This window comes from Triticum aestivum, chromosome 2A (assembly GCF_018294505.1).
Source record: "Triticum aestivum cultivar Chinese Spring chromosome 2A, IWGSC CS RefSeq v2.1, whole genome shotgun sequence".
NCBI lineage: Eukaryota > Viridiplantae > Streptophyta > Magnoliopsida > Poales > Poaceae > Triticum > Triticum aestivum.
Genome location: NC_057797.1, coordinates 43,081,268 through 43,153,356, shown reverse-complemented (window position 1 = coordinate 43,153,356; position 72,089 = coordinate 43,081,268). Strand labels below are relative to the sequence as shown.

At 46.6% G+C, this 72,089-nt stretch overlaps 3 protein-coding genes and 1 pseudogene across 4 annotated transcripts; 2 read left to right on the top strand and 2 right to left on the bottom strand.

The window, feature by feature from the left end:
• Positions 1–6,395: 6,395 nt before the first annotated feature.
• On the bottom strand, positions 6,396–7,954 carry LOC123184599 (peroxidase 21-like). The gene is made up of 2 exons (XM_044596699.1): positions 7,721–7,954; positions 6,396–7,600 (listed from the first exon to the last, which is right to left on the bottom strand). Exons 1-2 carry the CDS (start codon positions 7,914–7,916, stop codon positions 6,642–6,644), a joined length of 1,155 nt encoding a protein of 384 aa, XP_044452634.1. The 5' UTR covers positions 7,917–7,954; the 3' UTR covers positions 6,396–6,641.
• Positions 7,955–38,579: 30,625 nt separating this feature from the next.
• LOC123187323 (phosphoinositide phospholipase C 2) lies at positions 38,580–42,184 on the top strand. 2 transcript variants are annotated; one of them, XM_044599167.1, is made up of 8 exons: positions 38,580–39,278; positions 39,666–39,801; positions 39,892–40,143; positions 40,235–40,476; positions 40,593–40,710; positions 41,066–41,212; positions 41,295–41,381; positions 41,649–42,184. In XM_044599167.1, exons 1-8 carry the CDS (start codon positions 38,728–38,730, stop codon positions 41,940–41,942), a joined length of 1,827 nt encoding a protein of 608 aa, XP_044455102.1. In that variant the 5' UTR covers positions 38,580–38,727; the 3' UTR covers positions 41,943–42,184. The 2 variants fall into 2 exon arrangements, with proteins under 2 accessions (XP_044455102.1, XP_044455101.1); XM_044599166.1 differs by having other exon boundaries at positions 40,232–40,476.
• Positions 42,185–42,274: 90 nt separating this feature from the next.
• On the bottom strand, positions 42,275–42,437 carry LOC123038359 (uncharacterized; annotated as a pseudogene).
• An 18,033-nt stretch (positions 42,438–60,470) lies between these two features.
• LOC123184598 (peroxidase 21-like) lies at positions 60,471–61,978 on the top strand. The gene is made up of 2 exons (XM_044596698.1): positions 60,471–60,679; positions 60,800–61,978. The coding sequence occupies exons 1-2, from the start codon at positions 60,484–60,486 to the stop codon at positions 61,756–61,758; spliced, it is 1,155 nt and encodes a 384-aa protein (XP_044452633.1). The 5' UTR covers positions 60,471–60,483; the 3' UTR covers positions 61,759–61,978.
• The last annotated feature ends 10,111 nt before the right edge of the window (positions 61,979–72,089 follow it).

The window sequence follows — 72,089 nt, the reverse complement described above, 5'->3', positions numbered from 1 at the left end:
GAATAATGGTTGTTCGATTTATATGAGAGATATGTTTTATGGTCATGCTCCGATGGTCAATGGTTTATTCTTAATGAATCTCGAGCGTAATATTACACATGTTCATAGTGTAGATGCCAAAATATTTATAGTTGATAACGATAGTCCCACATACTTGTGGCACTGCCGCCTTGGTCACATTGGTGTCAAGCGCATGAAGAAGCTCCATGCCGATGGACTTTTAGAGTCTCTTGATTATGAATCGTTTGACACGTGCGAACCATGCCTTTTGGGCAAAATGACCAAGACTCCGTTCTCCGGAACAATGGAGCGAGCAACCAACTTGTTGGAAATCATACATACCGATGTGTGCGGTCCAATGAGCGTTGAGGCTCGCGGAGGATATCGTTATGTTCTCACTCTCACAGATGACTTGAGTAGATATGGGTATGTCTACTTAATGAAACACAAGTCTGAGACCTTTGAAAAGTTCAAAGAATTTCATAATGGGGTAGAGAATCAACGTGACCGAAAGATAAAATTCTTACGATCAGATCGTGGAGGAGAATACTTAAGTCACGAATTTGGTACACACTTAAGGAAATGTGGAATCGTTTCACAGCTCACGCCGCCTGGAACACCTCAGCGAAACGGTGTGTCCGAACGTCGTAATCGCACCCTATTGGATATGGTGCGGTCTATGATGTCTCTTACCGATTTACCGCTATCATTTTGGGGATACGCTCTAGAGAAAGCTACATTCACTTTAAATAGGGCACCGTCTAAATCCGTTGAGACGACACCGTATGAATTATGGTTTGGAAAGAAACCTAAGCTGTCGTTTCTAAAAGTTTGGGGATGCGATGCTTATGTCAAGAAACTTCAACCTGAAAAGCTCGAACCCAAGTCGGAAAAATGCGTATTCATAGGATACCCTAAGGAAACTGTCGGGTATACCTTCTACTTAAGATCCGAAGGCAAGATCTTTGTTGCCAAGAACGGATGCTTTCTGGAAAAAGAGTTTCTCTCGAAAGAAGTAAGTGGGAGGAAAGTAGAACTTGATGAAGTACTACCTCTTGAGCGGGAAAGTGGCGCAGCGCAGGAAACCATTCCTGTGATGCCCACACCAACTGAAGAGGAAAACAATGATGATGATCAAGGTACTTCGGATCAAGTTACTGCTGAACTTCGTAGGTCCACAAGGACACGTTCCGCACCAGAGTGGTACGGCAACCCTGTCCTGGAAATCATGTTGTTAGACAACAATGAACCTTCGAACTATGGAGAAACGATGGCGGGCCCGGATTCCAACAAATGGCTTGAAGCCATGAAATCCGAGATAGAATCCATGTATGAAAACAAAGTATGGACTTTGACAGACTTGCCCGATGATCGGCGAGCGATAGAAAACAAATGGATCTTTAAAAGGAAGACGGACGCGGATGGTAATGTTATAATCTATAAGGCTCGACTTGTCGCTAAGGGTTATCGACAAGTTCAAGGGATTGACTATGACGAGACTTTCTCTCCCGTAGCGAAGCTGAAGTCCGTCCGAATCATGTTAGCAATTGCCGCATACTATGATTATGAGATATGGCAAATGGACGTCAAAACGGCATTCCTTAACGGGCATCTTAAGGAAGAACTGTATATGATGCAGCCGGAAGGTTTTGTTGATCCTCGGAACGCTAACAAAGTATGCAAGATCCAGCGATCCATTTATGGACTGGTGCAAGCATCTCGGAGTTGGAACATTCGCTTTGATGAGATGATCAAAGCGTTTGGGTTTATGCAGACTTATGGAGAAGCCTGCGTTTACAAGAAAGTGAGTGGGAGCTCTGTAGCATTTCTCATATTATATGTAGATGACATACTCTTGATGGGAAATAATATAGAATTTCTGGACAGCATTAAGGCCTACTTGAATAAGTGTTTTTCAATGAAGGACCTTGGAGAAGCTGCTTATATATTAGGCATCAAGATCTATAGAGATAGATCGAGACGCCTCATAGGTCTTTCACAAAGCACATACCTTGATAAGATTTTGAAGAGGTTCAAAATGGATCAGTCCAAGAAGGGGTTCTTGCCTATGTTACAAGGTGTGAGATTGAGCTCGGCTCAGTCACCGACCACGGCAAAAGATAAAGAAGAGATGAGTGTCATCCCCTATGCTTCAGCCATAGGATCTATTATGTATGCCATGTTGTGTACCAGACCCGATGTAAACCTTGCCGTAAGTTTGGTAGCAAGATACCAAAGTAATCCCGGCAAGGAACACTGGACAGCGGTCAAGAATATCCTGAAGTACCTGAAAAGGACGAAGGACATGTTTCTCGGTTATGGAAGAGACGAAGAGCTCGTCGTAAAGGGTTACGTCGACGCTAGCTTCGACTCAGATCTGGATGACTCTAAGTCACAAACCGGATACGTGTATATGTTGAATGGTGGAGCAGTAAGCTGGTGCAGCTGCAAGCAGAGCGTCGTGGCGGGATCTACGTGTGAAGCGGAGTACATGGCAGCCTCGGAGGCAGCGCATGAAGCGATTTGGGTGAAGGAGTTCATCACCGACCTAGGAGTCATACCCAATGCGTCGGGGCCGATCAAACTCTTTTGTGACAACACTGGAGCTATTGCCCTCGCCAAGGAGCCCAGGTTTCACAAGAAGACCAGGCACATCAAGCGTCATTTCAACTCCATCCGTGAAAATGTTCAAGATGGAGACATAGAGATTTGCAAAGTGCACACGGATCTGAATGTCGCAGATCCGCTGACTAAACCTCTCTCGCGTGCAAAACATGATCAACACCAGAACTCTATGGGTGTTCGATTCATCACAATGTAACTAGATTGGTGACTCTAGTGCAAGTGGGAGACTGTTGGAAATATGCCCTAGAGGCAATAATAAAAGTATTATTATATTTCAATGTTCATGATAAATGTCTTTTATTCATGCTATAACTGTATTATCCGGAAATCGTAATACACGTGTGAATACTTAGACCACAATATGTCCCTGGTGAGCCTCTAGTTGACCAGCTCGTTGTGATCAACAGATAGTCATGGTTTCCTGACTATGGACATTGGATGTCGTTGATAACGGGATCACATCATTAGGAGAATGATGTGATGGACAAGACCCAATCCTAAGCATAGCATAAAAGATCGTGTAGTTCGTTTTGCTAGAGCTTTGCCAGTGTCAAGTATCTCTTCCTTCGACCATGAGATCGTGTAACTCCCGGATACCGTAAGAGTGCCTTGGGTGTATCAAACGTCACAACGTAACTAGGTGACTATAAAGGTGCATTACAGGTATCTCCGAAAGTAGCTGTTGGGTTGACACGGATCGAGACTGGGATTTGTCACTCCGTATGACGGAGAGGTATCTCTGGGCCCACTCGGTAATGCATCATCATAATGATCTCAATGTGACCAAGGTGTTGGACACGGGATCATGCATTACGGTACGAGTAAAGTGACTTGCCGGTAACGAGACTGAACAAGGTATTGGGATACCGACGATCGAGTCTCGGGCAAGTAACGTACCGATTGACAAAGGGAATTGCATACAGGGTTTGATCGAATCCTCGACATCGTGGTTCATCCGATGACAACATCGAGGAGCATGTGGGAGCCATCATGGGTATCCAGATCCCGCTGTTGGTTATTGACTGAGAGCGTCTCGGTCATGTCTGCATGTCTCCCGAACCCGTAGGGTCTACACACTTAAGGTTCGGTGACGCTAGGGTTATTAGGAAGACTAGTATGTGACTACCGAATGTTGTTCGGAGTCCCGGATGGGATCCTGGACGTCACGAGGAGATCCGGAAGGGTCCGGAGGTAAAGATTTATATATGGGAAGTTGTCAAACAGACACCGGGAAGTTTCGGGGTCATACCGGTATTGTACCGGGGCCACCAGAAGGGTTCCGGGGGGCCACATGGGCTGCGTGGGGCAGGGAGCCAGCCCCTGGTGGGCTGGCCGCACCCCCTCCCTTGGGCCCATGCGCCTAGGGTTGAGGGGGGAACCCTAGAGGGGGCGCCCCCCTTGGCTTGGGGGGCAAGCCACCCTCTCCCCTCTCCCCTAGGCCGCCGCACCCCCCCCCCCTTAGATGGGTTCTAGGGGGCCGGCCCCCTTCTCCCTTCCCCCTATAAATAGAGGGGTGAGGGGAGGGCAGCCGCACCACCCTCCAAGGCGCAGCCCTCCCCTCCCCAACACCTCTCCTCCTCCGTTGTGTGCTTGGTGAAGCCCTGTCGGAGTACTGCCTCTCCACCATCACCACGCCGTCATGCTGCCGGTGGAGCTGTCTTCCTCAACCTCTCCTTCCCCCTTGCTGGATCAAGAAGGAAGAGACGTCTCCCGTCCCGTACGTGTGTTGAACGCGGAGGTGCTGTCCATTCAGCACTTGGTCATCGGTGATTCGAATCACGTCGAGTACGACTACATCATCACCTTGCAAGCTTCCGCACGCGATCTACAAGTGGTATGTAGATGCAAACTCTCTCCCTTGACTCGTTGCTTAGATGAACTCATAGATGGATCTTGGTGAAACCGTAGGAAAATTTTTAATTTTCTGCAACGATCCCCAACAGGCAGTCTCTGGGACTACACCCAGTGGGTGCACTCAGCGTGCCCCCACTGGAACGGTATCCACTCGGAACGGTCCGCCTGGTTTGAGTGACGGCCAAACAACAAAAAAAGGCACGTTCCAGGTGTGAAGAAATTTCGAGTAATCAGTTACTCAATGCAGGACCAGCTCCAAATCATTCCAAAAAAAGTGCTATAAGGTGAGTTTAACGCTCCTCCACGGAGCCGTTTGAGCTCATTTCACTCGGACACCATACAGTCTGGAATCCGTCAAGGCAACATGCGGAGATAAGATCGCCGGGTGACCAGAGGGAGTTCATAAGTGCCTCTGCAGCACTCGACTCATCTGGGAATTCACCTCGACTCGACCCGCTCAACCTCGACCGATTCAGGGGCTAATGATGAGGACATGTATTGGGGGTAGGGTAACAGGCCTGACCTAAAGGCCCTACCCATGGACACCGTATACTTTGTACTGGACCCCTGGGCCAGATCGCCGTCCAGATGTACCGCAACTTGAAAGTCACTCGGACGGCGATAACCACTCGGAGCACGGCACTTCACTCGACGAGCTCATTCCACTCGACCGTGTAACTCACTCGGATATGCAAAGACCAATAGTCAGCATGACGGTTTTGTAGTGGACAAGCATTATGGCATTGATACTCCACCGTGTAACATAAGGGGTGGGGGGGTGGCGCACTCTATATAAGCCACCCCCACCACTAGACTAGGGGGTTTTTGGGGGGCTTCCACCTCTCTCTCTTTCTAACCATTAGTCTCAGGACATAGCTCAGGCATGGAGATCCGCTCTCCCCTCTCTCTCAAACACACATTGTAATCCCCGGATACATACTCAGATAAAACAAAGCCTCTCCGGAGCATGAGACGTAGGGTTGTTATCTCCACTGTGAGAGGCCCGAACTCGCTAAAACCACCGTGTCATCCATATGCATCTCGATAGATCATGCTCCTTTATCCTACCCCTCTTTTATTGTCGGAATCGTTACCACGACACCAACTCCTCCTTTATTCTTTGGTTGCATCAGACTATCCCACGAGCGCTAGTGAGCCTTTCTCTTCCCTTGCACCGAGCCCCAATAGTAGCTCCTGACCATTCTTGTGAGCTCGTCACAAACAGAAAACGGAAGTTTAAAAACTTGATGTACATGGGGTAGAACTTGTGCTACTGATTTAATGAGGACCTCTCTTCCGGGCTGCGCCAAGAATCCATCTCCCCACTGTAACAAGCGTTTTGTTAAGCTCATCTGAAGGAATTCGCTGGTGAGAGAGAAGTAAAAAAAAGAGAGAGAGAGAGAGAGAACTTTTATTTATTTTTTAAGATCCAGCATGATGCATTGCTGTTGGCTTTCATTGATATAGCATAGGAGAGCGGGGAAACAGGGTTTGATCAAGCGAGTTTGGTTCAAGTTGGAGCGCTCTCTCTCTCTCTCTCAAAATAAAAGGTTGAAGTTGGAGCAAAAATAAGTAGTAGCACCCGGCCGCTATACGAATCCCCCCATCTTGTGACCGTGAACACACTTGAAAATTATGGGCTACTTTTCTTGACATAAAATAGCCGTACAACTTCATCAGATCAGGCAGAAAGTGATGCTGTGCCGACGAAACCAAACTGAAGATTTTCTGAAACTTGGGGGTATCCGTCCACTTGCTTCTGATCGAACTTGGCCATATGAATCATATTTGTCGTTCACGTTGTTTTTCGTCGTGGGTGTGCCAATAATGCCCTGAGAATCTTACGGATGACATGATATGTACCCATGTGGATGTGGGTTTGTATTTTGAGTATTAAATTGTTCTAGCATGCAATATAATTTAGTATTTCCTCCATATCAAAATAAGTGTTGCAGACGTTGAAAACTATTACAGCGAATTCGGATAAGGCATATTTATCGGGTACAGGCAGGCATCATGCATGCTCATACATCAAGCCAAGCATGCACGCAGTCACACATGATACGTGGCCCCTTCATCACTTCCTCTGAATTATTTTCGTGCCCCACGCCACGAGCACGTACACACACACACGATCACGTCTTGCCACTGATCACTAGCCCTTACTTAGCGTTGACGAACCTGCAGTCCTTCCTGACCTCCCCCTGCCCGCCGGTGAGCGGCCCGTTCTCCGACATCCTCACCAGCGCCGCCGCGAACGTCTCACGAAAGTACCCGTTATCGGCCGCCATCTTCTTCACGAACGGTGCGGTGCGCGGGTCGGAGGCGAGCCGCTGGTCCACGAGCAGGAGGCCCCGGCCTTTCAGCAGGTTCTTGTGGTACATGTTGTCGAGCACCATGGGCGTGGCGCGGTCGTTGCGCGCGTACGCCACGTCGCGGGTGTCCTCCCTCGCGTCCGCCGTCGGGCACCGGCCCCGCAGGTACGCGCCGTACGCCGGCTCCATGCCGCCGTCCACCGCCGGGTACAGCCGCGCCACCAGGTTGTTGCAGTGGACGCGGCCCACCGAGTGCGCGCCCAGCAGCGCCACAACGGCCTCCGCGTCCAGCCCCATGGCCGCGAACCGGGACAGCACCGCCGACACCGTGTCGTTGTGGTTCGGGACGTACCGCTCCACCTCGCCGTACCGGCTCTCCGTGGCGTCCCGCCGCCCCGTCCGCATCGGGATCGCCGCCGGCCCGCCCAGCATGGCCGCGCCGTCCCTGGCGGCCAGCGCGAGCACGTCGGCGCACGACACTGTCCCCGGGCATTCGCGCTCCAGGGCGGACTTGATGGCGCCCACGTACTTGAAGTTGCGCATGCCGAAGCTCCTCGGGGAGGCCTGCTCGGAGACGAGGCCCGTGGCGGCGTCGGTCTCCAGGAGCAGCGACGCGTCGCAGGACTTGACGGTGCAGTCGTGGAAGAGGGCCCGGAGCCACGACACGGCCGTGTTGCCGTGCTCCTCGTACAGCCTCCTCACCTGCTCCTTGACGATCTCCTCCGCCCTCGGGCAGCTCTCGGAGTAGTAGTTCAGCCTCAGACCATCGCCGCCACCACCACTCGCCGCGGCGGCGGCAGCATTCCCTGCAATGGCATGGCAGCAGATTAAGCAAACTGTCTTGAAGTTCTACTACTCGAGTTGAGATTGATGATCGTGCACTTCAGACGGAAATTGAGGAATGAAATGTGCAGTTAGTAACTTACAGGCAGTGAAGCAGCACAAGAGGAGCAGTGCAGATGCCATTGGCACTAGGCTTGAGCTCAGACCCATCTTCTTCAGTTCACTGGCCTTTACAAATATCCAAGGGGGGTAGAAGGTGCTCCACCCACTCTCATCTCGTCTCGTTCTTATAGCCTGGGCGCCGAGTTGGAGGGAAGAGGTGAATGAAAGTGACACCATTGGAGATGGTCCAGTGCTCTATATCCATGAAAATGCAGTTACTTCCTGGCTGACCGACACATGCGAAGGTGTGTGCAAGTGCAGCAGTAACAGAAACACAAGTCATAAACTTGGTTGAATGCGATTAAAGCCACGTTGAAATCAACTTTCTGTAAGAGGGGCCTTACTTGACAGTTGCTGAAAGAAGAACAGCGGTCAGTTCCATACCTTCCCAGCTTCCGGAAAGTGGGGACGAGCGCGCTCACATGAATTTGACATGCACCACCACCTTACTCCATTTCAGCCAAAGAGATTTGCAGTGCATATGTGGTTCAATGAAAGCGCTTGAAATGAATGCATCCATCAGTTACCTGACTTGGTTTCCTAGACCTCAACTCACAGCCTGCAAGCTTCAGACGATTGCATATGCCACTACACATAAACTTCCCAACAGAGATCCACATTAAAAACCTCCGGGAACTGGCTACCATGAACAAGCAAGGTAGTATGGGGGGAATTGGATAATTAAATTAAAAACCATTGTTTCAGCGTTGCGTGCCTATCTTAAACATCTGAAACTCGGACAGCAATGCATTGGTCTCAATCAGGCTTAAGTTTCCAAGTACCCACGCTATTGCAATGCAGTGCATGAGCCATTATTGCGAACCACCGCTAAGAACAAATTGTGTGAATGCTGAAAAATATTGCAAATAATACGACAGACTCTATAAATGATGTTTTGGGATATCTATTTTTTTCAGGAGGTCTGCTTCGGTACACCCCCCCTCGCTTAACGTATAAGGGCATTTTGGGCATACGGTGCTTAACGTATCCCGCGCCGTATGCGGCGTGCCCATACAGGTAGAGCCGAGCGCATGGCTCGAGCCGATACGGTCGGCTCGCATCTACCCTCTCCCCCTTCGTGCGAAACAAAAAAACCACGACCTGCGTTGATCACGCGGCCCGTTCCAACGTCGCCCCGCCCCGCCGATCACCGCCCTTACCAGCCGATCATCGCCTTTCCCCGCCGATCTAGCCGTGATCACGCTGCCAATTCCAACGTCTTCCCGTCCGGCCGATCGCCGCCTTTCCCCGCCGATCGCCGACCATTTTCCCGGCGCGGACGTTGTTGGAGTCGCCCGCCGTACGTGATGTCACCTCCGTGCAGGTCGTCGCGGTGACGTGGCCTACGTGGACGCCGTCGCCGCACGCAACTCCGTGATCAACCTCTCCGGGAACGTCCTCGCCGTCTGCAGCCACGCCAGGCCGGCCGAAGTGCACGTGCACGCCATGTAAGCCGTCTAGTTTGTCAAAAAAATTGTATCTGTAAATAATTATGTGCAATCACTTGTTAGATAAGAAGTTGTCATATGTATGATCGTAGTACATTTAATTTGATTTAAAATTGATAGATCAATTTTTATTATAATATTGCAGTGTTGGTTGTGAGATCATTCAATGGATAAAGAAACTGCATTTACGGATCTGTTTTTGGACATGAGTGAGTGGGATGGTAGCGATAGTGTTGATCGTATGAATGGTAATGATAGTAAAGATGATGATGATGGCAGCGCAATGAATCCTGGTCGTCGTACGATAATTTACCTGAGGAGGATTTTCAAAAGAAGGAGGAGGGTGCTTGTAGTGAAAACGTAAGTGTCGTGTACAATCTTTTCGTCGGATGAAGAACCATATGGTACTTACATGTGCATATGATTTTTTTATGTGCAGGAGGATATTGACGTCCTGAACGAGGAAAATCATGGTGTTGAATCTTTCGCGGATAACATAAGCCAGGTTCGGTCCAAAATTTAAGATGTCATTGAATAACAAAAACTTGTTGATGACAACTTACACTTGCTTATGTGGAATATTGTAGGCTAACTTTGATGGTTGGAGTGGTGATGATGAATATGAGCATGAGGATGGAGCTAATATGGACATTGAGGAAGCTGAAATCCAGCAACGTGCGCTGGAGACACAATTGAAGGTTATGTGTATGACATTTGCATCACAATGGGAGGCCTACATGTTCTATAATAACTACGCCAAAGACCGTGGATTCAGTATCAGAAAAGATAAGGTGAAACGAGGAAAAGGACTTTCAACCACTGTTCGGTATAGGCGATACGTTTGCTCGAGGGCAGGAAAACGTCTCAGTAAATTTTTAAACCCGGAGGGCCATACCCGCAGGCTAAGACCTGAGACTCGTTGCGAGTGTGGCGCACATTTAGTCGTGAAGTTGGACAAAGGACGTGGAGTTTGGTTCGTGGCAGCTTTTATGGATGATCACAACCATTTGTTAGCGAGACCAGATGAGGTGGTATTTCTGTGGTCACATCGAGTGATGGGAGATCACCAGATAGCTGAGATCTTGGCGATGGAGGGAGCTGGGATCAGAAAGCATATCATCGTCGACAACTTCATTAGCAGGTATGGCTCGTATGATAAGTGTGGGTTTCTGAGACGAGACGTGTACAACCTATGTTGCCGAGAAAAAATGAAGTTGATTGCGAAGGGTGATGCTAACACGACAATCGGGATTATGAGGAGCAAAAAGGAGAAGGATCCAGACTTTTTCTTTGAGTACGTGCTCGATAAGGAGGGCCGTTTGAAGAGCATGTTCTGGTGTGATGCACAGTCGCGGCGGGACTATCAGTTGTATGGAGATGTGACTGTGTTCGACAGCACGTATAAGATGAACAGATATGACATGTCGTTTATCCCCTTTGTTGGTGTAAATAATCACCGTTGCACCACAGTTTTTGGTTGTGCCATTGTGTCTGACGAGACCGAAGCGACGTACGTGTGGCTGCTCCAGACATTCCTGAGGGCCAATTGTCAGAAAAATCCAAGGTCAATCATCACAGATGGAGACGCTGCAATGATACGAGCTATTCGGTTGGTTTTGGTTGATGTGTTGCACCGTCTCTGCTCATGGCACATGGAAAAAACATGCAGAAGCACCTTAATTACAAATTGCTAAATGAGTTCAGGGCACTCTTGTACTACTCCACCTCTCCAGCCAACTTTGAGGCGAGATGGCACGCTTTCGTCTGTAAATGGAAGACTGATAAAACAGAAGAGTGGCTGAGTAGGATGTACAGGAAGAGGAGTCTGTGGGCAGCATCATATCTGTCAGATGGTTTTTTTCTGGGTATGCGCAGTAATTAGAGGAGTGAAAGCCTTAACTCTTGTCTTCACCTTCACCTGGACGGCGGTATGACTATTGTTGACCTAGTTGTGCATTATGAGAATTGCATAGTTCGACTACGTGAGAACGAGGCGCATGATGACTGTGTTTCAAATCAGTCATTGCCACCATCAGTCACAGAATATAAGGATATTGAGAAGCATGCTGCCGAAGTATTCACTCATTCCAATTTTTATATTCTTCAACAAGATCTGAAGAAGATGGGAGAGCTTGAGATTTTTGAGACGCTAGTGGGAGTTGACTGTTGGGTAACGTTGCAGAAAACAAAAAATTTCTTACGGTTTCACCAAGATCCATCTAGGAGTTTATCTAGCAACGAGTGATTGGATTGCATCTACATACCTTTGTAGATCACGCGCGGAAGCGTTCAAAGAACGGGGATGAGGAAGTCATACTCGACGTGATCCAAATCACCGGAGATCCTAGCGCCGAACGGACGGCACCTCCGCGTTCAACACACGTACGGTCAGCGTGACGTCTCCTCCTTGATCCAGCAAGGGGGAAGGAGAGGTTGAGGAAGATGGCTCCAGCAGCAGCACGACGGCGTGGTGGTGATGGAGCTGCAGTACTCCGGCAGGGCTTCGCCAAGCACTATGAAGGAGGAGGATGTGTTGGAGAGGGAGAGGGAGGCACCAAAAGCGTGGGGTGAGAGGCCCTCCTTCCCCCCCACTATATATAGGGAGCCTAGGGGGGGGGGGCGGCGGCCAAGGGAGGAATCCCTCCTCCCCAAGGCACCTAGGAGGTGCCTTCCCCCTTTGGGACTCTTCCCTTCCTTATCTCTTGGCGCATGGGCCTTTTGGGGCTGGTGCCCTTGGCCCATACAGGCCAAGGCGCACCCCCTACAGCCCATGTGTCCGCCTGGGGCAGGTGGCCCCACCCGGTGGACCTCCGGAACCCTTTCGGTGGTCCCGGTACAATACCGGTGACCCCGAAACTTGTCTCGATAGCCGAAATAGCACTTCCTATATATAATTCTTTACCTCCGGACCATTCCGGAACTTCTCGTGATGTCCGGGATCTCATTCGGGACTCCGAACAACATTCGGGTTACTGCATATACATATCCCTACAACCCTAGTGTCACCGAACCTTAAGTGTGTAGACCCTACGGGTTCGGGAGACATGTAGACATGACCGAGATTGCTCTCCAATAACCAACAGCGGGATCTGGACACCCATGTTGGCTCCCACATGCTCCTCGATGATCTCATCGGATGAACCACGATGTCGAGGATTCAAGCAACCCCGCATACAATTCCCTTCGTCAATCGGTATGTTACTTGTCCGAGATCCGATCGTCGGTATCCCAATACCTCGTTGAATCTCGTTACCGGCAAGTCACTTTACTCGTACCGTAATGCATGATCCCGTGACCAGACACTTGGTCACTTTGAGCTCATTATGATGATGCATTACCGAGTGGGTCCAGTGATACCTCACCGTCATACGGAGTGACAAATCCCAGTCTTGATCCATGTCAACCCAACAGACACTTTCGGAGATACCCGTAGTATACCTTTATAGTCACCCAGTTACGTTGTGACGTTTGGTACACCCAAAGCACTCCTACGGTATCCAGGAGTTACACGATCTCATGGTCTAAGGAAAAGATACTTGACATTGGAAAACTCTAGCAAACGAACTATACGATCTTATGCAATGTTTAGGATTGGTCTTGTCCATCACATCATTCTCCTAATGATGTGACCTCGTTATCAATGACATCCAATGTCCATAGTCAAGAAACCATGACTATCTGTTGATCAACGAGCTAGTCAACTAGAGGCTTACTAGGGACATGTTGGTGTCTATTATTCACACATGTATTACGATTTTCGGATAACACAATTATAGCATGAATAAAGATAATTATCATGAACAAGGAAATATAATAATAATGCTTTTATTATTGCCTCTAGGGCATATTTCCAACAGTCTCCCACTTGCACTAGAGTCAATAATCTAGTTACATTGTGATGAATCGAACACCCATGGAATTCTGGTGTTGATCATGTTTTGCTCTAGGGAGAGGTTTAGTCAATGGATCTGCTACATTCAGGTCCGTATGTACTTTACAAATATCTATGTCTCCATCTTGAACATTTTCACGAATGGAGTTGAAGCGACGCTTGATGTGCCTTGTCTTGTTGTGAAACCTGGGCTCCTTGGCAAGTGCAATAGCTCCAGTGTTGTCACAGAAGAGTTTGACTGGCCCCGACGCATTGGGTATGACTCCTAGGTCGGTGATGAACTCCTTCACCCAAATTGCTTCATGTGCTGCCTCCGAGGCTGCCATGTACTCCGCTTCACATGTAGATCCCGCCACAACGCTCTGCTTGCAACTGCACCAGCTTACTGCCCCATCATTCAAAATATACACGTATCCGGTTTGTGACTTTGAGTCATCCAGATCTGTGTCGAAGCTAGCGTCGACGTAACCCTTTACGACGAGCTCTTCATCACCTCCGTAGACGAGAAACATTTCCTTAGTCCTTTTGAGGTACTTCAGGATATTCTTGACCGCTGTCCAGTGTTCCTTGCCGAGATTACTTTGGTACCTACCTTCCAAACTTACGGCAAGGTTTACATCAGGTCTGGTACACAGCATGGCATACATAATAGAACCTATGGCTGAGGCATAGGGGATGACACTCATCTCTTCTATATCTTCTGCCGTGGTCGGACATTGAGCTGAGCTCAATTTCACACCTTGCAACACAGGTAAGAACCCCTTCTTAGACTGGTCCATATTGAACTTCTTCAATATCTTATCAAGGTATGTGCTTTGTGAAAGACCTATGAGGCGTCATGATCTGTCTCTATAGATCTTGATTCCTAATATATAAGCAGCTTCTCCAAGGTCCTTCATTGAAAAACTCTTATTCAAGTAGGCCTTAATGCTGTCCAAGAGTTCTATATCATTTCCCATCAAAAGTATGTCATCTACATATAATATGAGAAATGCTACAGAGCTCCCACTCACTTTCTTGTAAACGCAGGCTTCTCCATAAGTCTGTGTAAACCCAAACGCTTTGATCATCTCATCAAAGCGAATGTTCCAACTCCGAGATGCTTGCACCAGCCCATAAATCGAGCGTTGGAGCTTGCACACCTTGTTAGCATTCTTAGGATCGACAAAACCTTCCGGCTGCATCATATACAATTCTTCCTTAAGGAAACCATTAAGGAATGCCGTTTTGACGTCCATTTGCCATATCTCATAATCATAGAATGCGGCAATTGCTAACATGATTCGGACGGACTTTAGCTTCGCTACCGGTGAGAAAGTCTCATCGTAGTCAACCCCTTGAACTTGTCGATAACCCTTAGCGACAAGACGAGCTTTATAGATGGTCACATTACCATCCGCGTCTGTCTTCTTCTTAAAGATCCATTTATTTTCTATGGCTCGCCGCTCAACGGGCAAGTCAGTCAAAGTACATACTTCGTTTTCATACATGGATCCTATCTCGGATTTCATGGCTTCTAGCCATTTGTCGGAATCCGGGCCCGCCATCGCTTCTTCATAGTTCGAAGGTTCACCGTTGTCTAACAACATGATTTCCAAGACAGGGTTGCCGTACCACTCTGGTGCAGAACGTGTCCTTGTGGACCTTTGAATTTCAGTAGGAGCTTGATCAGAAGTATCTTGATCATCATTATTAACTTCCTCTCTAGTTGGTGCAGGCACCTCAGGAACATTTTCTTGAGTTGCGCCATTTTCCGGTTCAAGAGGTAATACTTCATCAAGTTCTACTTTCCTCCCACTTACTTCTTTCGAGAGAAACTCCTTCTCTAGAAAGGATCCATTCTTGGCAACAAAGATCTTGCCTTCGGATCTGAGGTAGAAGGTATACCCAATAGTTTCTTTAGGGTATCCTATGAAGATGCATTTTTCCGACTTGGGTTCGAGCTTTTCAGGTTGAAGTTTCTTGACATAAGCATCGCATCCCCAAACTTTTAGAAACGACAGCTTAGGTTTCTTCCCAAACCATAATTCATACGGTGTCGTCTCAACGAGTTTCGACGGAGCCCTATTTAAAGTGAATGCGGCAGTCTCTAAAGCATACCCCCAAAAAGATAGCGGTAAATCGGTAAGAGACATCATAGATCGCACCATATCTAATAGAGTGCGATTACGATGTTCGGACACACCATTACGCTGAGGTGTTCCAGGCGGTGTGAGCTGTGAAACTATTCCACATTTTCTTAAGTGTGTGCCAAACTCATGACTCAAGTATTCTCCTCCATGATCTGATCGCAGGAACTTGATTTTCCTGTCACGTTGATTCTCAACCTCACTCTGAAATTCCTTGAACTTTTCAAAGGTCTCAAACTTGTGTTTCATTAAGTAGACATACCCATATCTACTCAAGTCATCAGTGAGGGTGAGAACATAACGATAGCCACCGCAAGCCTCAACACTCATTGGACCGCACACATCAGTATGTATGATTTCCAATAAGTTGGTTGCTCGCTCCATTGTTCCTGAGAACGGAGTCTTGGTCATTTTACCCATGAGGCATGGTTCGCACGTGTCAAATGATTCGTAATCAAGAGACTCTAAAAGTCCATCAGCATGGAGCTTCTTCATGCGTTTGACACCTATGTGACCAAGGCGGTAGTGCCACAAGTATGTGGGACTATTATTATCAATCTTACATCTTTTGGTACTCACACTATGAACATGTGTAGCATTACGCTCGAGATTCATTAAGAATAAACCATTCACCATCGGAGCATGACCATAAAACATATCTCTCATATAAATAGAACAACCATTATTCTCGAATTTAAATGAGTAGCCATCTTGAATTAAACGAGATCCTGATACAATGTTCATGCTCAAACTTGGCACTAAATAACAATTGTTGAGGTTCAAAACTAATCCCGTAGGTAAATGTAGAGGTAGCGTGCCGACGGCGATCACATCGACCTTGGAACCATTCCCGACGCACATCATCACCTCGTCCTTCGCCAGTCTCCGCTTATTCCGCAGCTCCTACTTTGAGTTACAAATGTGAGCAACTGCACCGGTATCAAATACCCAGGAGCTACTACGAGTACCGGTAAGGTACACATCAATTACATGTATATCACATATACCTTTCGTTTTGCCGGCCTTCTTGTCTGCTAAGTATTTGGGGCAGTTCCGCTTCCAGTGACCACTTTCCTTGCAATAAAAGCACTCAGTCTCGGGCTTGGGTCCATTCTTTGGCTTCTTCCCGGCAGCTTGCTTGCCGGACGCGGCAACTCCCTTGCCGTCTTTCTTGAAGGTTTTCTTACCCTTGCCTTTCTTGAACTTAGTGGTTTTATTCACCATCAACACTTGATGTTCCTTTTTGACTTCTACCTCTGCTGATTTCAGCATTGCAAATACTTCAGGAATGGTCTTTTCCATCCCCTGCATATTGAAGTTCATCACAAAGCTCTTGTAGCTCGGTGGAAGCGACTGAAGGATTCTGTCAATGACCGCGTCATCCGGGAGATTAACTCCCAGCTGAGTCAAGCGGTTATGTAACCCAGACATAATGAGTATGTGCTCACTGACAGAACTATTTTCCTCCATCTTACAGCTGAAGAACTTGTCGGAGACTTGATATCTCTCGACCCGGGCATGAGCTTGGAAAACCATTTTCAGCTCTTCGAACATCTCATATGCTTCGTGTCTCTCAAAACGCTTTTGGAGCCCTGGCTCTAAGCTGTAAAGCATGCCGCACTGAACGAGGGAGTAGTCATCGGTACGTGCCTGCCAAGCGTTCATAACATCTTGTTCTGCAGGGAGAATAGGTGCGTCACCCAGCGGTGCTTGTAGGACATAATCTTTCTTGGCAGCTATGAGGATGATCCTCAGGTTCCGGACCCAGTCCGTGTAGTTGCTGCCATCGTCTTTCAGCTTGGTTTTCTCTAGGAACGCGTTGAAGTTGAGGACTACGTTGGCCATTTGATCTACAAGACATATTGTAAAATTTTAGACTAAGTTCATGATAATTAAGTTCATCTAATCAAATTATTCAATGAACTCCCACTTAGATAGACATCCCTCCTGTAATCTAAGTATAACATGATCCGAGTTAACTAGGCCGTGTCCGATCATCACGTGAGACGGACTAGTCAACATCGGTGAACATCTTCATGTTGATCGTATCTTCTATACGACTCATGCTCGACCTTTCGGTCTTCTGTGTTCCGAGGCCATGTCTGTACATGCTAGGCTCGTCAAGTCAACCTAAGTGTTTGCATGTGTAAATCTGTCTTACACCCGTTGTATGTGAACGTTGGAATCTATCACACCCGATCATCACGTGGTGCTTCGAAACAACGAACTGTCGCAACGGTGCACAGTTAGGAGGAACACTTTCTTGAAATTATTATGAGGGATCATCTTATTTACTACCGTCGTTCTAAGTAAACAAGATGCAAAAACATGATAAACATCACATGCAATCAAATAATAATAGTGACATGATATGGCCAATATCACATAGCTCCTTTGATCTCCATCTTGGGGCTCCATGATCATCTTGTCACCGGCATGACACCATGATCTCCATCATCATGATCCCCATCATCGTGTCTCCATGAAGTTGCTCGCCAACTATTACTTCTACTACTATGGCTAATGCGTTTAGAAATGAAGTAAAGTAATTTACATGGCGTTTCTCAATGACACGCAGGTCATACAAAAAATAAAGACAACTCCTATGGCTCCTGCCGGTTGTCATACTCATCGACATGCAAGTCGTGATTCCTATTACAATAGCATGAACATCTCATACATCACATATATATAATTCATCATTCATCACAACTTTGGCCATATCACATCACAGAACACTTGCTGCAAAAACAAGTTAGACGTCCTCTAATTGTTGTTGCAAGTTTTACGTGGCTGAAATAGGGTTCTAGCAAGAACGTTTTCTTACCTACGTGAAAGCCACAACGTGATTTGTCAACTTCTATTTACCCTTCATAAGGACCCTTTTCATCGAATGCGCTCCAACTAAAGTGGGAGAGACAGACACCCGCCAGCCACCTTATGCAACTTGTGCATGTTAGTCGGTGGAACCGGTCTCACGTAAGCGTACATGTAAGGTTGGTCCGGGCCGCTTCATCCCACAATACCGCTGAAGCAAGATAAGACTAGTAGCGGCAAGAAAGTTGACAACATCAACACCCACAACAAATTGTGTTCGACTCGTGCAAGAGAACTATGCATAGACCTAGCTCATGATGCCACTGTTGGGTAACGTTGCAGAAAACAAAAAAATTCCTACGGTTTCACCAAGATCCATCTAGGAGTTCATCTAGCAATGAGTGATTGGATTGCATCTACATACCTTTGTAGATCACGTGCGGAAGTGTTCAAAGAACGGGGATGAGGAAGTCATACTCGACGTGATCCAAATCACCGGAGATCCTAGCGCCGAACGGACGGCACCTCCGCGTTCAACACACGTACGGTCAGCGTGACGTCTCCTCCTTCTTGATCCAGCAAGGGGTAAGCAGAGGTTGAGGAAGATGGCTCCAGCAGCTGCACGACGGCGTGGTGGTGATGAAGCTGCAGTACTCCGGCAGGGCTTCACCAAGCACTATGGAGGAGGAGGATGTGTTGGAGAGGGAGAGGGAGGCACCAAAAGCGTGGGGTGAGAGGACCTCCTCCCCCCCCCCCACTATATATAGGGAGCCTAGGGGGGCGCCGGCCCTAGGAGATGCAATCTCCTAGGGCGGCGGCCAAGGGAGGAATCCCTCCTCCCCAAGGCACCTAGGAGGTGCCTTCCCCCTTTGGGACTCTTCCCTTCCTTATCTCTTGGCGCATGGGCCTTTTGGGGCTGGTGCCCTTGGCCCATACAGGCAAAGGCGCACCCCCTACAGCCCATGTGTCCCCCCGGGGCAGGTGGCCCCACCCGGTGGACCCCCGGGACCCTTCGGTGGTCCCGGTACAATACCGGTGACCCCGAAACTTGTCCCGATAGCCGAAATAGCGCTTCCTATATATAATTCTTTACCTCCGGACCATTCCGGAACTCCTCGTGACGTCCGGGATCTCATCCGGGACTCCGAACAACATTCGGGTTACTGCATATACATATCCCTACAACCCTAGCGTCACCGAACCTTAAGTGTGTAGACCCTACGGGTTCGGGAGACATGTAGACATGACCGAGATTGCTCTCCGGTCAATAACCAACAGCGGGATCTGGATACCCATGTTGGCTCCCACATGCTCCTCGATGATCTCATCGGATGAACCACCATGTCGAGGATTCAAGCAACCCCGCATACAATTCCCTTCGTCAATCGGTATGTTACTTGCCCGAGATCCGATCGTCGGTATCCCAATACCTCGTTCAATCTCGTTACCGGCAAGTCACTTTACTCGTACCGTAATGCATGATCCCGTGACCAGACACTTGGTCACTTTGAGCTCATTATGATGATGCATTACCGAGTGGGCCCAGTGATACCTCACCGTCATACGGAGTGACAAATCCCAGTCTTGATCCATGTCAACCCAACAGACACTTTCGGAGATACCCGTAGTATACCTTTATAGTCACCCAGTTACGTTGTGACGTTTGGTACACCCAAAGCACTCCTACGGTATCCGGGAGTTACACGATCTCATGGTCTAAGGAAAAGATACTTGACATTGGAAAACTCTAGCAAACGAACTATACAATCTTATGCTATGTTTAGGATTGGGTCTTGTCCATCACATCATTCTCCTAATGATGTGATCTCGTTATCAATGACATCCAATGTCCATAGTCAGGAAACCATGACTATCTGTTGATCAATGAGCTAGTCAACTAGAGGCTTACTAGGGACATGTTGGTGTCTATTATTCACACATGTATTACGATTTTCGGACAACACAATTATAGCATGAATAAAGACAATTATCATGAACAAGGAAATATAATAATAATGCTTTTATTATTGCCTCTAGGGCATATTTCCAACATTGACTGCCACACCTTCATCGTGACATAGAGAAATAACCGCAAATTTCAGTTCGGCGTGAATTATCGAGCTGAAAACTCTGAAAATACGATAGACTGCAGTTGTGGACGAATGCTTCGGAAAGGATTGCCTTGCAAACACATTTTGTATGTGTTGGTTCATCTGAAAATATCTAAAATACCTAAGTGTTGCATCCTTAAGAGGATGTCGAAAGTTGCAAGAGGTGGGCTGCCTGCACAGCGAAAGAGTGACATGTTTGGCTGGGGTTGGACAGGGGCAGAGCAGCGTGCTCGCTATAGTCAACTCAGTATAACAGGAGCTGAAGCTTTTCATGTTGCTTCAAATGATTCATTCGTGTTTGATGAGTTAATGCAGTGCCTGCGGAATATAATAGCGAAGAAAAAGGTCCCTGATAATGATGTTGTCGGTAGTAGAAGAAATGTGCATGAGGAGCCACGTCAACCGGAACAACATGTTGATGTCATAGGTGATCCCGTGAAAGTTTCCACGAAGGGCGCCCCTAAACAGAGCACGACAGGGCGGGCAAAGAAAGATCCAAATGTTACAAAAAATGGAAGACCAAAATCATTTTCTGAGAAAAAACCCGGTCCTCTTTGTGGCATTTGTAAGAAAGAGGGCCATAGACGGCAAACGTGAGAATGAAAAGTAAGTTTTACATTATTTTAATTATTTTTTGGTTTCTCTCCTTACAATTGTCTGACGAGTTGTTTACAATTTGTTATGTAGGAACCGGGCATAAAGATGAAGTATTCATAATTAATTGAACGCACTCGTAATTTCTGTTTATTTGTTTAAAGATAAGAGACATGGCACTTTGAGTTTATTCTTTAAGCCACCTTGTTCGATGGAAGGCACTGGCACTTTCAGTTTATTTGTTTAAGGATTGGAGACATGGCACTTTGAGTTAATCTTTATGACACCTTGTTCGATGTTATGAGACACGCGATTTCTATTATTTTGTGTGAAACATGATATATTTATATGAGTGTGTTACTGCTGTCATGACTTTGTCAATTGATTAACATTTTTTAAATTTAATGTATGTGAAAAAAATATTTGAAAAAAAAGCCCAGCCGTGGCCGGGCGCGCGCACGGACAGTATACTACAACGCCTTCTGGGAGGCTTTTCGGCCGGCGAGCGGGGAGGCCACGGCGTACAACAGGGCATTCATTAGTGTTCTGTAGTGAGCTTGTGAGAAGGCGAAGACGGGAGTATATAAACCGGTCGACGCGTTTCTCCGCGGGCGAGGTGGGACTAAACTTAGTGGGCACAACGCGCCAGCGCCCCCATCCGCACAAGAAGAGGATCGGCCCACGCGCCCGACGCGCGTCATTTATGGGCCGACAGATCGCCATATTCCCCCTTGGGATCGTTGCATGTGCCCGCTGGGTGGGGCGAGACGAGACCTCTGCCACCGGGCGCGCGGCTATCGGTCGGTCGGCTGCTGGGCCAGCAGACCCGCGCGTGGCGCACGGCGAATCGCGCCAGCCCGCACTAGCGGGACTGCGCAGGCCCGCCACTGCCTCGGCTGTCGGCCACCGCATGGGCTGGGCTGGAATATTCGTCGGATCCAGCGCCGCTGCTGCCAGCACAATCGACGTGGGAAATTGTGCAGGTTTTGTCCACATCGCGCCAACTCAGGACGACGGGGATATTTTCTAATAAATAAATGACCGCCGCGAGTAGAAAAACAACAGTACATATAACATCGCAGCCGCAAACCGATACATTTTAGGACAGCAAAAATATTACTTGCCCACACGCATTTAAATGTTTAGTCTCACACAAAAGCGATAAATAAAACGTGAAAAATTGTCGAAATCTATCCCAATGCCATGTCGCATTACAATCGTTCAAAGTATCCAACAACAATAGGGAAACCTTCTACGGGACTAAAACCCTACCGATGCTAATACCTATTCCTTCTTCATGATTTTAACAATTTTCATCTTGACCTTCTCTAATTTGTTCACCTCTGAAAAAATAATTTCCGCGACAATACGTGGCCTTGACTCATTAATCCCTTCCTAGTCAAATTCATGTGTCCAGCGATTTTCGTCCCAGTATTTTATGCACCACATCACAAAAAGTCCACAAGCACTCTGCAATAAACATGTGTGATCAGGTTAGGATATAGCATGCACTTCCTTGTACTCATTTAACTTACCCATTGTTTTGTCTCGACATTTTATACTCATTAATTGGCCACGATGAGACTTCTGGAAATTTTTTTAATTCAAGAGTTGAGTTGGCCTCCATAATATCCTTCGAAATTTCAGCTCTCTGAAACAAATTAACAAACTAGAATTTAATGTATATACTATGGTTATTCAAGAGTTGAGTTGAGTTGGCCTCCATAAGAGTTGAGTTGGCCTCCATATATGACTCAATATTTTTGTGAATGCGAGTGTGAAAATTATAGCGTACCAGGGTGGCAATCATATTGCGAATTCTTTGGCTAATTGCGCCTTTAGAATTTGAGTCAAGAACTTGAAACTCCTCCTTGACAGTGTGCATCACTATGGTTATCCAATGATTATCATTAACGTGCATAGGAAAATACGCCTACATAGTAACCAAATGATGTTAGTGCAATTAAATAGTAATGTCTAATAAAAACAAATATATATGAAAGCAATACATTGTCCCGTCTAAAATACTCATCCATTACTCTTGCAATGACTTTTGTTTTCTTTGTAACATGTTCTGAGTCATTTACTGACTTGGTCTTTCCCCTTGCCCTACTCAACATAAATTTGGGGAACCACGTTGTTGATATGTAACGATCAGAAAAATCACGGTGTTGTAGGTGTTTACAATATGCATTGATAATCTGCATACATAAACAAAAAATTTCTATCAACTTGTGAAGTACAAATGAGAGATATGTTAAAACCAAACTCATACTTACAGTGCCATGCAACCATTTAAACGTCAGGACATTATTAAGCATAGCTGGCGTGCATATGTCCCCATCTGGTGGCGGCATATCGACCATGGTTCGGTGTGCATGCTTCTTTGTCGATGCTAGAGTCTCAACAAAAACTCTCGCTGCCTCTATGTGATCTGGAGTCATATTAAGAGAACTTGCTAGAATTGAATGTGGTGACGATGCAAACAGATCTAAAACAATGCAGCTACAGTCATTAAAAATAATAAAAAAATTACATAACGCGTGAATGAATTATAAAGTAGTACTTGACTTACTTTTTTAACACGTTTCTTGAGGGTAATAAGAATGTCGTAGGGGGATTGGCAATATTTCGACTTTTTTCTTTTGTGCTTACCATCATTTTCTTGACTGCCTTCACCATTACCTATGTTGCTCTCTGCCGGGAAACTCTCAAACGTGTCTTTGGACTTTGTTGGTGACAAAGCATCCATAGACTCACCAGAAATATCAGCATTCTGCGGGGTTCGGACATAGACGGAAGTCTTCTGTACGTACAGTTGATGCCGAAAATGGAGAGTTTCCATTATCGTCTATAATTAAAGGATCAGTAGCTTCACCTTTACCCGGTGTCGTCGCCGGAGCACCCGTGTCATCAACGGGCACGGAGGTATCATTGATACCCGTGAAAGATGTTCATACCTTTACTTCGGTAGGTGAATCAACATCTGGCCAATATTTTGATGACTTGTACTGGCCATTCTCCATCCCAACTCCTTCACCTACATTATCAAATTCGTCATTGTTGTCCCTCTTATTGGGTTTGTACAGCACACCTTCCGTGTTCAACCTTTCCATTACCATCTACAAACATAAATGAAACACGATAAGTAGTTGAGCAATTAAACCATGTTCAATACAACTTCTAAATTACCTGTGCACATCTTTCGGGTATATTGAGAACCTCCTTGTGAAGCAGCTTTATGTATGTCATCACACGGTCCATACTACAAGTCGTGTTCGATGAAACCGCGGACGTGCTTGGCTTTCTACTCCTGCCACCACCTTTCCGTTTAGGTTTCTTCGTTTCTTCCTCTGGGACAGTCCCTCCACGTGCTACCTTAGCACGTCTGTACTCTTCGCTAACTAGTTTTCAATCTGTACAACAAACAAAAAAATAAATTAAATAACAAATTTAATTAATTACTATGTGCAACCAATAAGGACTTTACTTATTGACTTACATTGCCGGTGCCACGCCCGTGCATGTTGTCATAGTCGTCTCGCTTTTTCCCTTCCGTTTCTGGCCAGTTAAGCATTAGTGGGTATTCACGGGACAAAGGATCAAATGTATCCACACCAATTGGCTCAACTTTTTCTCAGTATATATACTGCATGATAGTAAACACAACTAGTCAGACACATAGATCACATAAAAATCATATGTACATACAACTATTACGAAATGACTTGTACCTGAAGAAGAGCCAAGTTCCCGATAGGCCACTTGAATTTTTCAAGATCTTCGGCCGATTTTTTAATAGCATTCATGCACACCCCCTACGTGAAATCGTTCCAATTGTATGACTTGATAGCGTTCACGTCCTCCACCATTTTGTAATAACGATAAGGAACAAACTTGGTGGATTGTGGTGCTAAGACTGTACCCATAAGAACCAGTACGGCCCTTCTCACAAAATCATCATCATATGACTGAGTATCAACAATATTTTTTATCAACTCATCGATGAGGATTAGGCCTGTTCTTTTGTCTAGAAACCGATTCGGAACAATTTTTTTGGCATCTAGTTGTACTGTTGCTATCATGCTACTGACATCATCACCCTCGTTACGTATCCCGAATATGTCATAAACATCTTCATTAAGCACACTGATGCCGTCAGTATTTGGCCGAATAATAAATCACTTTCTACTACTATCATACGTTGTAATCATAAATTCCAATAATTTTTTCCTTATTTTCACCGAAGGAATTCTCAACATACTGTCCAAATTTGTGCCACGTAGCATCATGCGCTGTCTGGGTGTGAATTTTTTCATCAATTCGCACCACTTCTCAACCGAGCAGTACACATCTCCCAATTCTTGCATTCTAAATAAGATGACAGTTATCTAACTAGTTACGAGATTCAAAAAACATTACATATGGTTTAATACCATACCTTCCGGCGTCTCGACGTGCACCGGCAGCCCCCGTTGCCTAACCCCACCCAGTGTGGGTTAGTCGTGGCAGCCGCGCGCCCTATGCCCACACCAGCGCGCTAGCCGACGGCCCGTCCTAGGGTTTAGGGTGCCGGCGACTTTGCCGAGACGGCACGGCCGGGCCTGAGATCCAAGTCGCGCGCAGATGCCGGATTGTATGGCCGCCGTCAGGCCGGCAGGGAAGGGAGTTGGGACGGCCACGGCGGTGCGACCGTCAGATCAGGGAGGGGTGAGGACGTGCGTGGAGGCGGCGGGGTTTGGCGGTCCTGGTGTGAGGTAATGGCGGCGTGGTTTCCATGCCATGCACGCACGTACGGCGTCATAGACATGGTCACGCCATAGTGGGCCACTTGGCCCGTCCCGTAAAACTACCGCCGGCTGGCCCATGATGCATTTATTAAAAACATGCATTGTACTTCAACATTTCAGTTTAATACCACATCGCTAAGCCGGCGCGCCGTTGACTCCTTTATATAATTTTCTTTTGGTCAATGCACAAACATCTCGGTTTGTGGGACTCTATTTGGAGGATATGCAGGATCGATGTGAGTCTTCACCTGCTCTGAGCTTGTGAAGGTTCACATGGATCATGCATATTCTTCAAAAAGAGAGCCATTATCTTCGATATTTTTTTAACGTCAGAAAATATTAATGCATTTTTTTAATGCGTTCTCTTTTCGGACTTAGCCGGTGGACCCCAAACTTTTTGCACACGCACTCATCGACAGGTCCATCATGCGTGCAAGTTTTCATAATTTTCCGGCACCGTATGAATTTCCTATGGTTTTCTCCGTGAAACGCACCGAAAACACTGACCGGGCGTGACACAACGTGTGTTTGGTGTCCGACGTCGTTCAAATCTTGCGTGGGGCCCTAAGATGGGCATGCCCACTACCTCCCAAAATTGGGTGACGTTTCGTGCATGCCACCTCGTACCACCAATGCAAACGGCACTGATCGGATATGAACGATGTCAGTCTCGTACTGCGTTCTCTTTTCGGACTCAGCCGGTGGACCCCAAACTTTTTGCACACGCACTCATTGACAGGTCCATCATGCGTGCAAGTTTTCATAATTTTCCGGCACCGTATGAATTTCCTATGGTTTTCTCCGTGAAACGCACTGAAAACACTGACCGGGCGTGACGCAACGTGCGTTCGGTGTCCGACGTCGTTCAAATCTTGCATGGAGCCCTAAGATGGGCATGCTCACTGCCTCCCAAAATTTGGTGACGTTTCGTGCATGCCACCTCGTACCACCAATGCAACCGGCACTGATCGGATATGAACGATGTCAGCCCCGTACTGCATTCTCTTTTCGGACTCAGCCGGTGGACCCCCAAACTTTTTGCACACGCACTCATCGACAGGTCCATCATGCGTGCAAGTTTTCATAATTTTCCGGCACCGTATGAATTTCTTATGGTTTTCTCCGTGAAACGCACCGAAAACATTGACCGGGCGTGACGCAACGTGCATTTGGTGTCCGACTTCGTTCAAATCTTGCGTGAAGCCCTAAGATGAGCATGCCCACTGCCTCCCAAAGTTTGGTGACCTTTCGTGCATGCCACCTCGTACCACCAATGCAACCGGCACTGATCGGATATGAACGATGTCAGCCCCGTACTGCGTTCTCTTTTCGGACTCAGCCGGTGGACCCCAAACTTTTTGCACACGCACTCATCGACAGGTCCATCATGCGTGCAAGTTTTCATAATTTTCCGGCACCGTATGAATTTCCTATGGTTTTCTCCGTGAAACGTACCGAAAACACTGACCGGACGTGACGCAACGTGCGTTTGGTGTCCGACGTCGTTCAAATCTTGCGTGGGGCCCTAAGATGGGCATGCCCACTGCCTCCCAAAATTTGGTGACGTTTCGTACATGCCACCTCGTACCACTAATGCAACCGGCACTGATCGGATATGAACGATGTTAGCCCCGTACTGCGTTCTCTTTTCGGACTCAGCCGGTGGACTCCAAACTTTTTGCACACTCATCGACAGGTCCATCATGCGTGCAAGTTTTTATAATTTTCCGGCACTGTATGAATTTCCTATGGTTTTCTCCATGAAACGCACCGAAAACACTGACCGGGCGTGACGCAATGTGCGTTTGGTGTCCGACTTCGTTCAAATCTTGCGTGGGGCCCTAAGATGGGCATGCCCACTTCCTCCCAAAATTGGGTAACGTTTCGTGCATGCCACCTCGTACCACCAATGCAACCGGCACTGATCGGATATGAACGATGTCAGCCCCGTACTGCGTTCCCTTTTCGGACTCAGCCGGTGGACCCCAAACTTTTTGTACACGCACTCATCGACAGGTCCATCATGCGTGCAAGTTTTGATAATTTTCCGGCACCGTATGAATTTCCTATGGTTTTCTCCGTGAAACGCACCGAAAACACTGACTGGGCATGATGCAACGTGCGTTTGGTGTCCGACGTCGTCCAAATCTTGCATGGGGCCCTAAGATGGCCATGCCCACTGCCTCCCAAAATTGGGTGACGTTTCGTGCATGCCACCTCGTACCACCCATGCAGCCGGAATTGATCGGATATGAATTTTTTTATGGTTTTTTCCGTGAATTCAATTCTATATTAAGTAGTGTTTTTAATATAATTACATAATAAATTATATATTAAGTATTGTTTTTGACATAACTACTAAATAAATTCTATATCAAGTAGTGTTTTTTAAAGAGGGTATTTTCCAAATTATTATTACTTCTAAATTATAACAAAAACCTCTTTACTATTATGAAAACTACTTTAGCCATTAATGCAAAACACATAAAAAAATAATGAACATTACATAAATTATTGAACATTTATACAATATGTAGGACTTTTCATTATTATTTATACAATACAACATTTATTAAAAAAATACTATTATTTTTGAGACAATAAACAAATAAAAAAAACAATGACACCGCGCGTTGGACGGCCCAGTGACTGTGCGCGACGGCGCGCGTGGGCCGGCCCATTGAGTGTGCGCGCGGTGCGGGGGCAGGGTCGGCGGGGGTGAGGACTAAAGTTTAGTCCCACCTCGCCCGCCGAACGACGCCGAGACCGCCTTATATACCAACCTCCCACCACCGTTTCGAACTCCTCTCATTCCCGCCCCGTCCCGCCACTGCCCCGTTGGCCTGTGCTGCAGGCCGTAGCTGGGCCGAAAGGCCGGCCCTTTCGCCACCCGGCTTGATCGGGCCGGACCGATTAAGCGCAGTTGCGGCATGCAAGCACAAGTGGACTTTTTTTTGCATCACAATTTTATTGCCTTCGATGAGTCACGGCGCAGGGGGAGGTGGAAGGGGCGCTTTTTTAGTCCCACCTCGCGCGTCGAGGGGCGCCACGACCGGCTTATATACCCGCGTTCGTGCACATTGCTATATGAGACAGTTAGTAATAATTTGGTTTGAATTTGCACTGCTAGGGGCGGCACTGCCGCACTGCCCGGTCAGTGTAAGCTCATTACACTGTCCGGGAAGTGCGGCCGTACTGCAAGCAGTGTAAACTCAAATCATATCATTACTATTTGTTTTATTTTTTATTATTTGCCACACTATGCAAATTTCATGAGTACTATCTACAATATTTTTTTGACATCCTTCACATGAACCCAAATTACATTAGTAATATCTACCATCATATGTATAATGTCAATACGAAATAAATTCTGTTTTAAGTACTCTTTGTAATATAATTACTTAGTAAATTCTGTATTAAGTAGTGTTTTTAATTCTATGTGAAGTACTGTTTTTTATGAACGGTCGTTTCCAAATTATTAGTTATAGCAATAAACTTATTAATTTATTTTTGACATCCTTGAAATGAACTCAAATTTTTTTATAGTGTTCCACCATCATCACTAGGATGCATGCTAAGTTTTCTATCTTTTTATCGCTTTATGAATTTTCTATAATTTTTTCTGTGAAAACAGCACATAGCACACCCCGGACGTGACACAACATGTTTTTGGTGTTTAAATACGTTTAATTCTTGGATTGAATGTCAGGGTGACCATACCAACTCACTTGCAAAAGTTGAGGTCATTCCGAATATATCGAAAAATTGACCTCCTTCTCCGGAGATCGTTCGGGCAGGACTGAAGGACCCGTCAGAAAGGAGGTTTTTTTCGACATACTTGAAATGAACTCAAATTTTTTTATAGTGTTCCACCATCATCACTAGGATGCATGCCAAGTTTTCTATCTTTTTTATCTCTTTATGAATTTTCTATAATTTTTTCTGTGAAAACATCACATAGCACACCCCGGACGTGACACAACATGTTTTTGATGTTCAAATACCTTCAATTCTGGGATTGAATGTCAGGGTGACCATACCAACTCACTTGCAAAAGTTGAGGCCATTCCGAATATGTCAAAAAATTGACCTCCTTCTCCGGAGACCGTTCGGGCAGGACTGAAGGACCCGTCCGAAAGGAGTTTTTTTCGACATCCTTGAGATTAACTCAATTTTTTTCATAGTGTTCCACCATCATCACTAGGATGCATGCCAAGTTTTGTGGCTTTTTTTTACTTTATGAATTTTCTATAATTTTTCGGTGAAAACACCACATACCACACCCCGGGACGTGACACAACATGTTTTTGATGTCCAAATACGTTCAATTCTTGTATTGACTGTGGGGGTGGGCATACCAACTGACTTGCAAAAATTGAGGTCATTCTAAATATGTCGATAAATTGGCCTCCTTCTTCGGAGACCGTTCGGCCAGGACCGAAGGCCCCGCACGAAAGGAGTTTTTTTCCGACAGCCTTGAAATGTACCCACAATTTTTTATAGTGTTCCACCATCATCATTAGGATGCATGAAAAGTTTTCTGGATTTTTTATCGCTTTAAGATTTTTTCATAATTTTTTCGTGAAAACACCACATACCACACCCCGGACGTGACGTAATATGTTTTTGGTGTGCATGCATGACAAGTTCTCCGGAGACCGTTCGGGTATGAGGGAAGGCCCCATGCATGTCTCGATTATCATCTCGTAACGTTAAAATGTATCTTTCCATTTATTTTTTGAAGTTGCACGACTAACATCAAATTAAACATACGAATTTTTTTTCAGATAAGCGATTCCGAGTTCATTCATAATTCAAAATATTTTACATAACCCTAAACATAACCGAGCACTGCTCTTACATAACTTAGACCGAAATTTAAATAAAAACCCTAACACTAGACTACTCGTCGTCGCTGGCGCCAATGAGGTCGACGACCGGGGCCATACCGCCGGCCTCTCCTTCACCGCCGTCGCCGCCATCGTCGCCACCGTCGTCGTCGCTGAAATCCCACCAGTTGTCTTCCAGCGCCTGCTGCTCCTGCACCGCCGCTATGGCCGCCAGCCGCTCTGGTTCCTCACGAGTGGCCGCCGCCTCCTCCTCCTCTGCCGACCGGGCCAGCACCGCAAGTAGCCCCGGCGTGTCGTCGGGCTCTCCGTCTTGCGTGAGGGCGGCATGCGCCGGCAGGATCTCGACCAGCGCCGGGGCAGGGGGCGCCTGCTGTGTCGGGGCAGTGGGGGCGGCTGGAGGTGGGTCGTGGCGGCGGCGACCACGGGAAGTGCCGGCCTCGCCGGTAATGTCCCCGACGGTGTGGCCGGCCGCTGCGTCCCTGAACGCGCCAATGACGATGTCGAAGTTCTTCCCACGCCAGAACCTGCGCCGGGCCCTCCGGTTGTACCGGCCGCCAAGGAACGCGCGGAGCTGCTCCCTCGTCGGTGGTGGTCCCATGGTTGGGATGCCGTCCGCCCCGATCCGCCATGGCCTCGGCACCTTGGCTGCCGGCGGCACCATCAGGCCGTACCGGGCCAGATCCTCCATGTCGCCGATGGTCAGGCTCAGCGGCCAGACGCCGCTCAGCCACGCGCCCTCGTCGGAGTCGCTAGAAGACATTGCCGGCAAGGAGGGGGAGACGGGCGGGCGAGGAGAGGAAGAGAGATGGGCGGGGCGAGGGAGATGGCACCGCGTGGTGAGGGGCCGGCGCGGCCTTTTATAGACGGCGGGGGAGGGAGGTGGGCGGGCGATCCATCGGTGGCGCGCGCCCCGAGGGAGAGGCGGGCGGCTGGCGGCACACGCGGTGGCGTGTGAAAGCGAGGCAGCGGCGGCGTGTGAAGGCGAGGCGCGGCAGCCGAGGCATCCCTGGCGTCTGGGCGCGGCAGCGATGGCGTGGGAAGGCGCGAGGACGGCAGGCGCGGCAGGCGATGCGTCGGTGGCGTGTGGAGGCGGGCGGGCGGTCGCCGCAGCGGCGGCAGCCGACTGGTCGCGTCAACTGCCGGCCCGAGGCGGAAGGCTGGCGGGAAGCGCCCGGTTGCCGCACGCGCGGCAGTGGAGGGCGCGGACTACGAGGGTAGCAGGCGGGCGGCAGAAGATCAGCGGCGAGCAGTCGGCGCCTGCATGCACGCTGCCATTACTGCAAAGCAGTTAATTGCACGGTGATACGGCCGTCCGCGCCACATCCACACGTACGCCCCACCGATCAACGCCGATTTTTTTAATAAAACACGCCCTGCATCTGACATACTGGGCCCGTGGATGCTAACTACTCGGCTCGGCTCGCGTGCTCACGACTGCCAAGCGGCTCGACTCGTCCCGCAGCCGCGTACACATAGGCGCGTGGAGTATCGGCGTGGACGCGCGGGGGGTCATTTTTTTTAAATAAGACGATCGTGCCCTTGGCAGCGAAGGGGTATGAAGGAATCTCAGCCCTTGATGTGTTTAAGAAGGGTGTACCGAAGCAGAAATGTTTTTTCAGATACTACACATATGGACCAGAAAACAGAGTGGAATGATGGCATGTCGCGTCGACTACCCTAGATCTCAGTTATTGCAAGGGGTATTGGGACCGTTCTTATACATGGCTGTGGCCTAATAATGCGGATCATTTCTTTTTGCACTGTTTTATTTGTGCCACCACCTTACACTATTTTGGTTAAAAGATCTGCTGGTGCATCCATCAGTTATCAGTTACATGGCTTGGTTCTTGGGCCTCGATTTACACCGTGTCGTTTTGAAATGTTCACTATGTGTAAAAAAATAATATCCAGGGAGTGTTAAAATTGTGTTCTTGCGGTATTAGAAAAATGCTGTCCATTTTGAAAAAATGTTGTGACATTTTAGAAAATGTTCATGATATTATTAAGAAATGTTCATGCAATGTTAAAAAATATTCATACCGCACAAAAACAAATGTTCACGTGTTTTGAAAATATGTTCCTAATTCTAGAATAATGTTTCATACAATTCATAAAGAGGTTCAAGACAGTTAGCAAAATACCACATGTTTCAAGAATATGTCTGTGACATTTTCTGAAATTATATAATTTTATGCATAACTTGAAAAGGTACAGTCAAAAAAAATGTTCTAACACTTAACACATGTTCTCGTCATTATAAAAATATATTCATGGCATTTATAAAAATGTTCAACGTGTGTTACAAAATGTTCATTGCGTATTAAAAAAATATTAAATGCATATTTGAAAAAAGGAAAGGGGGAAATGGAGAAATAAATAAATAATCAAATAATGATAAAGTGTAGCACAGAAAACAAAAACATAAAAAACACTACGACACCTTCCAAAAACCGGGCGAAAGGCTAATAAAATCAATTCCAACCGTAGAAACTGCCCACACCACATGTGTTGTTGCGTCGGCCCATCAGGACAGTCGCATCAGGCGATGTTGTACCATCTCCCTTACTCCACCCTTGCCTCAAAAAAAAAATCTCCCTTACTCCCCCCAATTTCAAGCACGAAGATTATATCTCGCTTATAGCGACTATAGCGTCAGTGTCGCCTGAAACATTGCCCCCATGTGTAGCTACAAGTTCGGCCCATTTTTCATGTTTTTTTAGTTCACTGGGTTTCGATAGAGACGTTTCTGGTTTTAGTCGGTCATTCTAATGGTTTTAGCTCGATTTTATGTAGGCCGTTTCCTTATTTTGGTTTTTTGTTTCTTTGTTTTGCACTTGTTTTTCCTTGTTTTTTTTGTTTTTTCACCGGTTTTCTTAATTTCTTGCTTTGTTGTCAATTTTTTCAACAGGTTTGTTGTTTCTTTATCAGTTCTCATTGGGTTTTTTCTTTCCTTTTCATTAGTATTTTTCTTCTCTTTAGTTTTATTTTTGTTTTTTGTCGGTTTTTATTTTATTTCTTTTTTAAACATGTAAAAAAATGTCAGTACAAAATCTAAATTTTAAGTGTACACGTGAAACTTTTTTTGATACACCTTGAAATTTCAAATACATGATATACACTTTTCTTTTGATATATGTTTTTTCTGAACTTTTTAAATACATGCTCAACATTTTTGAAATACAGATTGAAAATTTTATTAATGGCAATAAACACTTTTTGAAACAATGAAACATTTTCCAACATAGTATAAACGTTTTTAAAATCTCCTGGACATTTTTTGGAACACGTGGATATTTTGATTAAATGTCATGCCAAACTTTTTTATGGAATAAATATTTTTTAACTGCGGCAAACATATTTTGTACAGACCTTGACATTTTTTTTCAAATACATGATTAATATTTTTTTGAACACTGATTAATATATTTTTTCAAACATATTTTTTGATGTTAACTCATTTTAATACACAGTCTACATTTTACATAAACACCGCGAATATTTTTTATATACATTTTGAAATACATGATTAACATTTTTTGAAAGCTTATGTTTTTCTGTGTCTTCCTTTTTACATACAGATTTTAAATTATTTGTATACATCGGGAATATTTGATGTATAGAAGTTAACATTTTTCAAATACATGATTAACATTTTTATATACATGTTTTGAATTGTGCTTTTTTGTACACACATTATACAATTTTCATATACATTAGAAATATTTTTCTATAGACGTTTAACATTTTTAAATGCATAATTAACATTTTTAAGTTTGTATGCAAAGTGAGTTTAATAATAGATATATTGAAAATATTTAGAAATATAGGAAAAAGTAAAAAAAGACGAAAGGAAAAGTATGAAAAATAGAGAGGAAAAATAGCACTGAAGACCTGTTGTCCGCGCTGGTCCGACCATTCTGACGGGTGCTTTGAGCGAGACGTGCTAGTGTCTTGTATCAAGCAAGACATAGTCGCGCCCACTTTCAGTCTTGGATTCCCTAATTAAGTCTTAAGGGTTGTTTGGATACCGCTCCTACCTGCGCTGCCAAATCGGGCTGATGATTTTTTGGCGCACAATTTTGCCGTCGTGGACTCACACGCGATTTGGCTAAAAGATTGAACGCTCGGCCAGGCATTTGGCGTTGATCCAAAATATTGGCTTCTAACCAAATTTGAGCCAATCAATCACTCAACGTCCAGAAAATTGGTAAGGTTGCTCCCGATCACGATCCAAACAGACTCTTAACATTGGTCTGACCTAGTAGTGAAATCAGAGGCCAGCCCAATAGCTTATACCGTCTTAAAGCAAGCAGGTGCTCGTGAGCGGCAGTCACAGAAGACACTAAGTATGAGCTTAAGATGTGGTTTTTCAAATATGTAATTTCGGTTTGTTGGCGTAGTGCCAATTCTGCCGCTCACGAGCTAGCCAAATTTGGGTAGGTCTTGTGAACCAAATACGATGAGTGGGAGTCTGATGTATCAGCCCCTGTGGCTTTGTGTTCTGGGTGACGTACCCGAACACCGTTAAGTTACAAAGCATTTGCTTTGCCCCAAAAAAGAAGTCTTGAACAAGAAAAGTCTTTACAGCTTGGAAATGGCAGGCCCTTGGCAGCTGGCTGAAGCGCGTGATGAGAAGAAGGATATGCCAATTCTTTTCGTATTCCGCTCACTCGCTAAAAATAGGACGCAACGCACGTACCGGCATATTTTCCACTTGAATCAAAGAAAAAGCAAAGGTGCCGACAGACAGAAATGGGCCCGGTCCGTCCAAGGCCTCCAAATAAATTCCTATCCAGAGCAGAAAATCGCAAAGGAAAGCACTGGATGCCTTGCTCTTGCTTGCCAACCCTATGTCCGGCTTCATTTCCATTTCTTTTTCTTTGCCTAAAAAAGATCGTCGTTTCCTGCTGCACTTTTTTTTTAAAGTGTTTCCTGCTGCACTTAGCATTGTTGAGAGCAACTCCAATGAGACGACTCATTTTGTCCGCATGCGTACGTTTGGATCGGCATGGACAAAATTAGAGGCCCAATACGCCGACACAAATTCAAATCGTGTCCGCCTGACGTCCGGGCTGATCCATTTCCAGCCCAAAATTGTGTCTGAAATGCGTCGGCGCGGACGCGAAGCGGACACGCCGCGCGTCTCCTCGGTGTTCGTCGCTGTCCCACTTGGCGGCCACTAACTATCGCTCATCGTCTAATTAATGACGACCACCGACAGCGGGCCCACTAGTCAGCCAGTGAAAGCGTCTTTTTTTAACCCACGCATGCGGCAGGGGCCGGCCTCATACACTTCCGTCCACTTCCGTCCACATCTGCCCCCTCCCCCTCCAACCACCCCCACCTTGTGCTTCCTCACCGGCGACACCATCAAACCCTAGCAAGCAATGGGCCTCTTCGGCAGTAGCAACGGCAAGGGCAAGTGCACCCCCGACGCCTCATCCTCCTCCTCCCCTCCGCCCCCGGCGCGTGTCCGCCCAGGTCGCCGGCGTCTGCACATCCCGGTGCACCAAGCGCAATGGCACTGGGAGTACAGGCAGTCGTTGTTCTACCTCGACATTACGCTGCCGCACCACTGGCACCTGGATCCGCAGCGGATCCCGGTGCCGGCGGTACAGCGGACACAACGGGCGCACGACGAGGAGGTGCACAGGAGCCAGGCGCGGCTCACGCTGGTGCGGCGGCGGATGCCCGAGTATGCCGCCGACTCTCCCAATTGGGAGGCTTGGTTTGCCCTCGAACACGAGGAGCAACGGCGGCTAGGCATCGACGCCAACCCGCCGTCGTTTCCACTGCCGCCCTCGCAGGTAGAGCCGGAGGAAATGGAAGCGGAGGCGGAGTACCAGGCCGCCCTCGAGGAGGCCCTGGAGCACGCACTGGAGGCTAGCTGGCTCGAGGAGGACGCGCATTGGGATGGGCTGGAGCAAGCCCTTGTCTTGTCGGCGGCGGGGGACTCCGTCCACACCCCGCTCTTCATCCCGCCTCCACCGCCGCCGTCGCCTGTCCTCGAGCCCAAGCCGGATCCGGAGCCGACGCGGAAGCGCTCCCCGCCTCCACCTAGTTGGGCGGAGGAGGCCTACACGTGGACCGGCGAGTATCGCGAGTGGGTGAGCGCGCCTCCGATCCACTACGTCGTGACACCGGAGAAGGAAGCGGCCCACCTTGAGCGCTGGAAAAGCGCACTGGCTCGCCTAGGAGCAGGCCGACGGCGAACGGCGGATGAGGACGAGGAGGAGGAGCGCACCCGGCGGGCCGCAATGCCGCCGCCCCCGCAGACACCGGATGAGGCTGCCATAACAGCGTACCAAGCGGCATTCGGGTGGGCTGGCCTTGCTCCCGTCTTCATCGACCTCACCGGCGACGATGGTGATGGCGACGCCGACATCAAGGACAAGGGCAAGGCCGACGACGTCTAGGACATCGTGCGGGCGCAAACTTTTTTTTATGTTTTAATTGATTTTTAATTAGGTTTACATGAACTTTGATGAGCGGTTGACCGGCCATTTAATATTTAATTATGTTTATGTCTGTGAGCTGTTTTTTCCTACGCCGACAGATTTGCGTCCGGTCTTTCGTTGGACGGTCAAGACGCCCTTAGTCGATTTAAACGGACGAAAAGCTGGCAGAGCGCGTGTGTGCCCCTTTTGCAAGTTGCAGAAATGCGGTGGCAGAACTATCCCTCCTTCTGCCTCTATCCTACCACCTCCGAATTCCAATGTGATCATGAGCTCACACTAGCCACTAGGCCAGGACACGTGTACCGTTGCCAAACCACCAGAAAAAGAAGAATATATATATTTTTATACACAAATAACGACAATTTCGGTCCGGCGAGCGGTATCCATGGAAGATTGTCCATGCTGCATGTCGGGGCGAGGGTGGGCCACACACGCATTGCACACGTACTACGCCGAACACCCGCGCTTCTGGTAAAATATGCCACACGTGGACGGTACAATATAGGATTTGACTCAGCAACGCTCCACTCGAGCACAGCATGTCCTGTCATATTTATGCGCGCGCGCGTCCTTGTCTCCCAACCGAATCCCGGATTGAAGCGAATCAACCTGTGATTGAGTTATTTAGGTGGACAATGGTATCCCCAACCCATCAGGGTTTAAATCCTGGTGCTCGCATTATTTTTAAATTTATTTCAAGATTTCCGGTGATACGCTTTCAGTGGGAGGATACGTTCCCGTCGACGACGAGGCGCCTACGGTGACTTCGTAAAATCTCAAGATGATATGCCGGCTCAGTCTCTCGAAGGTGCTTATAGGGGTAGGGTGTGCGTGTATGCGTTTCATAAGGGTGAGTGTATGCGTGTGTATATAAGCGCTTGTGTCTGTACTGATGCTAAAAAAAAAAATCCCAGATTCAAACAAACGCCTGGTACAAAAGCAATCCAAGATTATTGTTGTTTTTCGACGGTGTTTATCATGCATGAGGCAAGTCATGGAAACGGTCTCCACCGATTTTTTTTTATTCCCCTGAATGTACGCGCGTGTTTTTTTTTACAAATACAGATGATCGTATACACACATATCACACTCAACATTCAGGTGGGGGTAGTTTCCTCCCCCGAAAATTCAAAAAAAAAACTCTACCTATGTATACACGCACACATGCCCTATTTCTATGACCACCTACGAAATACTAAGCCAACACAGCACGTTGAGATCGCCAAAGTCATCACAGACGTAGTCGTAGTCGATAGCAACTTCTGCTCACACGAAACGTACATCGCCTAAAGAAGTGAAATAAATAAAGAAAAATGGGACCGTCAACGCTAAGTATGGGTCGGTTTCATCACAAAGAACCTAACCATCCGAACACGCTCACTTTGCGGATGTACGCATGTGTTTTTTAGTGTGTGTATTTGTATTGTTAGTATACATTTTTCTAAAAAAATAAAAAAGAAAGATACTCCACAATTAATATGAACCAAAGGGAGCATATGGTTAACACTTTATTTTGAAAAAAATGAAGGTTTATTTTCCCGCAAAAAAAGAAGAAAAATTGAAGGTTTTGTTTAGACAAAACTGGGAAATTAGTCTCATACAGATTATTACTATTTTTTGAGCAAAATTGATCTACTAATACTAGATGGAGTGCAGTTGAGTTAATTGATGGGCCATATGTGTTAATGAGCGCCATTTGTGTGCCGACAGTTATGATTTAGAACCCCCCCCCCCCCCCCCCCCATTCGTGTCCCTCCCTCCGTCCCTTTCGCTTTCCCCTCCCTCTCCCTCCCTACCACTCTCCCCTACGGATACATCGCCGACCCAGGCAGCAAGCAAGCCGCCATCAACAAACCGTCAGACCCAACCCAATCCAACCCTCGCCGGCGAGACGCCATGGGCACCTACAAGTGCTGCCTCATCTTCAAGCGCCGGTTCCGCTGGACGGACGCGCCGCCGCCCGACGACGTGCGGGCGCTCTTCGCCGAGCACTCCGGCGGGGCCGCCACCATGGGCGCCGACGGCCTGCGCCGGTACCTCGAGTCCTCCGCGGGCGGCGACCCCGACGCCGCCGACGCCGACGCCGAGGACGAGGCGGACCGCCTGCTGGACCAGATCCGCCTGCAGGGCCACCAGCAGCGCGCCGGCCCGCGCCTCCCGCGCCTCGGCCGCGGCCAGCTGCTCGGCCTCGACGACTTCCACCGCTTCCTCTTCTCCGCCGACCTCAACCCGCCCGTCCGGCGCCCGCGGGTCCACCACGACATGTCCCAGGCCCTCTCCCACTACTACGTCTACACGGGCCACAACTCGTACCTCACCGGCAACCAGCTCAGCAGCGACTGCAGCGACGTCCCCATCATCAAGGCCCTGCAGCGCGGCGTCCGGGTCATCGAGCTCGACATGTGGCCCAACTCCGCCAAGGACGACATCAGCATCCTCCATGGCAGGTTTGCTACGAGTACATAACATAAGACATGCTATTAGGATGCTGTATTCCCCACATCGACCCAGCCCCCACTAGCTTGGAGTCTTTCCTCTTCGATGCAATCGATGAGGACAGTTCCAAGCATATCCACCTTGTCTATGCACCTCGAATCCTCGATTTTGTAGGTGTATATTTTTGGACAAACAGAAAGCTCCCCTGCTCCATTGCTCGAATGAAACATGGGTACAGAGTGCAGCGTCAGTTTTTAGTTTTACAGGAAATCAAAAGTTCAGTTTGCAGAAAACGAACATTTCATAGGTGTATATTCTTAGGTGACTCGCTCACGCTGCCGATAAACAAGGGGGCTGAATCTTACACTGTGTGCTGCTGTCTTGCCAATTCTGAACAGGACTTTGACCACCCCGGTTTCGCTGCTGAAATGCTTGAAATCCATCAAAGAGTACGCCTTCGTCGCGTCTCCCTACCCGGTTATCATCACACTGGAAGACCACCTTACACCCGAGCTGCAGGAAAAAGTTGCAAAGGTAGCTGTACTTGCTTCTGAAATTGTTGTTATCTCCATCCAGGAGATTTGCACTTCTCTAGCTAACAGGTGCTTCTGAAAATCTCCATAGATGGTCCTTGAAGTGTTTGGCACCATACTGTACTACCCTGAAGAAGAACATCCCAAAGAACTCCCTTCGCCTGAGTCCCTCAAGGGCCGTGTGCTCCTATCAACAAAGCCCCCAAAGGAGTACCTTGAAGCCAAGGATGGTGGTGCCGCGAAAGACGGCGATGCGGAGCAGAATCCTGGCAAAGGAACTGACGATGATGCGGCTTGGGGAACAGAAGTCCCAGATTTCAAGACTGAAATCCAATCTGCTAAAGTACGTGTTTGGAGTGCTCAATTTTCTGCTCCCTTTTGTCCTGGCATTCAGCATGGTTTTACCTGCACAATTGTCTTTGCTCTGTCAGCAGGAAGATGATGCCTCAGAGAATCGTAGAGATGACGATGACGACGACGACGATGAGGACGAACAGAAAATGCAACAGCATCTAGCACCACAGTATAAACACCTTATTACTATTAGAGCAGGAAAGCCAAAGGGGGGTACTACGTCTGATGCCTTGAAGTGTGACCCAAACAAAGTTAGGCGGCTCAGTTTGAGCGAGCAACAGCTTGCCAAAGCTGTAGTTAATCATGGCACTGAAATAGTGAGGTATATATCTAAATGAAGTTGCTCATATTATTAACAGTAATTTATATTCATCTTTAATAGGCAGAGATCCTCTTTTATTTAATCATACTGAAGTGTTCAATAATATTGCTAACAAGGTTTACACAGAGGAATCTACTGAGGATATACCCAAAGGGCACTCGGGTTACTTCTTCCAACTACAATCCATTTATTGGTTGGGTGCATGGTGCTCAGATGGTAGCCTTCAATATGCAGGTGCATTTCTGTTTCCGAGTAATCTATCCAGGGCAATGGTCTTGCTTGATGGTCTGAATATCCAATTATGCTCTGAATATCAAATGGCAGAAATATATAGATGATTATAGTTATACGAGGTCAATGCGGAATAACCCTTAGCTTCTTATATGAACTCAAGTGGGATGCAATCTGTGCCATATGTGTGTGTGTGTGTGTGCAATATTTAACACGGGGATGCTTTAGATTTGGCAGATCACAATCTGTCATCAATTCGGGCATACACTTGCCTAAATTCGAGCAAGAAGTTAATGTTTATTGGTCATATGCTGTCCCTTTCGTACTGGCGTATTCTAATTCATGATATTCCTTGCAGGGATATGGAAGAGCCCTTTGGTTAATGCATGGATTTTATAAAGCCAATGGTGGCTGTGGCTACGTGAAGAAACCGGATTTCTTGATGCAGTCTGAGCCGGAAGTTTTTGATCCAAAAAAGCCTCAACCTGTTAAGAAGACCTTGAAGGTATGGCTTTATTTAGACATGTGTTCAGTTTTGTTTGTGCCGCTCGAAATTAGAGTCAAATCAACTGCTGCTTTTCATTCAGGTAAAAGTGTACATGGGTGATGGTTGGCGGATGGACTTCAAGCAGACACACTTTGACCAGTATTCTCCTCCAGATTTTTACGCACGGGTATGAATGAAAACTAATTTGGCACATCAATGGCGTACACTATTAACCGCATGGCAAAAGCTCGATGAAATCATTAACAAGAACCCAAAGGCAGTAGCCAGTAAGCATATCTCTGAAACATCAAACTGAATGCTGACAGATAGCTTTCAACTATGAACTGCAACTACAAAGCTGAATGAGTTTAGTAACAAGAACCTAAAACAGTATCCATTTCTCTGAAACATCATCGAAACTGAACCCTGTATGTATGTATCCATTGCGTGACAGGTCGGGATCGCCGGCGTTCCAGCAGACTCGGTGATGAGGAAGACCAAGGCGGTGGAGGACAACTGGGTGCCGGTGTGGGGTGAGGAGTTCTCCTTTGGCCTGACGGTGCCGGAGCTGGCCCTGCTGCGGGTGGAGGCGCACGAGTACGACATGTCGGAGAAGGACGACTTTGCGGGGCAGACGGTGCTGCCGGTGTCGGAGCTGCAGCCTGGGATCCGCGCGGTGGCGCTGTTCGACCGCAAGGGGAACAAGTTCCCCAACGTCAAGCTCCTCATGCGCTTTGAGTTCGTCTGATTTGGTATGGTTTGGTTTGGGTGATGATGGTGTGTCGGCGGCCGGCCATGGTTGGTACTCTGTGCATTCTTTGTTCATCCTGTACATACGTGATGCGTCGCGGTGCCGGTCTGTGTGAATATGGAGTGTACCGTTGTACATGCAGTTTGTGTAGACACGAAAATTCATCAACCCTGCTGTATTTGTTGTGAGAATGGTAATAAGGTAAGTATTTGCCATAAAAATATTCTGCAAACTGTGAATAGTTTTGTGCTGACAACTTTCTGAAAAACAGCAGAAGAACTGCTGTGATTTGAGGAGAACTTGTAAGAGTTCAAAATTTGGTATTGTAGGGCTTTACCCTCGCCCGAAGGAGAAGGAGCCCTTTCAGAAATTCTCAGTGGCCCTCTCCACAGAGGGAGTGCCAAAGAGGGGGTTTGGAAATAGTTTTCAACCAGCAATTGACGCGCCTCGGTATTACCTCACTAGCTGCGTCATTGCCCCAAGCGCAAAGATGCCTTCTAACGTTGGAGCCCCGACCCATCTTATAGCCGAGCTCTGCACCCAGCCCCTCGTAGCTAGCCGAGGTGGGACTAATAATAACGTTCTCTGTCGCCCGGTTTCCCGTTTCTCTCACGTCGGTTCAGCATCGACCAGGCCTTTTCTTTCCCACGCTGCCGGCTCGTCGTTGAAGGCCCATCTATCTGGCCCAGCGTATATAGCAGATTCTCTATCTCAGCCCAAGACTCACACGATTCTCTATCTATCTGAAGAAGATTGTGGATTGGCTGATTTGGGTTATCGTGGATTGGATTGGACTTGGGAGAAGAAAGTGTCAGGAGGCTATTTTTTCAGGGTCAGGCTGGACAGAGCTTTGGGTACGGCTGAATGGTCGGCCCTCTTTCCGTTTGCCTCGGTGGAACACCTGACAGCGGCCAAATCTGACCACTGCCCTATCCTATTACAAACTGAACTTGTGGATTCGAGTGTGAGAGCAAAGCAGAAGCAGTTTCGGTATGAATGCATGTGGGAGCGTGATCCTAGTTTTGGGGATGTGGTAACTGAAGCTTGGAACACTTCTGGAAAGGCCAATACTGTTGCAGCTCTGTCTGAGAAACTTGCTTATGTGGCCGGTACGCTGCGCAAGTGGGGCCGAACCACCTTTGGTGCTGTTAGAACCGAGCTGCGGTCGCTTCGATCGAAACTTGCAGAACTCCGAGCCCTTCCCGACCGTGGGGGTCCATCGCCTGAAGAGGAACATGTAGAAGCCCGCATGTCCGAACTTGGCCTACGTGAGGAGATCATGTGGCGTCAACGGGCTCGCATTCAGTGGCTGGCGGAGGGAGATAACAATACCAAATTTTTTTCATCGGAAGGCCAGTGCTCGCAAAGCTAGAAATCGCATCTGCGAGCTGGAACGTGCAGATGGCACGGTTTGCGTGGATGATCAAGAGATGGCAAGCCTGGCAACAAATTTTTATAGCAACCTGTATGCCTCCGAAAACACGATCGGTATTGATGAGGTACTATCTCACATACCACCCAGATTGGATGCTGCCATGAATGATATGCTTAACGCCCGTTATACAAACGCCGAGGTGAAAGCGGCTTTGTTCCAAATGTTTCCAACCAAGGCCCCCGGGTCCGATGGCTTTCCTGCACACTTCTTTCAGCGGCACTGGGAGTTGTGCGGCGATGAGGTGACGGATATGGTGCTACGTGTTCTAAAGGGAGAGGATTCCCCGGAGGAGATAAACAAAACGTTCATTGTGTTAATCCCCAAGATTGCAAGTCCAAAAAATTTAGGACAATTTAGACCGATAAGCCTATGCAATGTGATCTTTAAGATCGCGTCGAAGGTGCTAGCTAATCGGCTAAAGCTCATTCTCTCCAATATCATCTCTGAGAAACAATCAGCATTCGTACCGGGACGTCTTATCATGGATAACTTCATTTCTGCTTATGAGTGTCTCCACTACATGAAACGAAGGAAGGTAAAGGGCAACAGATTCTGTGCTTTGAAACTAGATATGATGAAAGCTTATGATAGAATTGAGTGGAAATATCTTGAACCGATTATGCTAAAGCTAGGCATAAGTGCACGGTTCATGGAGATTGTCATGAGGTGCGTCACATCAGTGTCTTTCTCTGTTATCTTCAATGGTGAAAGGCAAGAGGAGTTCAGTCCTTCCCGTGGTCTCAGGCAAGGCGACCCAATCTCCCCATATCTCTTTTTGTTGGCTGCCGAGGGTCTGTCATGTCTATTGAAGTCAACGGATCCAAATGAGAATGTTCGAGGAATTAAGGTGGCGGATGGCGCTCCGGAGGTAAATCACTTATTATTTGCAGATGATAGCCTCTTATTTTACAATGCCACTCCTGAGATGGCAATGCGGGCGAATTCTTTGGTGCAACGTTACTGTGAGGCCTCTGGCCAGCGAATCAACAAGGAAAAGGCATCAATCTTCTTCAGCAAGGGCTGTTCGGATTCTTTGAAGCAACAGGTGAAACAAATCTTAGACGTGCAGAATGAAAAACTGTCAGACAAATACCTTGGCCTTCCAGCAGATGTTGGTAGAGCAAAGGAAGGGTCTTTTAAGTATCTAAAAGATCGCATATGGAAGCATGTGCAAGGCTGGATGGAGAAGGCGCTATCGGTCGGTGGTAAGGAAGTGTTAATCAAATCAGTTGCGCAGGCCATCCCTACTTATTCCATGGCTTGTTTCAAGCTACCTCGAGGCCTTTGTCAGCACATCAATGGTTTGTTGCGGAAATTCTGGTGGGGATCTAAAAAAGGCGAGAGGAAGACTGCTTGGATTTCATGGGAAGTCATGTCACAGCCTAAGAGTATGGGTGGTATGGGCTTCCGCGATATTGAGCTCTTCAACTTGGCGCTGCTTACCCGGCAAGCATGGCGGCTGCTGACTCAGCCGGATTCCCTCAGCTCCAGGATCCTTCAAGCGGTATACTACCCATCTTCTTTAATTCTCGAAGCAGAGTTAGGGAAGAACCCATCACAAGTATGGCGATCCATCATCGAGGGGCGGGATGCACTTAAGTTGGGCCATCTGAAGCGCATCGGTTCGGGAGAGCGGACTAACATTTGGCATGATAATTGGATCCCCCGTGACTATAAGCTTCGGCCGGTTTGCCCGAAAACCCAGAACCCCCCCCCCCCCAACTTGTTTCTGAACTTATCAACCCGGTCACCTGCACATGGAATGGTGTGATGCTACGTGAACATCTGTACCCGATGGACGTTGAGGCAGTCCTCAATATTCCACTTAGCAGCAAGGTCCAGGAGGATTTCTGGTCGTGGCATTACGAGAAAAGAGGGATCTTCACAGTGAGTTCAGCTTACAAACTACTTGCAGCGACAAAGAAGCAACGCACGGACTGGTTGGAGCACAACGATGGTCACTCAAATGTCGTAGCCGAAAGTCGTTCATGGTCCAAACTCTGGGGCGCAGCGGTGCCCTCAAAAGTCCGTGTTTTTGCCTGGAGGTTAGCCAAATCATCCATACCTACAGGAGCTGTCCGACAACACAGAAAAATGAGTGATTCCGCTGAATGTAGCATCTGTCACGCGGCGGTGGATACTTGGAGGCACGCCCTTTTTGACTGCCATGTGGCTCGCTGTGTTTGGGCTCTTTCTGATGGGGATATCACTGGAACCATCATCTCCAACCGTACGGACGACGCTAAACTGTGGATGTTCTTGTTAGTTGACACTCTCCCCACGGCAGATTTGGCACGTGTGCTTGTAACAATGTGGGCGATATGGTGGGCGAGATGTCGAGCTATCCATGACGAGCAGTTCCAGAGCCCCCTCAGTACCCATATCTTCATTACCAAATTTTTGGCGGAGCTTGATTAGATTCCAGAAAGGGGGGCACGTACCAGGGACCTGCATGCACAATCCAAGGACCTGCATGTAAGGCCCAGGGGCATGCATGCAATGCCCAGGGACCCGCATGTAGCGACTTCAGATGCGGTAAGGCCAGCACGCTGTGCATGGCTGCCGCCGGTGTCCCACTCAGCCAAGATCAACGCAGACGGCAGGTTTTCCAAGATCGGCGACAAGGGTGCCTCTGCTGCGGTGTGTCGCGATAAAAACGGGAACTATCTAGGGGCCTCAGCCATCATTTTTGAGGGCCTCTTGGACCCGGTGATTCTCGAAGCACAGGCTTGTAGCGAGGCACTAGCACTCGCTACGGATCTACAAGTTCAATCCATATGTGTGGCCACAGACTGCCAAGAAGTTGTATCAAGGATCAAGGACGACTCCCCATGCAAGTTTTACCCAATTCTTCAAGATATCAAGCACCGCAGATTAGCTTTTAGTGCGGTGGAGTTTATCCACGAGAGTCGGAAGTATAATGGAGAGGCTCACGCTTTAGCTAAAGCTGCTGCATCTCTCCCTCCCAGGTGCCATGTGTGGCTTGTAACTTTGCCCGAATCTGTATTCCCATGACTTTACATGTTTAATAAAGAATACATATTTCGCTCAAAAAAAAAATCTGAAGAAGATTGTCTAAAAAAAAAACTATCTGAAGAAGAAGGCGCGATTCAAAATTTGGAACCATTTTCTTTTCTTTTGCCATCCAAAATTTGAAAAGGGACGAAGGTATACGATGCTTTGGATGGTGGCTTCAGTTTTTGAAAATTTTATTTGAATCTCCACTTACGTCAGGGCAAAACGAACAGAGCATTTCTGTGACCGGATAGGAGTTCTAAAGTTCTCCACGCAGACACGCCACTGAAGCTGTCCTGATGTATCACTGAAGCTGCACGGGAGGAAATGTTAACTGGCAGCGGAGGATTCCACTCCTGGGTCGCTTCCGTCGTGGATCTGCGGCGGAGCTGCTGGTCTCTGCGGTTTGGTTCTGGCTGCTCTGCGCCTCAGGTGCCGGGCAGCGATATCAGTTAAGCTCTCAAGGCCCAGCGTATAGTTGCAGTTCAGTTTGATGAACTGAGTATTTCTGTAAACGGCATTCCACTATCTCTTTCTTGAAAAACAAATGATAGATTCCACTGTACTGTAGTGTTTAGTGCGTACATTGGGTAATCGAGGCCTGTCCGTCGGTCTCTAGAGATACTTAAATCCTGATCAACAAAGATGCAGTTTTAGATATAACCCTGCTTTTCCTGGGGATATTCAGTTTGAATCTTTTTTATGTTTGTTGATAGCTCTGAAGTTGAAAGCTGTTCCTAGCATTCAAGTTGTTTTCCATATTTTCTACGAGTTAGTCTGAATATGGGAGTTGCTACTCTGCTTCCAACACTGGACAGGGTATTCTACAAAATTTTAACACTCCCCATATATTATTTTTTATACACAGTGAACATTTCAAAATGACACGGTGTAAATCGAGGCCCAAGAACCAAGCCAGTTAACTGGTGGATGCACCTGCAGATCTTTTGACTGAAATAGTGTAAGGTGGGAGTGCAAATAGAACACTACAAAAAGAAACGACCCGCATTATTAGGCCACGGCCATGCATAAGAACGGTCCCAATACCCTTCGCAATAACTGATATATAGGGTCGTCGATGCAACGGGCCATCATTCCACTCTGTTTTCTAGTCCGCATATATTTGAAAAATAAATATCTCCTAACAACAGTTACAGGGTTTACCCGTATTATTTGCGATATTTTTTGGCATTCACATAATTTGTTCTTAGCGGTGGATTGCAATAATGGTTCGAGCACTGCTTTGCAATAACAGAGTACTACTTGGAAACTTGCAGCATCTAGCCTGACTGAGAATACTGCATTGCTGTCCGAGTTTCAGACGTTTAATATAGTCACGCAAGCCTGAAACAGCAGGTTTAATTATCCAATTGCACCAATACTACCTTGCTTGTTCCGGGTAGCCAGTTCTCATAGGTTTTTAATGTGGATCTCTGCTGTGATATATAATGCTATATTCGGCCGAAGTTCCCATTGGTTTGGAAAAAAATATTCAAGGTCTACACCAAAAATGTTTATTGCCATAAAACAATTTACGTGGTATTTTAAAGAAAATATTCACGTTTTTCCAAAAAATGTCGATGAAAATTCCAAAATGTTTATACTATGTTAAAAAATCTTCGTGTAGTTTAATAAAACTGTTTATTGCCATTAATAAAATGTTCAATCTGTATTTTAAAAAGTTTGACCATGTATTAAAAAATTCTTCAAACCATACATTAAGAGAAACACTTCTACTTCGGTACACCCCCCTAAACAGAGTATTTAACCAAAAACTACCACATTTGCCGGAAACGTGAGGAAAAACTACCACTCTACGTTTTTGTGCGAAAAACTACCAAATTTTTTCTAAACCGTGGCAAAAAACTACCAACTCGCGAAAACGCTCGCTTCGCCCGCGCTAACCCCGTTTCTGACCGGTTGGGCCCGCGAACAGTTGCCACGCGGGCTAACGGGCGGCCGGCGCGCGTTGACGGCCGTTAACGGCGCGTCTGCTGTCGGAACGGCGACTGTCGGTCGGCTGATAAGTGAGAGCGAGCGAGCTCAACCACTCGCTCATTCTCTTCCTCCTGGCTCGCTCTCACTCATCCTCATCCTCTCCCCTCTCCCTGGTGCTGTGAGCTAGGTTAGCCTATCGCCGTCACCGCCGCGGCCATTGCTGCCGGTAGAAGTTGAGGATGCCATCCTGGAATGACGGGGAGAGCTCGGACGAGGACATCAACATGGTTTCAATGGATTCTCAGCTCTTTGTAAGTGCATAATGGTGGAACAGAGTTAGGGTTAGGGTTAGTTCATCCAAGTTGGAGATTCCAAGTTGCTTTTGGTTTGATTCGAAGTTTCTTTTGCAGGAAACCCCTGACACTGTGGTGGAACCATTTTTCTGTGGTTCTTACACTGAATCTGAGCCGACGTGCATGATGCATCATCAGAGGCCGAGGAAGATGGTGGCTTTTGAAGGTGCTTTGACTGGGAGGCGATGCCTGGGTTGTCCTGTGCAGCAGGTATTAAATCTTGAACGCTAACTTGTTTTGCTGGTGGAGATGTGTGATGTGTTTTGCTGCTAGAGATGTGTGGTGCAGCATGTGGTGTAGAGATGTGTGCTGTAGTTTAGAACTGAAACTTGAAAGTGCCATACATATGGAAGCTATATGTGAAAGTAGATCTTTAGTTAACTGAATTCAATACATGACTGAACCTGAGAACACCTACATGCAGAGATCTTTAGTGTACTGTGAACTGAATGTATTAGTTAGGTGTTTACTGAATATAGCTGTTAACTGAAAAAGAACAGAGTTAAATGAATTTATATTTACTACTTAATATAGCTGTTAACTGAATTTATCTCTGATGCCAAGTCAGGTGTTGTGTGCTTACTATGAAAGAATTATGTTTGCATAATTCAGATAGCATATTGATGTAGGTGTGAACTTTGGTTATCTGTACTTAGTTTGTTACTAAGTGATTTGTGCTTAATTATAAATAATTGCTTCTGTAGGATGTAGGTGTGAACTGTGGGGTTGTGGAGTGGGTGGATGGTCCTTGGCTAGAGATTCTACAAAGGTGCCTAACAAGGATTTGGGACATGTACCATGAGCAGAACTTAGGGAGGATGAAGGACAAACAAGCCCATGAGAAAGAGGTGGCCAAGCTACAGAAGGAAATTGATTTCCTGTCAAACAACTACAGCCAGTTGGTGGAAGATGTATCCAAGCTTTTTGACTATCAAGATGGCAAGATGTCTCATGACATGGACTATACCAGTCAGGCAATCAATGATCTAAATGCAAAGAAGAAACAACTTGAGGATCAAGCAAAGATTGAGATAAGTATGGAAAAGATGAAGCTTGCCAAGGAGCAAAGGTGCATTCTTCAAAGCCAAGCAGATATCATTCAGAACATGAGGAAGGCCATGAAGGAAGTGGAGGGGGACACGGACCTACTTAAGAAAGAGAAGAAGAAGCTGGAGTATCTGATTGCTGATCTGGTCAATGCTGGGCATGCCAGCAAAGATAAGCTGGAGAGGATCAAGGCAATTATGAATGAGTGAAGTGCTTGGTGTGTGGGTTAAGTAATTAGTAGGCCTATATATATAGCTGGACTTGGAATGTCATGCATGTTAGGTGTATATTTTGGGAAAGTTTCATGTGCTTTCAGAATGGTATGAGGGAGGAAGGTACTGTTATGGTTTAAAAACTAGTTGGTTTTATCTATGATGTAATGACTATTATGTTAAGACCTACTATGCTAAGTGAGTACTCATGCTAAGTTAAGTAAGTAAGAATGTTTTATCTATGATGAGGTTGCTTTACTCTGCATATATCATATATAGCAAGTAGCTTAGATAGTGTGACAAATAACTTAACATGTGTAGCAAGTAGCAAGTAGCAAGTAACATATATAGATAGTCTGACATAGATAGATAGTACTGCCATTCATAGTCTGACATAGAAAGCAACTAGTAGTAGATAGTGTCTGACATAGAAAGCAACTATTAGTAGATATTGCCTGACGAAACTGAACCTAGGTACTTACTGAACTTACGAAAGTTCAGGACTGACGAAACTGGATTTTTTTGCACTGAAGTAACTGAAGGCAGCACTTCACTCCTCCTTCTTCAGCATCTTCAGGCGCTGGGAGCGGCGCACTGCAGTCACGGCCGCCCTCTTCTTCTTGCCCGGCGCCGGCTCCACCACATCTTCCTCGCCGCCATCTTGTTCTTGCTTCACCACGACGCCGTCTGGGAGATCGACCTCCGGCAGCGCATCCACATGGATTGGGAGGTTCCCGTCCCCCTCCACGGCGTCGAGGACGGGATCCAGCAGCTGCACTTCAGGCTCGTCGTCGGAGAGGACGACGACCTCATCCACCTCGTCGTCAGATTCATCAGACTCCTCCTCCTCATCATATTCACTGGACTCGTCGTTAGAGAACTCGTCATCTGAAGACTCGCCGTCAGAGTCGTCAGAGGGCCCAAGGACCCATGGATTGCGCCTCTCCCAGTAGGCGTTGTTGATTGGGGCTGGGAGCGCGAGGACGGCGTCGGTGACGTGGTCCGTGGCGGCCGGCGGCGTGGTGGATGAGCGTTACATCCACCATCGGGCGCGTTGCTTGGGGTCGGGGGAGCGTTGCACCTCGTGCATCGCCCACAGCAGAAGGGACGGCGGCGGGATGGTACGGCCGACAGGGAAGGCGCGCTGCTTTTCAGCAGCTGTCATCACCTTCACGAGGCCGCGGGCGTGGTTCCTCATCATCGCTAGACTGGGGAACCAGCGCGCGATCTCCCTGTACTACGCGCGCATCTCCTGGTTGTTGCCGGCGAGAGCTTCGATGGCCAGCTGCCAGTCCATGGCGACGGCGGTGGCGGTGGTTGTCGGCGGCGATTTCGACAGGAGAGAGGGGGAAGCGGAGTGGGCGGTGCGAGCGGCGAGTGGGCGAGTGAGCAGAGAGCGTGGTGGGTGGACACGTAATAAAGTCATAGAATCCGAAACGGCTGGGTTTACTCAACGCACGCTCACCACGATGGCGACTGCAACGCACGCTGAACAGACAACGTGGTGGGAAACATATAATAAGTTTGGCCGATGCTAGTCAAATAAATCACTAGCACTAGCCCATTAGTATTGAAAGCATGGTTACAACCAACTGGTCCTGGGTTCGAGCCCCAGGCCAGACATTTTTTTGTGCATATTTTTTTAAACTGTAGAAACGGCAAAGTAAAACAAAAAACAAATTAAAACAATTAAAACATGCACCTAAACTGCACAAATGGCAAAGTAAAACAAATAAAACAAAACACTAGCACTTAACCCATTGGTATTGGGCACAAATAAGTAGCAACCATACATTCAACATTGCACACAAGTTCATATGTCTGAATTTAAGCAATCTAGTAGCAGAGCACAAATTTAGTACCATACAATCAAACTAAGCAGCAGAACACAAACTTAGTAAGAGAGTTTCAATGGTTTCCACTAGCACTAAAATATAGTACAAACTTGCTAGGGGGTTTCCTCTTCCTCTTGCCTGCTAATATCCCTGGTTCTGCAGTGGATGCTCTTGGTGCATTGAATGTTCTTGTTGATGCTGATCCTCTTGGAGCTCTTGTTGATGCTGATCCTGTTGGAGGTGCTGGTGAAGACCTGTCTGCTCCTGCAGAAACAGTTGATGCTGAAGCTCTCTTATCTGCTGCTGTTTTTCTGTTCCTCACTGCTTTAGGAGGTGGAGCAGATGAGGCTGGCATCTGTGAAGTTTGGTGTTGATGTGGTGGTTCTGGAGGTGGGTGACTAGCACTAGAGGAACCCCTAAAAATTTCTCTATTCTCCTGCATGACAGAATTAAGATAGTTAGTACATAGAGCAGACCTAAAATAATTAAACAACTATTAACTAAACAAAGAATGCAACATTTTTGAATGACCTGGTGTAAGTTCTTTCTCATCTGAAGACTTGGGTTTAGAGCTTTCCCACAGTAAGTAAATCTATGGCCCTGTGGACCACAATTGCTGCATGTAATTGTTCCCATCCTGCTTGTGTCTTGTTGGGGAACGTAGTAATTTCAAAAAATTTCCTACGCACACGCAAGATCATGGTGATGCATAGCAACGAGAGGGGAGAGTGACGTACCCTTGTAGACCGACAGCGGAAGCATTGTGACAACGCGGTTGATGTAGTCGTACGTCTTCACGATCCAACCGATCCAAGCACCGTTACTCCGGCACCTCCGAGTTCTTGGCACACGTTCAGCTCGATGACGATCCCCGGGCTCCGATCCAGCAAAGCGTCGGGGAGGAGTTCCGTCAGCACGATGGTGTGGTGACGATTTTGATGTTCTACCATCGCAGGGCTTCGCCTAAGCACCGCTACAATATGACCGAGGTGGAATATGGTGGAGGGGGGCACCGCACACGGCTAAGGAACGATCACGAAGATCAACTTGTGTATCTAGAGGTGCCCCCTGCCCCCGTATATAAAGGAGCAAGGGGGAGGGGGCGGCCGGCCTAGAAGGGGGCGCGCCAAGGGGAGTCCTACTCCCACTGGGAGTAGGACTCCTTCCTTCCTTGTTGGAGTATGAGAAGGAGAAAGAGGGGGAGAGGAAAAAGGAAAAGGGGGCTGCGCCCCTTGTCCAATTCGGACCAGATGGGGGGTGCAGGCCTCCTTCCTTTTGGCCTCTCTCCTCTATTCCCGTATGGCCCAATAAGTCCCATATACTCCCCGGCGAATTCTCGTAACTCTCCGGTACTCCGAAAAATACCCGAATCACTCGGAACCTTTCCGATGTCTGAATATAGTCGTCCAATATATCGATCTTTACGTCTCGACCATTTCGAGACTCCTCGTCATGTCCCCGATATTATCCGGGACTTCGAACTCCTTCTGTACATCAAAACTCATAAACTCATAATATAACTGTCATCGAAACCTTAAGCGTGCGGACCCTACGGTTCGAGAACAATGTAGACATGACCGAGACATGTCTCCGGTCAATAACCAATAGCGGAACCTGGATGCTCATATTGGCTCCTACATATTCTACGAAGATCTTTATCGGTCAGACCGCATAACAACATACGTTGTTCCCTTTGTCATCGGTATGTTACTTGCCCGAGATTCGATCGTCGGTATCTCAATACCTAGTTCAATCTCGTTACCGGCAAGTCTCTTTACTCGTTCCGTAATACATCATCTCACAACTAACTCATTAGTTGCAATGCTTGCAAGGCTTTATGTGATGTGCATTACCGAGAGGGCCCAGAGATACCTCTCCGACAATCGGAGTGACAAATCCTAATCTCGAAATACGCCAACCCAACATGTACCTTTGGAGACACCTGTAGAGCACCTTTATAATCACCCAGTTACGTTGTGACGTTTGGTAGCACACAAAGTGTTCCTCCGGCAAACGGGAGTTGCATAATCTCATAGTCATAGGAACATGTATAAGTCATGAAGAAAGCAATAGCAACATACTAAACGATCGGGTGCTAAGCTAATGGAATGGGTCATGTCAATCAGATCATTCATCTAATGATGTGATCCCGTTAATCAAATAACAACTCTTTGTCCATGGTTAGGAAACATAACCATCTTTGATTAATGAGCTAGTCAAGTAGAGGCATACTAGTGACACTCTGTTTGTCTATGTATTCACACATGTATTATGTTTCCGGTTAATACAATTCTAGCATGAATAATAAACATTTATCATGATATAAGGAAAAAAATAATAACTTTATTATTGCCTCTAGGGCATATTTCCTTCATGCCTTTTGGTGCAGGCACCTCAAACTGGCCCTTTCTCCTAGCTGTTTGTTTCTTCCCTGCTTTTTCTTTGAACACTGGTGGCTCAATATCCTGAGTATGGGTGTCAGGCCAGAATCCAGGACCAGGGACAGGGTACACTATGTCTTTGTATGCTTCAATATATAGTGGTTTTTTGAAAAATTCATGCACATAGTCCTCTGGGTGCATGTGAATCTTGCTCATTGCTGCTATTGCATGACTGCATGTCACACCTGTCATGTCCTACCTCCTGCAGTCACATGAGTTAGTAGCTAAGTTGACACAGTACTGATTTTCCTTACTAGACACTTGCCAAATGTCAAGACCAACCTTATGTGCCTCATAAAATTTGGCATACTTCTTATTCTCCTCTAGTTTCTCTGAATAGTTGGGTGTGATCATCCACCTGCTGTTCTCTGTTTTTTCCCTGGTCTTCTGCCTTTTGATCATCTGCTTAGTCCTTATTCCTTCAAACATAGTTCTAATTGGTTTGGCCCTAACATCAAGGATCATTTTGTTGAAAACCTCACTAAGGTTGTTCACAACAAGATCAGTTTTGCAATTGTAATCCATTGAAGACCTACACCAAGTCTCCTTTGGAATTTTTGTAAGCCACTTCCAGGCATCCTCACACTCTGCTTTAATCTCTGCCATTTCTAATTCATGGCCATGTTTGGTGAATGAGTAGCTAGCCTTATCTACTAGCTTTTTTAGTTCTGCTCCTCTGAAACCAGCTGACTAAAAATTTGCATAGATGTGCCTGAGGCAGTATCTCTGAGGGGAATCAGGGAACACCTCATTTATAGCCTTAAGAAGACCCTGATTGTAAATTAATAACCATGGTCATGAACAAAAACAAATAAAGCCAGTAATAACTATATTTATCTGAACTACTGGCTAAGATAGGTTGCATACCTTTTGCCTGTCAGAAATAATGGTGTAGGTTCCAAATTTGCTTCCACTTCCAATGCAACATCTTAGCTGGGTTAAGAACCATGTCCAACTTTCTGAATCTTCCTTATCAACCACACCAAAGGCTATGGGGTAGATGTTGTTGTTGCCATCTCTTCCTGTGGCTGCAAGAATTTGCTGTCCAGTGGTTAGCTTGATGAAGCAACCATCAAGCCCTGCATCCATACCCAAATTAGCTACCAAAAAATTACAACAAGATATTTTGAACAAAATGCAGTTATATATTTACCTATAAAGGGCCTGCAACCATTAAGAAATCCTTGCTTTGATGCATGCAAGCAGTAGAACATGTACTTAAATCTAGGAGTTGGGGCAGGGTTTTCTGGGTCCTCAAATGTTGTAACTACACACCTGCTACCAGGGTTTGTGTCAAGAACTGCTTGTAGGTAGTCCCTCAGTCTATAGTACTGCTCCTTCTGGTCACCTTGTACAACCTTAATAGCCTTCCTCCTTGCCCTATAGGCCACACTCTTTGATACATCAACTGAAAACTTGACTTTGCTATTTTTAATTAGTGAATCCACAGGTGCTCTAGGATCTGCTCTAAGAGAAGGCTCAACTGCTTTGGAAAGCCACTTAGTAGTAACCTTTGTGTTCTCTGCTGATGCTGGACAAGTGTGCTCCATGTTACACTTCTTAATGCAAAATGTTCTTTCATGAGCTATCCTGGAGGCACACATGTAAAATTCACATCCATGCTCTCTTTGTGAACACCAAACAATAATTCTTGTTGGAATGTTCCTGTGGTAGTGAAAAGACCTCAAAGTCCTTATATGAAAATCTCTTAATGCTTCTCTGAACTGGTAAACAGAATCAAAACACAAGCTCTTGCACAAGAGTAAATGTGAATTGGGAATTGAAGGGTCAAAATATACCCTTTCCTTCATCTTTTTCTTACTACTCTTTGTCTTTGGCTTCTTCATGATGTATGGTAGTTAAACTTCATCTTCTTCTTCCTCATCACTTATGCCTGCATCACCAGCAAAACAAAACTCATCTGCTTCAGGAAACCAATCTTCAAAACATTTTTTTTCTCTACCTCATTGTGACATCTGCTAGTTGGCCTAGGGTTCTTCACATGTTTCACAATAGCAGTACTTTGCAATGTTGTTTCCTCTTGAGAGGCACACTCTATTTCCATTTGTTGAGCAACTTCAACACTCCCATCTGAATGAACTGAATCATCAGAACAAAATTCAGACACTTCAGTGTCTCCTTCAAAGTGGTTCAAATCTGCCTCTCTTTGAATCCTGCTCCTCTCAAGCTGAGCCTTTCTATCATCTATCTCATTCTGAAGCTCAGATTGCTCCACAACCTTTTGCACACAGCAACTCTCTTGAGTGTTCATGTAATTCTGAATAGCCTGTGTGCTTATTCCAAGTTCAACATCTCTCACAACCTTTATGTTCACAACATTAACATGATTAAAAAACTCCAACATTTCATGAACACTAGCTTCATTACCTAAATACTTTACTCTTTCAGATCCAATTTCCTCCTCCTTCACATAGTACATGTAATCACTCTGCCCATACCCTTCACTAGCAATGAGTGATTGTAGAGTAACAAAAGATATATCTGACTCATATATACCCCTTTTCACAGGGTTTCTTCCTTCTAAATGAAACCATATCTCCCACTTCTTGTCAGCAAAACTGCAGAAATAGGTGCTCATGAATTGAATTGAAAATGACAGAGCTACAAGTGCAATACAATTTACTACACAACAATCTCTAACAAACACATCTTACTAATTTGCCAGATTGAAGCAGCTAACCAATTCATGAGCAGCTAACCAAATTGACAGATTGAAGCAGCTAACATAGCAGATGATATTTCCATACCTGCAACCCATTGGCGATGACTGGGCGAGCTGTGCCTCCTGCTGCTGCGAGCTGGCCTGCGTCGAGAAGCTGGTGCTCCCCAACCAATTGTCGACTGAGCCCGCAGCGTCCAAACTTGTGCCACCGCCACCAGCATCGTCGTCGCCGCCGCCACCACCCATATCGCCGACGCCCCCCTCCGGAACCATCGCCGCCATCGTCGTCGTCGCCGCCGCCACCTAGTTCAGAGAGAGGGAGAGGACGGAGAGAGTGCAGCGAGAGGGGAGAGGATCAGATCTTGACCCATTGGCCGACCGACAGCCGCCGTTCTGACAGCGGACGCGCCGATAACGGCCGTCAACGCGCTCCGGCCGCCCGTTAGCCCGCGTGGCAACTGTTCGCGGGCCCAACCGGTCAGAAACGGGGTTAGCGCGGGCGAAGCGAGCGTTTTCGCGAGTTGGTAGTTTTTTGCCACGGTTTAGGAAAAATTTGGTAGTTTCTCGCACAAAAACGTAGAGTGGTAGTTTTTCGTCACGTTTCCGGCAAATGTGGTAGTTTTTGGTTAAATACTCCCCTAAACACATTGATGGCTCAAATTGCTCCATACCCCTTCATAATAAAGGGCAAGATGATCTTTTTCTTATGTACGATACGAGTTTTTTTTTGAGAAACGGATACGAGGGTTTCATAGAGGCAAGAAGTAGTCATTTTGCGCAAGGGCGGCGGCTCATCTTTTTGAAGTTTAATAAAAGAAAGAAAGAATGTAAATGGGCCAGGCCGTCCATTGAGCCTAATATGAACGTACGCCGTATATATCCGGCGAGTACAATACGTTAAATGTCCATATTGCCCTTTATACGTTTTGTGAGGAGGGGGAGGGGTGTACCGAAGCGGGTCTCAAAGAGAAAAGTGTACACCGTGTATTTGAAATGTTGAAGGTTTAACAAAAAAATGTTTCACGTGTACACCCAAAATTTATATTGTGTACTGACCTTTTTGCATGTGTTTTAAAAAGAAAACCTAGAAAAACCAAAAATAAAACCAAAAAAATAAAAAAAACCCAATGAAAACTGATAAAGAAAAAACAAAACTATTGAAAAAGAAATGAAACAGAGCAAGAAATGAAGAAACCCGGTGAAAGAAAACAAAAAAGAGAAAAAACAAAGAAAACCAAAGAGACATAAAAAGGGTAAAGGCCTACAAAAAACCAGGCCAAAACCTGTACAATGACTATTGGGGATATAACCCCGCGATATAACCCGCCGTCATAAAGACCGGGTCATGTTACTGGCGATTCTTGAAGCCAGGCTTCAGATGGGCCAGAGCGGTCAATACGCAGGACTAGAAGCACGACTCACAAGATGGGCCGGCTTAGGGCCCGGGACAAGGCGACGGGCGGCCCAGAGGTATAAGCCGCCATGTGGTGTCTTGCCGCAGAAGGCAAGATAACTTAGAGTTGGACTCAGTCACGGGTCATGACACGACCCAGATTCTTGTAAGCCGGACGCATCGACCTATATATAAAGGCGAGTCCCCGGCATAGAATATGCCAGATGACAATCAATCGATAGCTAGGTCAAGAGAATCCGCTCCCTTGTAATCGATACTCAATCAATAAGCAGAAAAGCAAGAGTAGGCTTTTACCTCCATCGTGAGGGGCCGAACCTGGGTAAACTTGTGTCTCTCGATTCCGCTTAACCCTGTCAAGCTAACCATCTAGTTGCGATGGCCTCACGTCTAAGTCCTCACACTAGGACATCTGCCGTGACAAAACCACGACAATGACCGAACGAAACCACAAGCGTCTCTATTGAATCCTAGTGAACAAAAAAACACGAAAAATGGGCCGAACCAGTAGCTACACATGATGGGAATCCTTCAGGCGACACAGACACTATACTCGCTGTCAGCGAGATGTTTTTTTTTTGTTCTTGATTTTTACACATGTGGTGCGGGCGGTTTCTATGGTGGGAATTGATTTTAGTAGCCTTTCGCCCGGTTTTTGGAAGCTGTCGTAGTGTTTTTTATGGTTTTTTCTGTGTTTCTATTTATCATTATTTTATCTATTTTATTTCTTTCTCCATTTTCCCCTTTTACCTTATTTCAAATAGGCACTGAATATTTTTTTAATACTACACAATGAACATTTTGTAACACACACTGAACATTTTTATTAATGCCATGAATATTGTTTATAATGAGAAAAACATTGTCAAGTGTTAAAACATTCTTTTATTTTTATGAACATTTTTTACTGTACTTTTTTTAAATTACGCATAAAATTCTACATTTTCATAGAATATCATGGACATGTTTTTGAAACATATTGTATTGTGTTTACTATCATGAACCTCTTTATGAATTGTAAGAAACTCTTTTCTAAAGTTAAGAACATATTTTTTAAAACATTGCACCAACATTTCTTAATAATATCATGAACATTTTATAAAATTTTACAATTTTTTTTAAAATGGATAACATTTTTTAATAGCGCAAGAACACAATTTAACACTCCCCGGATATTATTTTTATACAGAGTGAACATTTTGAAGCGACACGGTGTAAATCGAGGCCCACGGCCCAAGCCGTGTAACTGATGTATGCACTTGCAGATTTTTCGAGTGAAATAGTGTAAAGTGGTGGTGCAAATAAAATATTACAAAAAGAAATGATCCGCATTATTAGGCCATGGCCATGCATAATAAGAACGGTCGCAATAACTGAGATATAGGGTCAACGATGCTACATGCCATGATTCCACTTTGTTTTATGGTCCATATATATATTTGAAAAAATAAATATCCCAGAACATCACTTATAGAGTTTGTCGTATTATTTGCGCTATTTTTCAGCATTCACATAATTTGTTCTTAGCGGTGGTTTGCAATAATGGTTCAAGCACTGCTTTGCAATAGCGGAGCACCACCTAGAAACTTGCAGCATCAAGCCTGATTGAGACCAACACATTGCTGTCCGAGTTTCAGACGTTTAAGATAGCCACGCAACGCTGAAACTAAAGATTTTAATTATCCAATTCCCCCCATACTACCATCTTGCTTGTTCCGGGAAGCCAGTTCTCAGAGGTTTTTAATGTGGATCTCTGCTGCGAACTTTATGTTTAGTGCCATATTCGGTCGAAGTTGCAGGGTGTAAATTGAGGTGGAAGAAACCAAGTCAGGTAACCGATGCGTGCATTCATTTCAGCGTTTTCATTCAACTGCATATACACTGCAGATCTCTTGACTGAAAATGGAGTAAGGTGGTGGTGCATGTCAGATTCAGGAAATGCACGCCCGCCTTTCCGGCCGGTGGTAGGGAGGGCATAGAACTAGCCGCTGTTCTTGTTTCAGCAACTGCCAAGTAAGGCTCCTCTTGCAGAAAGTTGATTTAATCGCATTCAACCAAGTTTATGACTTGTGTTTCTGTTACTGCTGCACTTGCACACACCTTCGCATGTGTCGGTCAGCCAGGAAGTAACTGCATTTTCATGGATATAGAGCACTGGACCATCTCCAATGGTGTCACTTTCATTCACCTCTTCCCTCCAACTCGGCGCCCAGGCTATAAGAACGAGACGAGATGAGAGTGGGTGGAGCACCTTCTACCCCCCTTGGATATTTGTAAAGGCCAGTGAACTGAAGAAGATGGGTCTGAGCTCAAGCCTAGTGCCAATGGCATCTGCACTGCTCCTCTTGTGCTGCTTCACTGCCTGTAAGTTACTAACTGCACATTTCATTCCTCAATTTCCGTCTGAAGTGCACGATCATCAATCTCAACTCGAGTAGTAGAACTTCAAGACAGTTTGCTTAATCTGCTGCCATGCCATTGCAGGGAATGCTGCCGCCGCCGCGGCGAGTGGTGGTGGCGGCGATGGTCTGAGGCTGAACTACTACTCCGAGAGCTGCCCGAGGGCGGAGGAGATCGTCAAGGAGCAGGTGAGGAGGCTGTACGAGGAGCACGGCAACACGGCCGTGTCGTGGCTCCGGGCCCTCTTCCACGACTGCACCGTCAAGTCCTGCGACGCGTCGCTGCTCCTGGAGACCGACGCCGCCACGGGCCTCGTCTCCGAGCAGGCCTCCCCGAGGAGCTTCGGCATGCGCAACTTCAAGTACGTGGGCGCCATCAAGTCCGCCCTGGAGCGCGAATGCCCGGGGACAGTGTCGTGCGCCGACGTGCTCGCGCTGGCCGCCAGGGACGGCGCGGCCATGCTGGGCGGGCCGGCGGCGATCCCGATGCGGACGGGGCGGCGGGACGCCACGGAGAGCCGGTACGGCGAGGTGGAGCGGTACGTCCCGAACCACAACGACACGGTGTCGGCGGTGCTGTCCCGGTTCGCGGCCATGGGGCTGGACGCGGAGGCCGTTGTGGCGCTGCTGGGCGCGCACTCGGTGGGCCGCGTCCACTGCAACAACCTGGTGGCGCGGCTGTACCCGGCGGTGGACGGCGGCATGGAGCCGGCGTACGGCGCGTACCTGCGGGGCCGGTGCCCGACGGCGGACGCGAGGGAGGACACCCGCGACGTGGCGTACGCGCGCAACGACCGCGCCACGCCCATGGTGCTCGACAACATGTACCACAAGAACCTGCTGAAAGGCCGGGGCCTCCTGCTCGTGGACCAGCGGCTCGCCTCCGACCCGCGCACCGCACCGTTCGTGAAGAAGATGGCGGCCGATAACGGGTACTTTCGTGAGACGTTCGCGGCGGCGCTGGTGAGGATGTCGGAGAACGGGCCGCTCACCGGCGGGCAGGGGGAGGTCAGGAAGGACTGCAGGTTCGTCAACGCTAAGTAAGGGCTGGTGATCAGTGGCAAGACGTGATCGTGTGTGTGTGTACGTGCTCGTGGCGTGGGGCACGAAAATAATTCAGAGGAAGTGATGAAGGGGCCACGTATCATGTGTGACTGCGTGCATGCTTGGCTTGATGTATGAGCATGCATGATGCCTGCCTGTACCCGATAAATATGCGTTATCCGAATTCTATGTCACATTTAGATGTGAGATATTATTTACATCTAATATGATGTCACATTTTGCTTGTGGCTCTTTCATTGACAACTTTCTACAGCTGATTCGTTTAATTTTTGTTTGATGGTTGTCCAACCGAGTTTCTCCGTTGGTGCTAAACAAGCTGAGTGCGTCTCGACTGGCGGGTATACACAGCTAGGCACCGAAGCTTCTTGGTTTGTAGCACACAGGAAAAAAAAATCTTAAGTATGTTGTTTCGTCTCAGAAAAAAAACAAGAAAAAGTTGCAAGACAAAAGCCACACTTAAGAAGGAATCGAACTACCATGCCAACTACTTAACGCGTGTCTTCTAGCCACTAGAATAAATGGATGTTTGCGATTATTAATCAGCGTGAATATTTAGGAACTCACTACATCGTCAGATTTGAAACCTTTTTGAACATTTATTAAAAATTTGTGAACAAATTTATAGATGCAGAATATTTAAATAAAAATGTGAACAATATTTGTAGTTGCAAACATTTTTGAAAACACAAGCAATTTTTGAAAACATGAACAATTTAAAAAACTCAAAAAGTTTTTAAAATGCATTTTTAATTTTTTTGAATATTTTCTGAAACACTAACACTTTCCCAAAAACACGGACACATTTTTTTTGAATAGTTATGTCACATCTAAGTATGACATCATCCCACGTATTGTCTCTTGTTTGTTTGTCCAAAAAAGCATAATAGCAGATGAGTGTGCCTGGGCCAGTCCCTCCGCACATGGACAATTGTGAGTCGATAGTTGACATGTAATTGGGCCCCTACAAAATATACGCCCCCTAGTTGCGAGTCGAAGGTTGACTTGCAATTGGGCCCCTAAAAAAACTACATGCCTCGAGTTGCAAGTCGGGGGTGGACTTGCAACTAGGATGAAAACAAAACAACACTCTGAGTTGCGAGTCGATGGTGGACTTGCAACTGGGCCGACAGAAACCCCTAGTTGTAGGTCCAGGGTCTAATCGTAACTACCATGAAGTAAGAACAAAAAAACAGGACCCCTCCCCCCTCCCCCTGAGTTGCGAGTTGAGGGCAGACTCGCAACTAGGGCAACTACAAACCTACATACCCGAGTTGTGAGCATATATATGGTTGACTTGCAACTCGAGCAATTACAAACTACATCCATCGAGTTGCAAGTCAGGGTGGACTTTTAACTTGAGTGAATACAAACTACATCCCCCAAAGTTAAGAGTTGAGGATGGACTTGCAACTAGGGCAACTAGGGCAACTACGAAACTACATCCCCGAGTTGCGAGCACATGGTTAACTTGCAACTGGGCCGAATACTAAAACTATATCCCTCGAGTTGCAACTAGGGGTGGACTTTTAACTTGAGTGAATACAAACTACATACCCCAAAGTTAAGAGTTGAGGATGGACTTGCAACTAGGGCAACTACAAAACTACATCCCCGAGTTGCGAGCACATGGTTAACATGCAATTGGGCCGAATACTAAAACTATATCCCTCGAGTTGCAAGTCGGGGGTGGACTTGCAACTAGGCCGACAAAAAACCCTAGTTGTAGGCCGAGGGTCAAATTACAACTACCATGAAACAAGAAAAAAAACACCCCCGAGTTGCGAGTCGTGGGTAGACTTGCACCTAGGGCAACTACAAAAACTACACCCCGAAGCTATGAGCACATGGTTGACTTGCAACTGGGGTGATTACACACTACATTCCCTCGGGTTGCGAGTCGATTCTGAACTTGCAACTGGGCCGACAGAAACCCCTAGTTGCAGGCAAGGGTCTCAATTGCAACTATGATGAAACAAGAACCAAAAACCTACACCCTCCCTGAGTTGCAAGTCGGGATGGACTTGCAACTAGGGAAACTACAAAACTACATCCCCAAGTTGCGAGTCGAGGGTGGACTTGCAACTGGGGCGATTACAAAAACTGCATGCCTCGAGTGGCAAGTCGGGGGTGGACATGCAACTGGGGCGATTACAAACTACATTCCCTCAAGTTGTGAGTCGATTGTGGACTTGCAACTCGGCCAATAGAAAATCCTAGTTGCAGGTCGAGGGTCTAATTGCAACTACCATGAAACAAGAACAAAAAAAACACCCCTTGAGTTGCGAGTCGAGGGTGGACTTGCAACTAGGGTAACTACAAAACTACACCCCCGAGTTGCGAGTATATGATTGGCTTGCAACTGGGGCGATTACAAATTTACATGCCTCTAGTTGCAAGTTGGGAGTGGACTTGCAACTGGGGTGAAAACAAAACAACACACCCGAGTTCCGAGTCGAGAGTGGACTAGCAACTGAGAGAAAAGAGGTGGGGACCGAGTTGCGAGTCGAGGCTAGACTTGCAGCTGAGGCAAAAAGATGTCTAGGCCTAGTTACAAGTCAAGGGTGAGATCACAATTGGGACAAAAAGGTGGAGCCCGGTTGCGCATCGAGGGCCGAGTTGCAAAATCGGATAAAAATAGTTTGACCCTAGTTGCAAGTCAAGAATGAACTTGCAACTAGGACAAAAAGAAGTGGCCCTTCAATTGTATGTCGGGGTGGAGTTAGAACTCGAAAAATGAAATGGTTGGCCTCCCTGTTGCGTGTCGATAGTGGACATTTAAAATGGGGGAAAAATGAGGCCGGGGCCTGTTTCGTACCATGGGTGGACTTGCAAAAATGGGACAAGAAAAAGCGTCCCCCAATGTGACAAAAATGGATCAGTCTAGTTGCGTATCGAAGGTGGACTGGCAAATGATAGACAAATTGGTCGGGTCTATCGAAGGTAGATTTACAGTTGGTAAAAAGAATGCATTTTAGGGTTGGAGTTCCAACTAGAAGAACAAATTGGTGGCACCCATTTTGTGTTCAGGATGGACTTAAAACTAGGACAAAAAAATTGATCGGACCTAATTGCATATCGACCGTAGGGCAAAGCATGTCTTTTTTACAAAGCAAGTATCGTCGGCATCGAACTTGAAAGAAAATAAAAATACGCAATGACAAATGACATAACATGTTTTTCCCACTTCTACAACACATAAGAGATAAAATAAAGCCACAAGAGTGCAAGAAAAAAAGTCCAATAAAAAAACACACATGCACCGTGAACAGGTCAACAGGTGGAGACAACAGAACATGCAACGCATGAATACATTAGCCGACGATGCGAGATCGAGAATTTGCGTTAAAATTATCCAACAGACGGCAACTTAGATGAGACATTGCTAAATCTTCATGAAGTTTAGAAGGAATGGGGGGACAGTGTCAAAATAATCCGGAAAGACGACAACGTCACCGACTAAAAACAACACAAGAAACAGATTGCTAGTGTGCAGTGATAATGGGCCGACAAAAGCGAAGCTAAACAGGCCTAGGCCAACAAAGAGGATATGCAACAAACAAACAACAACAAGTGAGATGAAAAAGAGGGCTTGCATGAAAAATTTGAAAACTAAATCAAACGATGACAAATTTAGATGAGACATTATTTAAGAAACAGTTGGGAATTTTAAAATATGCTTATATAATTTTAAAAATCATGGATTATAAATGATAAAAATATAAAAAGACATATAAAAACCAAAAGAAAAATAGGGGAAAAAACAAAAGAACGAAAAAACAAGAGTCAGATTCCAGAAGACCGAACAAAAAATACGAGTTGGCAACCTAGCTTTCTATAACTCACAGAACTACATTCAAAAATAAAAATCACCGACCTACCAGTACCTTGTCTTGCCTTTCTCCACTCTAATATCACATTGCTTCAAAAAATTATACAGACAACAAATACGCGGACAATCCACAGTCCAAAAAATGGTAGAAAAGAGTCCACAATCGAGACAAACAACGGCTGCGAGCCTGAGCCCACGAATTAAAAAGGATCAACAACGGCCCACCACCACTTGCATGGCCGGGACAAGCCACACAGGCCGGCTGCGGCAGACAATGCAAAGCGAACGGGTGCGCCACGCGAGACGATCATGTTTGCGCAAAAATTAAAGATAAATAGTATCAACAGTTCTAGACTTAGATGTAAGATAAGTATTTCACATCTAGATATGAAATAATAAACCCGTAGTTTTCGACGCCTGGAACACTGAAATCTCGAAATGGAATTCTGCCCACCTACATATATAGAACAAGTAGCACGATGGTATGGCAGGCATTGATGAACTGAAATCATCTGTTCTAGCGTTGCGTGCTATATAGGGCCTGTTTGGTTCCAGTTTGAAACAGTAGTCGCATTGCATACCCTTCTCAACCCAGTCCGGTTGAAGAAAAACAGGCCCTAATTAATACACCATACAACGTACATTTGATTGCCTGCATCTCTAGTCTCTGCATTAGGTAATACGCAAGTGCATTTTGTTTGATTGGTTGCATTGGCCCTAGCGGCACATGAACACGGCGTTTGGTTGCATACGGCGTACATGTTGTGCTTACCTTGTACCCTAGTTGGTGAGCTTACCCACAATGATCACACCTAGCACACCAACGCCACAACACAGCAATGGTGACGAACTAGGCGAAGATGATGAAGTTCTTCAGCTTCAGGCCAAACTGACGATCCACCTTAGCAGCTTCCACTTTGACAGCTCTAACCTTGGCACTGTCGGCACGGCTGCCTCCGTGCTTTCGCACCCAGGCGGAGTAAGCTTGTTCTGCTGCCTGCCTAGTCTTGAACCCTCTATAGTTGCTGTTGCTATACAATGCCACTTGTGCATTGGCTTCTTCCCATGAACTATAAACCCCTGGAACCTCACCGATGAAAATGGCATACCACTTGCCCTAGCAATGCACAAGAGCAAGAGTTGAAGCAGCAAATCAATGGAGCACAAGTAGCAAGCAAAGTAGCACACAAACAACAATGGAGCAGAAGAGAAGTAAAGCATGCATTATCATACGACATAGCAAGTTCAACCTAGCACTACCTTGGTGTTAACCTACCATCACATCCAAAAAAGGGTGTCGTCCTACCACCGCAAGTTCACCATCAGCGTGAGGGGTTAGTATATACCACCTCACCAAAATATACAGACCATCAAATAGCTTTTGAGCCCTAACTACACAAATGTATGTCGTCATCATCATCGTCGTCGTCGTCTCCACCACCATCGCCGTCGGGGATCATGCACGCTCACAGGCAGCACTACTCTAGTAGTAGTGCTTACCCAGCCAGCTCCTGAGCCACAGCACCCTGTGAGCGTCGGCCATGCCAACGAACCCAACAACCTTGTGCCTTGTTGTCAAGCAGGTGGCTGAGAGTCGCCATGAGAGGCTCGTCGCTAAATCCACCCTGGGTCATGACAGCGCCATACAGGTCAGGGTGGACGTCGAGGGGCTTGCACTCCCTGATGGCTGTTGCCACCTCCTTCACCGCCTCACTCATGCTGCAAAAGACATTGATCTCCTCCTCCATCAGGCCTCCTCTCTTCCTCTTCCTATCATGGACGGGGTCAAATGGCTTGTCGAAGGGCTTCACATCGGGCTTGTCAGGGCCATCAAGGACCTCGACGTCCGGTGTCCCAGGGAAGTCTGGCATGGGAGAACCAAGAGGCTCACCTGAGCCCATGGCATGCTTCCCAGTTGCCAGCCCGAAGAAGAAAATGTGCTGCATCTGGTTGTAGTTCTGGATGGGTGTGTTGAGGAACTCAACGTCCCTTGGGTGGTCCTAAGAATGAAACACAAGTGTTGTTAGTTGCGATCAGGAGTAGGCAATGGTGGACATTATGAAAAGGAAGAGGGCTGTGAGCTAACCGCGACATGGCCGGCATAGTGCTCTGCCTCTAGAACTATGGAGCAAGTGTTCTCATCCCATGAGGCGCCGCTAAGGTCTCTCAGCTTGGACACTTGGATCCATCGACTTCTTCACTTCCTCAGGTGGTTGTACACCTGGGTGGCAGACACCTCTTGCCCACTGAACTCGAACACCTGCTACGCAACGGTGTTCAAGTGCACCTCCTTGAAGCCCTTGTTAGTCCTAACTCCACTAGAGATGAGCTCACACATCTTGTTCAACACGAACGTGGACATGAACGGCTGCCACTTCATGTTGTTCGACCTACCATCCTTCTTTGCCTTTGCTGCTGCTAGCTTGATTGCAGCGGCAGCAGTTGGCTCAACGAGCACTACTGATTTTTCGGCGACGCAGGCGAGCTCGCGCCATCTCCCCTGCTCCCACGAGGGGAGAAGCGCCGCCCTCCCCTGCCTCGTCCGAGCCAGGCTCGCGAGCTAATGCATTTGTGCGTTTCCCCTGGTCCTGCCTGGACGTGCTTTAAGTTTCGTGTGATGCGGGCCACACCGTGAATGCAGGAAACCAAACGGGCCAAATTCTTCTCGCCCGGGCCAGGCTGGGCCTAATGCGGGCAACCGAACACGCCCATACTATTCTTGTAGAACAGTTCAATAATCCAACTGCAAACCCATATCCACATGGGTACACCGTGTCATTTGTAAGATTATCGGGGCATTACTAGCATACCGACAAAGAAAACCAACAAGAACGACAAATGGATTCATATGGTCAAATTCGATCAGAAGCAAGTGGACGCATACCCAAGTTTCAGAAAATCTTTAGTTTGGTTTCAAAACACTGCTCGCCTGTAGAGGAAACGAGGAGCTCGGTTTGAGCCACTCCCTGAAATTGTGATGCCGCAGCGGCGAAAACCCTAGGACTTGTCCGGACAGCAGCGTCGTTGGCGTCGCAATCCTTCTTGGAGGTGTTGTTTGATACGCGGAGGTCCGGTGCCATGGCGAGCGGTGGGACGTAGATGAAGGGCGCAGCGGTGGCGGGCCATTCATGCTTGTCGAGCTGCCGTTGTTGGCATTTTGGTCTTCTTCTTTTTTCCTTTGGGCTTGTTGTGCCGTTCGCCCAGGCAGTTACCTTGTGAACGATGTTCATGCTTTATAAGATAAAGCGGGGGGAAACCCTATTTCGTTAATTGTGATGCCGCTCCCTCCGCTCCAGGAGCCGCAGTTGTGGAGTGGAGGGGATCCGAACAGGTCCGTTCCTAAATATATGTCTTTTTAGAGATTTCAATATAGACTCAATGTGGTCCGCGGTGTTTACATGTTATCTGAAAAAAAAGGCCTTATTCAGTGTGTGCCTTAGTACAGCCTTAAGCCAGTTGTATGTAATATATATTTATGTTTTGCTAGTTGTTTGCTTGTCCAAGTATTCGTGTATCGATCAGCTATGTAGGATGTCTAACTATTTGTGTATTGACTATACTTTACAAGTTCTCTTCTGTCAAGTGTTTTGTTTTCATTTTACGTTGTGTGTGAAGTATCTCTATTTGAATTTCGAACCTATACCTTGTGCAACATGTTGCTGTCATTTCCTTTTTTTCCGGTGCTTTCATGTAACGGCTTATTAACGTCTGGGGGTAAAAGAAAAGATGAACATGTACTCCTTCTGATCGTTGAGCTGGACAATGCCGTGTGGAGAAGAAGCTGCACGTTGGGTACAAATTACTACAGTTTCAGACTGGTGAACATAGCAAACTGATAAAGTTTGTGGCTCAAAACTGCGCAAGCTTCTCTTCCTTTCCTTTTTATTCACTGCACATTTCCATGTCACGTAGAACAAACGCAAGAGACATCTGAATTTGTACCGTGAATTTATCTGCTTAACTAGTTTGAACAGTGAACAAGGAAGCAAATGGTTTCAGGTTGTAGAAGTAAGGGAATATTAGCGAGTTTTCTGTAGCAGTTTGTACGCCAATGAAGTTAGACTAAATGCCTTTCAGATGTTGTGTGTACATTTATTTTGAAGTAATTTACAAAAAACTACCACATTTCACGTATCCGTCCCACGAAACTACCACATTTTGAAAACTGACCAAAAAGTCCAATTTAGCGTTAATTTCGTAACAAAAAACTACCAGATCGACTTGATGACCGATTGAAGCGTTTTAAACGCATTTCTAACAGACCCGGCCCACCGGTCAGGACGGCGGCTGCGCTAACGGCTAACGGCGCTCGCCTGACGCCCGTTAGCCGCGCGGGTCGGTCGGGCCCGGTCGGACCAGGACTAACCTGGCCGACCAGCTAGCTAGTCGTCCTCCCCACCTCACTCTCCCCCGAGCTCACTCACTCACTTTGCGCCTCTGCTTCTCTTCTTCTTCTCGCACTCCGGCGACGCCGCGACCATGCCGTCGTGGCCCAACAACAATGAGAGCTCTGACGATGATGAGTACATGAACGAGTTCAGTAGCATGCCGATGGAGTATTTTGTGAGTCAGCTCAGTCTCTTCTCTCATCTGCTAGGGTTAGGGTTAGGGTTTGAAGAACGATTGGGATTTCTCCATTTAAGTTCATATATGTGAGCTCTAGTTGATATATATGTATTTCCTGCTGCAGCAAACTCCAGATAGTGTGATAGATCCAAACTTTTCTGGGCTTGTTACTGAATCTGACCGTAGGTCCATCCTGCACAAGCAGAGGGCAGGCAAATTCGTGGCATTTGAAGGCACTGACACCGGCAGAAGATTCATAGGATGTGCAACTGAGGTAATGAACCAAGTTGTCATGGCTGTGATTGATTCATTTTGTGCTTTTCTGAATAATGCTGCTACTTTTCTCATCTTTGCTTAATTATAAGAACATTGCTATGTCTAAATTATGTACTTGTAGCAAAGAGCAATGAAAACATAGCACTGATTTATAATTTGTAGTATAGAGTTAGCTAGTGTAGTGTAGCTACATATATGACTATTTTTTATGATTTGTTATTGTGAATATGTTTGTTAATGAAGAATAAAGCTCACTGTAAATTTAACTAAATTTTCAGGATGGTGTGAACTGTGGTCTTTTAGAGTGGGTAGATGCCCCTTGGCCTGTAATTTTGCAAAGGTGCTTAACCAAGCTATGAGATATGTATCATGAAGAGAACCTTGGTAGAGTCCAAGACAAAGAGGCTCATGAGATAGAGGTTGAGAAACTGAAGAAGGAGTTGGATTCTCTTGGCAATCAGTACAGTCAGCTTGTGGATGTTGTATCCAAGCTTTTTGATTACCAGGATGGGCAGAAATCCCATGACATGGATTACACAAGCCAGTCAATCAATGAACTTAAGGAGAAGAAGCATCAGCTTGAGCAACAGGCAAAGATTGAGGTTGAAATGGAGAAGCTTAAGCTCAAGAAAGAACAGAGGTGCATCCTGCAGAGTCAAGCTGATATAATTGAAAACACCAGGAAAGCCATGAAGGAGATACAAGTGGAGAGAGACCTCCTTAAAGAAGAGAAGAAGAAGCTTGAGCATATCATTGCTGAGCTCTTGAAGGCTGGTCATGGGTGCAAAGAAAAGCTAGACAAGATCAAAGAAGTTGTCATGGAGGAGTGAAGTGGTACCTATGGTTGGTAAGTGAATATGAGGCCTATATATATAACTGGCCTAGTACTAGAATCTGATGCAGATATGCATCTTAGTATTAATATGAACTCCCTATTAACTACCTATGGTTTCAGATCATTTTGGTTGTGTTGTTGGGTGCTGTAATGCCCCTGATCTGTAATGCTCTAAGATAATCCTATTTGTAATGCCCCCTGAACCATATTATCCAGATGTTGTTATATCTACATCTGCAATTTGTTGCAGCTAGGTAGTTGTTGCTAATACTTACACTTGAATCTAGTAACACCAAACAACACTGAAAATGAAAATGAAACTGAAACTTGCATTACATAGGAGGTAGCATAGATAACACATATTGTCTCGGGATGCAACATAGATAGCATTACATAGATAGATAGCACCAAATAGTCTGAGGATAACTGAAACTAGCCAACACTGAATAAGACTGACGAAACTGAATGTGAAACTAAATAGTTTCACATTCAGTTTTAGTTAGGCGCTTGCCCTGCTAAACGGCCTGAGCGTCGTACCTCTTGCTTCACTTCGGTGGGATGATTTGGCAGCATCTGCACCTCCTGTTCTTCTTCATCGATGAAGATGATGGGAGGAGGGCGGCGGCAAGCCTGCAGTGCTGGTGGTGCGATGATCTGGATGTCGTCATCCTCGTCTTGGTGCTTATTTGCGTTTGCTTCAGCCGTAGATTGTGCTGGAGCTGTTGGAAATATGCCCTAGAGGCAATAATAAAATGGTTATTATTATATTTCTTTGTTCATGATAATTGTCTATTCTTCATGCTA

What these genes read in the sequence shown, in the direction of transcription:
- LOC123184598 (XM_044596698.1), top strand. Translation starts at nt 60,484, where the DNA reads ATGGTGTCACTTTCATTCACCTCTTCCCTCCAACTCGGCGCCCAGGCT. An exon ending in CTTGTGCTGCTTCACTGCCT is followed by an intron (nt 60,680 to 60,799) that starts GTAAGTTACTAA and finishes ATGCCATTGCAG; the next exon opens with GGAATGCTGCCGCCGCCGCG.
- LOC123187323 (XM_044599166.1), top strand. Translation starts at nt 38,728, where the DNA reads ATGGGCACCTACAAGTGCTGCCTCATCTTCAAGCGCCGGTTCCGCTGG. An exon ending in ATCAGCATCCTCCATGGCAG is followed by an intron (nt 39,279 to 39,665) that starts GTTTGCTACGAG and finishes AATTCTGAACAG; the next exon opens with GACTTTGACCACCCCGGTTT. An exon ending in TGGTAGCCTTCAATATGCAG is followed by an intron (nt 40,711 to 41,065) that starts GTGCATTTCTGT and finishes TATTCCTTGCAG; the next exon opens with GGATATGGAAGAGCCCTTTG.
- LOC123184599 (XM_044596699.1), bottom strand. Translation starts at nt 7,916, where the DNA reads ATGGTGTCACTTTCATTCACCTCTTCCCTCCAACTCGGCGCCCAGGCT. An exon ending in CTTGTGCTGCTTCACTGCCT is followed by an intron (nt 7,601 to 7,720) that starts GTAAGTTACTAA and finishes ATGCCATTGCAG; the next exon opens with GGAATGCTGCCGCCGCCGCG.